The sequence below is a fragment of the Dromiciops gliroides genome, chromosome 3 (assembly GCF_019393635.1).
Source record: "Dromiciops gliroides isolate mDroGli1 chromosome 3, mDroGli1.pri, whole genome shotgun sequence".
In the NCBI taxonomy this organism is placed as follows: Eukaryota; Metazoa; Chordata; class Mammalia; order Microbiotheria; family Microbiotheriidae; genus Dromiciops; species Dromiciops gliroides.
The window spans coordinates 462,777,006-462,849,094 of record NC_057863.1 but is presented as its reverse complement, the minus strand read 5'-3'; the positions used below and the strand labels follow the sequence as shown (position 1 = coordinate 462,849,094).

General features: G+C 34.5%; 1 pseudogene; it reads left to right on the top strand.

Moving 5' to 3' along the window:
- Window positions 1-43,482: 43,482 nt before the first annotated feature.
- On the top strand, window positions 43,483-43,582 carry LOC122752286 (annotated as a pseudogene).
- Window positions 43,583-72,089: the final 28,507 nt, after the last annotated feature.

The window sequence follows — 72,089 nt, the reverse complement described above, 5'->3', positions numbered from 1 at the left end:
AATGGGGGAAAGGAAATTATAATACCTGAAAAAATAACACCGCCCAGGAATCAGCTGAAAATACCCAGCAGAATGCCTGTTGTTTTCCAGCTTCCACCTAGAATGCCCAATTCTCCTCCCCCAAACCTAGAAACACCCCACACACAGCCCCAGCCAATGGGATGGCCACTCTGACAGTCACACGACTGCCCTCACTAGGCTTCCAATCTTTATAATTTTGCCAGACCCATGTAGGCATCAGAGAGTGGTGATGACGTGAGGTGCCAGAGCCCTGGCAATGGCTACAGCCAGTGGGTGGAGCACCTTGCGGTTTGCAAAGCCCCAGCTGAGGCATAAAAACCTCAAATAACAATTAAATCTTTACAAGAACATCCAGAGAAGATCATACCCTTGATTTTATCATTTTCCTCAAGTCTGTCACATCCATGTTCATAACCTCAGACTTTTTTTTTTATCATAATCCTTACCCTATCCTCCAGTTCTTCCACACAGCAGTTTTTACTGAAGCCATCATTCTTAGAGTGGATACATGCTGTTCCCTGCCCAAAATTTGTAAAGGGTTCCATTTTACATTATCCTCTACATTTGTATTCTTTATCCTATAACAGATAATGATATAATGGTATGTATGTATATATATTTGATGACCCCTAGATTATTATCATACTTTCTCAATAAAACACACATCAATAAGAAAATGATTTTTTTTTTTACCATCTATGCTGGTAAAATAAACAAATAAACAAAAATAAAGTATGTGAACAATACCATAATCTTGAATCAATCAAAATGACAACTGTTTTTTTTTAATTACTTGCTACAATTGTAATTTTATAAATTAATTGCTATTAATGGCTATTTAAAGAGATGGACTATTACAACAGTTTTGACAGTATTTATTATTAATTAATATTGCATATCAGTAAAGTATTGACTGCATGTATCCCTAACTTCTCATGATCTCAGACCTTCAGACCTACATTGCCCTAAGAAGAAGAACATAAATGTTCAGAACCAAGAGAGTGGGTAAAGAGGGCAAAGAACTTGACACTGGTGTGGCCAAGGGTTTTATGCTCTTTAGATAGGGGTGAGGCATTATACATTGATCAAAGCTAATTGATTAGTACCATTTAATTTCATTCGTTGCCATGATTTGAGGGTGGTTTGAATTGAAATGAACTCTACCTATAACATAGGGGAAGGATATGTAAAATCCAGTGTCTAGGTGTGGTTTGATCCCATCATGTCACTGAGCTAGACAAAGGAATCAAACTTCATTTCTTCTGTTCCCTTAGCTTTGTCCCAGATAGGATTTGCTTACATTCCTCTAAAACTGAACTTTCTGGAGTTTGGGGGGTGGGGGTGGAGAAAGAACTGAAAGTGATCTCTGGGTCTCCCCATGAAATTCATTATTAATAATTATTTTCTCAAACAGGTAATACAAATTGTAATGGAAAGATACTTGTACATAAGTAGCTTGCGGCATATGCCTCTTGAGAATTGAAGAGATTCACAGTGGAGGATTGTTGGATAGATAGAACTGCAAAGAATGAGAGCACATGTGGATTTTGCAGTGTACACTTGTAGAGGAATACTCACATCAGTGAAATGAAGTCTAGTCTAAGGCAAAGTTTACCATGAGAGAGTTCCTTGAAGCTCCTGAGGGAAAAAGTCTTTATGAAAGCAATAGCTTATTATTTCTTAACTTGAAGTTTTATTTCATATGTAACACCTATTTTATTGGGAACTTTAAAGATAGGCCAAAACCTTTCTAGGTATTAGTGGGATTTCTGACAAAATCGTATAACCTTTTCCCTTTTTTCACCTTTTCTTGGATTTATAAAAAATGTAACTGAAATGGACATCTTTAAAATATGGAAAGCCTAATGCTTTTTCTGGACTTGAAATATGCAAGATTTTACTAAGATTGTTGCCCTTTCCCCAGTCAGTATTTAAAATAAATTCTTGTTATATTGGAAGTCTACCTTTTTCAATATATTAATTAGAAAGAATGTTTCCAATAGTTCTATAAATATGACTTTTTTGAATCTACTTGTTTCAAAAATGCTTAATTCTTCTAATTAACGCATATAATCTTGATTACAATTTGAAGTTGAATTATTCTATATAATGCCCACCAATGGATAATTTATTTCACTATGACCATTAGACATTATTTGATTATTTTTCATATATTTAAACTTATTTTATGCAGCTTACATATTCAATATGCTTTAATAAATCTACATGAATTTTGAACTGCTATCTTATTGGATGATTAAATCATCTTTAAAAATTAAACATAAAAGATCAATCTTTTACTGGAAATTTCTAACACATGATATTAATAAGAACACTTAAATTATAATTTTTTTCTGTCAAATGTGTTGGTGATGTTATGTTTATGTGGGTATATTTGAGTTGAAGACACTGTAAAGGACCTAAATCAGATGTAAATTTGACTAAATGAGCCATAAAACTTGCTATGTTCCCAGGTACCATTTTTGAGGTAAATCAACTTTAACTGTTGAAGAACCAGAATGTGTTAGAGGGATCATTGACAATATGGATCATGAATGATCCCCAAAACTGTGACAAGGATAGCTGGGAAGACTCACAATAACATGAGCATCATTTTAAAAAAACAATAGTAAGAATTTAGCCTCAAGAAGTGAGACAATATTCCAGATATAGTGAACTTCCTAACCAAAGATATAGAGGTAGAAAAGGCTGATATATGCTTGTAAAATAGAGCAAAGCCCAATATAGTTGAAGTATGGAGGAGTGTAATGTGAAATAAAAGTGAAAATATAAGGGGTACCATATTTTTAGAGTTCGTTTTAAGTCTGGCATATGAGCATGTACTTTGCTGGCTAGGAAATAAAGCCTTAGTATATTTTGATTAGATAGTAAAATGAGGAAGCTCTTGAGAAAGACAGAGAAACAGAGTGGATTGAGGTAGTTTTGGAGGGAAGATTACACTTTTAATATTAGATACATTGAGCTTGAGGTGACAGCTGACACTGAAATAAGATATACAAAACTGGACTTCAGATGAAAGAAAAAATTGTTTCATTCAACTCTTAAAATACTGAATACCATGAGGTACTGGTAAAGTTATTCATTTATTGAGTTATTTGGTCTTGCAGAATTATTGAAATCTTAATATTTTCAAATGAGAAATCCATTCTCCACTTTCCTACATAAATCAAATTGTCTAATTCTATTCTGTTAAATATCTATTTTCTTTCCAAATAATATTTTATTATTTATTATATTATGGCTTTATTTAGTCAAGGGATTTTTCTTTTTTTTTAGAACTCTAAATTTGATAGCTTGTGTGAAAATTACCTTTTTAAATCTATTTAAAATGTGTGATTGTATTAGCAATTTCTTCTAGGAGTTATCAGGAGAAATGACTGGCTTTTCCCTCAGGGCAAATGTGTAATGAAAATTGCTATTATTATAATGCATGGGCTTGTCCTTTGATTATTATTACCCCAAAGTTAGTTATTCTACCTAATTTTCCTTTTTCTCCTTGTATTGCTGAGGATGGAGGATGAATATGCTTCCAAATCTGGTCGTCTTAAAGGCCTGGGTGCCACAATGGTAAACCGATATTTATCCTGCTTTTCCAAAGAATAGTCTTATAATGAGGCAGTTTGTTGTAGTGGGTAGAGATCTGGTTTGGAGCCAATTCAATCTGGATTTTAGTCCTGCCTCTGATACATATTGCATGTATAACCATGGGCAAGGTATATAACCTCTCAGTGCCCCAGGCAACCCTCATAGAATATATATCAGAACAGTTCTTTGTTTGCTTGTGTCTATAGATGCTGTCTTGGGATAATCCTAGACAAGAAACTTAAATATTCATTTCTGCAAATATAATCACTGAAAAAGCATAATATATGCTCAGAACACCTAGATTCCTAATTCTATGTTTTTACAATTATGGGAATTTATTTTGATTTGGGGACCCTGCCTTTGGGCTGAGATTAAAAATCCTTAGACCCTCAGGGGTTTTTTCTGTGTGAGGGGCTGGTGCCCCTCCCCCTCCACTTCAGCTGAGCCAAAAAGCCCTGTGGGCTTTATAGGATGCCAGGTCAGACAGCTGGGGGGAAAAGTGCCAGCTCCCTCCTCCCTGAGGGGATTTATCCCAGAGATCCCAGGCTCATCCAGGCCGGGTTCTGGTATAGCCAGTGCAGAGGTCCCAGGTGCAGCAGGGGGCATGTGCCCCTGGAGCCCTGTGTGTGGTACACACAGGACACTTGAGCACCCACCCAGCCACAGCCCTAGCATTTGGGGGGGCACAGGGAGCCCGAAGTTTGAGGGGAGAGAAGGAAGATACATATGGGGGGGGGGTGGTCCGCACAGGATGGTTGGAGAAAGTGAAGTTGGAGAAAGAGAGGTTGGAGAAGCGTACAAGGAGTGTGGGAGAAAGCAAGAAAGGGCTACAATACAGAGATATTAGAGATTCTTGGGGTGAGAGTACAGAGTTTGGAGCTTTTGAGGTGTCTGTTGCGACAGTAACAAGAGGTAGCTACGAAACAGGGCAGGAGAGGAAGGAGTAAGAGACACTGAGAGGTCAGTGAGAGAGAGAATGCTAAAGAGACACAGGAGCTAGAGACTCTCCAGAAGGTCTTAGAATTGCATTTCTCTACCCTTATCTCTTACATTTATTTTTATAAATAAACCCTGCTTTGATTATTTAATTAAGAGGCTTCTTAATCCTTTGTTTATCATTTTGGTATTGGAGCAGTGTAGAGGAATTTTTAAAGGGCCCATACCAAGTTAATAGCAGTCAGATAGCCAGTGATAAAGCTAAAATTTTAGCTAAACTGTCTAAAATATCTAATGAGTGGTGACTAATAAGCAAGAGTTAGACTTTTAAGCATTTATTAAGGAGAATAAGAATTTGGTAAAGAGAGAGAGAAGGGCCTACATTCATCTATCTATTAAAGGGAGAGCACATTTCTAGCTCCCTTCTCCACCAGAGTCCTCAAGAAAAATCCCCAGTCAGAGCGCCAGGCTCCCCCCTTCTTCCTCCCACCAGCAAACTTCACTTCCTGATGCCAAAGAAAAGACTCCTGGTCTTGCCCTCAAAGACCTTCACTTCATGGTGGAGCTTTTCTACAGTAAATCTCCAGCAGGTGGTGTCATTCCAATCATTACACCAGTCAGTCAAAAATCCCCAGATTAGGCCCCCAGTCAGATTAGTCCCTGCAAATTAGGCAAGTTAGCAAAAATATTTTTACACTATGAATACATGCTTATTTTCCTATTTAAGATATTTTCAGGGGCAGGTAGGTGGTGCAGTGGATAGAGCACCTCAGACACTTTACACACTTACTAGCTGTGTGACAATAGGGGTTAAGTGACTTGCCCATGGTCACACAGCTAGTAAGTGTCAAGTGTCTGAGGCTGGATTTGAACTCAGGTCCTCCTGAATCCAGGGCCGGTGCTTTATCCACTGTGCCACCTAGCTGCCCCTTTAAGGCCTTTTTAAAGAGTACATTGTTATTGGGCTGAGTTGTCCAACTTAATAATTATTTTATGGTTATATTTTAATATCTAAATTGTACATAATGTATAAAAAATGATGTAGAGACTAATGGATTCTTTATCACACCAATTATCAAAAAGCCAAATTATAGTCCAAAGACAGTTATTTATCTCCTTTAGACTCAAGTTACTTTGCTGACTGTTATGAGACAGGATGGAGCTAGAGCAAATCTAATAAAGATATCTCTAAATTATTGAAGCTTTTCAGTGGAAAGGTTACATAAAATCTAAGAAATTTCTATTAAAAATCTTGCTTTTAGAATAATACTTTCAACTTTTCTAATGCCCATCATCAAAGTGTTCTTTAAGTTTGAATTTTTTATAGACCAGTAGAATTAGCTGGTACTTGTTAAAACAAGCCAGATCATGCTTTCACCCCAGTGACATGGTACTATTCTGGAACATTTCTATTTCTAGTTTTTTTTTTTTTTTAACTTGCCTTTCTCTTTCACTTTAAAAAAAAATTACAAAGAGAACATGTTCTTAAATGCCTACTTCTTTTCTCCTTTTCATATTATTCTTGTTCAGACACACTATTGTAAATCCATCCTAGAGTTTGAAATGGTAAAGCACTGCTTGCCTTTTTTTTAAGAGGTAAAAGACATCCTATAATTTATTTTGAAAAGTAAAATGTTTACCACCACCACTCCAAAGAAAAAGGAAGAACAGCTTAAAAATAATTCACGGTGAGTTCAGCCTAGAATATGCACTTTCTATTTCAGAATGTAGCATTTCAGTGCTCTCTCTCATTTTTTTTGGTTTTTTTAGTAATATGCTAATTTGGATCTGCTGCTTGACTGACAAAGGTCATCTGGCCTAAAGATATCACCTATTTTAACTCCCTCCCATTAATGACAGACAAGTGGCAAGTAGTCATGAGGTCACAAAAGGAGTCATAGAATGATATATTTGGAAGGAACCTTAGAAATAACATAAATTCTTTAATATGAGCAAAACAAAACCCCAAAACATTGGACACTTGATTCCTATGATTTCTAAAAGTAGTTTCATCTGTCAGTTTTGACTATATATTGGTTTTGTTCTCTTTGGATGCCAGCCAAGGGCTTGTGTATATTAATATATACAGACACATACATACAAACTAAGAAGTCATTTTGAACAAACCCTTCCTGAAGTATGAAACAATCCCCTCTTGGACAAGTAGCCATGAAATCTACACTTGAAGACTTACACTGATGGGGAACTCAGTAGGCAACCCATTCCATATTCAAACAGATCTGAACCTTTTTTTATAACAAGGCCATTGATGTTTTCTTTTTTAGTAAGAGCCCTGGGGCACTTAGCTGTGAATCATGGCACCCTCTAGTAACACTGCTACTTTACGGGTTCATCTTTCTTATTCCAGGACCAGCTCTCTATCCACTGAAATATCTAGCTGCCTCTGAGTAGGTCAGCATGATGTTGGCTCAAGCTGTCTAGCAACAGATACAACAGATATAATTGTTGGTAGATTCTTCATTTTGTAACAGTGTTATAAGCACTGTTTATAAAACTTTTTTTGTTTTGTTTTGGGATGGGTAGTTAGGGCCCTGAATCAGGTAGCTATTGATCATTGAACACTGTACTAAGAGTTACTTTCGGAATAAAAAAACAAATCTAGAAACATCAACTGTTGCAATAACTGGGATTCCAGGGTGCATCAGTCTGACTTACATATCCATGAGTCGGGCTTGAATAGACATTCTATATCCTTGAAACCCCTTTTCATTAAAAAAGGACAAAACTTAAGGATTGCTAAATAAATATACAGACTGAATGATGATATACCTGTAATGTGGTGTACCCTCCATACCTGATGCCATTTTTACCCATTCTCTTCTACCTTTAAGCTCCGTTTCCCAGTTTTGTGTCTGATGTCAGCCCCTCCAAATATTGTCTGAAATGTCCTAGAAGGCAAAAGGAATCATGAAGGTATGTGAGGATGTTAGAGTGCTGGCAACAGTATAGGGTGTCCCTTTTATTATAATGTTGAGACAAACTTTACCTTCCTTCATCTATTTCCCCATTAGTGACACACAAGTGGCAAAAAATAATGGTACCACAAAAAAAGTCATAGAATGGCAGATTTGGAAAGAAAATTAATGATAACCTACTTCAATCTTTGTGTTTTAAAGATGAGGGACCATGATCCCCAAAGGAAAGATAGGGGTCTAAAGTGTTGGAAAGAGATCAGGCCTCTGTGTCAATACTAATTACATTTTATTTTTTAAGAGTACTTACAGAAAGACTTTGCATTATTGCCTTAATAAAGTTCTATTTTTATATGAAATAAACAGTAAAATCTCTTTTTATTTAAAAAGTGACATAGTAATTTCCAGAAATATAGAGTTAATTGAAACAAATGTATAATTAATTGTAAAGCTGCAGAATCTGGTTAAAATTTGCCCAGGAGCAAGTCAAACAAGACATCATTGCTGAAGAATTTAGAGGTTCAACAAATGGCTGAATCACCTATACCCAACAGTTAATTCATTTGACATTTAGGCCAGGCAAGAGTTAAATAATAAATCATAAATTTTGATTGTAAAAATTCTGTCTCCAAGATTTATTTTAAATACAATTGTTCCTCCCTCAGTTGTCTTCTTTGTGCAAGTGAATTGAATCATACATTTCAGAGGTATGGACACTTGGAGAGATCAAACTTATGAGTTGCCTGCCACTCACTATTTATGTGACTTTGGAAAAGTTGCTTTTCTTGTAAAGGGTTTTAATTTCTTCATATGGAAAATGAGAGAGATGGAAGAGATGCTATTTAATATTCCTTCTAGCTCTATATTTTTGATGCCTGGTTGTCATCTTGAGCAAAGGGTGTATTCAAGATATGACTGTGACATCTCTTATGGTCTTTCCCATCACATTTAAAGCTAGAATTACATAGTGAATACTTGTCGGGCTTGGATTAAGGAATACTTGGGATCAAATTCTACCTCTGACTTTTATTGCATATATGACAATAAACAAATCATTTAAATTCCCTGCACCTTAATTTCCACAGCTATAATATGTGCAGATTGACCTAGATGTTTTCTAGTCCTTGATCTATGATACTTCCTTTCTTCTCTTAATTTCTCCATCAAAAATCATCAATCTTAAACATGTTTTGTAAAGTTAATAATGAAAATTATTTCAGACTCTTGATGGGGTGGAGCCAAGATAGCAGAGGAAAGACATTAAACACACAAAGATCCTGACAAAATTTCCCACAAAACACCAATAAAACAAGCCCTAGAATGGTAAAGCCCACAAAAATATGGGTTGAGATTATTTTCCAGATTAGAGGGGACCATACTGGGCTGTGAGCAGGGTCCAACCACATTATCACACTGAGATAGACACCAGACACTCTGTATAATAGGAATTTACCCCCAAGTTTCTGAATCAGCTGCAGCACCAACATCTTCTGGAACTAAGCTTACAGTCAGGTGAGAGGGATGAACAGATGACCAGGAGAGGGGGGCAGGGGGAGAAGTGCAGGGGTGTCTGTTGGACCTAAGGAGGAATTCAGCTATCCAACCCCAGCAGGGAAAGAAAATCCAGACCTCCCAGGTCAAGGAGAAAATATTGTAAGCAAGTAGAAAAAAGGAATTCAAATATTGTGGAGCTACAGTAAGGATAAAAAAAAAAGACCTATCAGCATCTAAATTAAAGGACTGGAGGGCATGGAGTAGGATATTCCAGAGGGCAAAGAAACTGGGACTACAGCCAAGAATCACATACCCAGCAAAACTGATATATATAATTGTTCAGAGGAAAAAATGGGACTTCACTGAAAAAGAGGATTTTCAGACATTTGTGATGAAAATACCTGAACTGAATAGAAAATTTGACTTTCAAAAACAAGACCCTGGAGAATCATAAAAAGGTAAATAGGAAAAATGAATCATGAGGGATATTAAAAGATTAAACTGTTTATATTCCTACATGGGAAGATAATATTTCAAACTCATAAGAACTTTTTTAGTAAGGAATACAAAGAGGACACAGATCTGAACTGAATATGAAGGTATGATATCTGTAAAGCATTTATTTTTTGTTTATCATTGTTCCTTGTGGGGCAAATAGGGTGGGTATCTTACGTCTGGGCCTGGATGTGGGCTTGGGACCGCCTGGGTCCAGAGCTGGTGCTTTGTCCACTCTGCTACCTAGCCCATGATGATATCTTTAAAATAAGTTTGAGGGGTAAGAGGAATAGACTGGGTTAGGGGAAAGGGGAGAGGTAGACTGGGGATATGTAGTTCACATGAAGGAAACAAGAAAAAAGCTTATGGAGGGGATGGGAAGAGGGGGAAGGAATGGAGAAGTGAGGAAAACTTACTATCATCAGAATTGGCTCAAAGAGGGAATAGCATACATATCCAAGTGGGTATAGTAGTATATTTTTGCCCTTATGAAAAGTGGGAGGGGAAGGAGATGGGGGGGTGGACTTGAAGGAGGAAAGGGCAGATTGGGGGAGGGAGCTGTAAAAAGGAAAACACTTTCAAGGAAGGTGAAGATGTCCTACATAACTGCATATGTATGACTTATGTTGAATTGCTTGATTTCATAGGGAGGGTTGATGAGGGATGGAAGATGAAAAATTTAGAACACAGAATTAGTTCAAAGTCCTTAATCCCATCAGAGTGGGCTCAAGGAGGGAATAACATACACACCCTATTGTGAGGAGTAATCTATTTAACCCTACAGGAAAGTAGGAGGGGAAGAGGATAAGGGGGGGAGGGTGAAAGAAGGGAGGGCAGAGCAGGAGAAGGGACAGTCAGAAGTAAAACATTTTTGAGGAGGAATAGGGTAAAAGAAGATAAAACAAAAAGTAAATATGGGAAGGGAATAGGACGGAGTTAAATAGTTATGATGATTGATTATAATGGATAAAGGTATGGTATCTACTCTGCTGGGCTATGGTGAAGAAAATTCTTTGTCAAGTTTAAGGTACTATATAAAAATTATGATGAACAGGACACTATCAAAAAAGCCTGGAAAGACCTACATGAACTGAAGCAGAATGAAATGTATTGTATAAAAAATAACAACAATAGTGTAAGATGATCTGCTGGGAGCATGTGGTTATTTTCAGCAAGCCTATGATCTAATATAACACTGAAGGGCTTATGAAAATGGCAATTCATCTATAGAGAAAGAACTAATGGTATCTGAAAACAGATTGAAACACATTTTTTTCTTTGAAAATTCCTTAATCCGAAGTTTTGTTTTTTATCTGTTTTCTCTCACACCCTAGCTAATGTGGGGATATTTTCCATGACTACTTATGTATAACCTATATTTAATTGCTTGAGTTCTTGGGGGTAGGGGGGTCAGAACAGAGGAAGGAAGAGTAGTTGGAACACAAAGTTTTAAAAAATTGATGTCAAAATTTGTTTTTACATATACTTAGAAAATGAAATTCTAAAAAAAAAGTTTCAAATAATGTTTGAAAACAATTCTCTGAGTCTTCTTTCTGCTACAATTTATAGTACCAAGTACAGAAAAGCAATCATTTTCAGGTTTACCACCATCTGATCAAATCTTACTAGTTCCCTGTGGGTTATGTTTTTGTGAATTGAAAATATCTTTCAAAAACTTTTTGAAACACCAACCACTCTCATTTTTCTTTGTCCCATACTAAAGTTATACATAGATTTCTGAAAAGAAAAGAACACAAATGTTTGTGCTATACCTACAGACATATGATTCCATTAAAGTAAGGCTGGAAACTCAAACTCTTCCTTCCGCTTAATGGCTAAGACATATAGAGGGAATCTGATAACTTCTTTGCAAAGAAAGAATAAAACACCACCAAATGCCAAACTGATACCAAGTTAAGGAATAGAAAATCTTTCTTTAGATTTTTATTGATGTGTTTTAATAATTATTTATTTTCTTTAACCTCATGTTTTATACTCTTAAATTTATTTTTGCTTAGAAGAAGTTGGGGAAATTCTATGGGGATTATTGAAATCAGAGCTTCAGAGCTTTGCTGACCTGCCTGCTACTAGAAAGAACAGAATATTGTCAAAGTCTTCCACTCAATATTACCAAAAGCATGTTTCTCTTTTTAGTCCCTTAACTCTTCCAACCTCAGTTTCCTCATAGGTAAAAATGGGAGTATAAATAGCAATAGTTCCTACTTTATTCCTACCTCCTTTAAGAAAATATGGCTACTCTTAATATCATTGCAATCTTGTTACTATTACTTTACAGTACATTAATTATGGGATTTGTGAGACTTTATTTAGACCAAAAATTTACACACGATCTTGCCTACATGAAGTGAAGTTTATACCATTTCCAAATTAACTCTGACAGAAGGCAATATCTTTTGTCTTAAGTCATATTAGATTGACTTATTCGACGTCATCCTGTTATATGACCTGACTCATAATGCTTTTAAAATATTATTCATAATCATTTTAAAGCCTGACTCAGAACCATTCCAAGTAAAAAATAGGCAGATTCGCAAAGTGGCCCCAAAGACATCCCCCACCATATCTTTGAAGAAGAAATCAGGGAAGGATACTATATAAGGGATGATATGAATGGCTATCACTCCTCCCAGAGATATAACTTGGAAGTTTTAGTTCTGGTGCAATAAGTGGGAAAGAGACATAACATAGAATGTAGTTTCCAGAGATAGCATGTACACCTATAGACACTAAGAAGTGTCCATTTTTCTCTAGCACTAGCTTCTATGGGGTGGTAGAACCCCCACACCTCTGAATAAGTATGTGGCTACAGGAGAAAAGACACATTCCCTGGAACAAGACTATCATCAGAGAAGGTGGCTAGGTAAGAATTCAACTAGGCTGGGACATCGGCCCTGAATTCAGAAGGACTTGAGTTCAAATTTGGACTCAGACACTTGACACTTACTAGCTGTGTGACCCTGGGCAAGTCACTTAACCCTCATTGTCCTGCAAAAAAGAAAAAAAAAGCATTCAACTAGGTTATATCTAACAATAAGAATGATTTTGACAGCATTTTCTAAATTTTGCTGCAGTAGGACAAAACTCATCACCCCAAAATAGTAATGGTTCTGGTCCTTTCATAGTAATCTAAATTATGAACAAATAGAAAGAGGTTAAATTAGATTCTTGAAAGCTAGATGTTACCCATTTTCCAATGTCCATCACAGATATGAATAAAGTCTGATAAAATACATTTGTTTAAAGTTCTCCAGTCATTAATGACAATGCTGCTAGAATTGATGCAATATTAATTAATCATAATGGAGTTAAATTCAGTAAGTATATCTAATGCATAAAATGCTCTTTTGGACCTTAGGAAGCAGCAAAAATTTGTTCAAGTTTCTTGTCCAAGAGGATCTTGCTCTCTACTTTCTACCATATTCATGGCTTCATTGCCCATTTTGCCTTCTTCTTTGAGTATTTGCTAAAAGTTGCTCCCTAAAGGTATTTAGAAGCCTCTTTCTAATCTACCTAGGTAGTTTAATTGTTCAGGGGATACACTGCTAGATCTAAAGTCAGGAAGACCTGTTTTACTGTCTGTGTGCCCTTGGACAAATCCCACCTCTTTCTGTCTCAATTTCCTTTTCTGTAAAATGAAAATAACAATAGTAGCAACCCCAAGATAATATTTATAAAGCACTTCGGAAACTTTAAAGCACTATTATTATTATTATTATTATTTATATTATTATTAATTCTTCTCAATCATCATTGTTGTTGTTTCTACTGATAGTATAAATTGGGAAGATTGAAAAAGAATCTCATAAAATTCGTTATCTGATACACATTGTTTGATTTACAAGGTAAACCAATATATTATTTGATGCCTTTTTTGACCTACTATGTAGAAACTCTTCTCAAAACAACAACAAAATCACTTAGTCCCTGTAGTCCTTTGTGTTGGCAAAAATATATTCTTATTAAATATCTATGTGAATTTTTTCTTCTTTGACACTGGTATTCAACAAATATAAACAGAAAGGAAATTTGTTGTTGTTTAGTTGTTTTTAGTCATGTCTAACTTCATGAATCAATTTGGGGTTTTCTTGGCAAAATACTAGAGAATGTCATTTCCTTTTCTAGCTCATTTTATAGGTGAGTAAATTGAGGTTAACAGGGTTGAGAAACTTTCCCAGTCACTAGTAGTAAATGTCTGAGAACAGATTTGAACTCAGGAAGATGAGTAAAATTCCCGACTCTAGACCCAGCAATCTATCTACTGTGACATTTTGCTGCCCTCCTAAGGAAATTTAAGCAACCTCATGTCACAATGAAGCCACATAACTTGATCTAAAAGAATGAGAGGAACTCCAAATGCACTGCTTCTTCAGTTATTTCTCCATTGGATTCACACTTAATAAGTGCACATATAGGATGATTTAAAATGTCTACAGTAAATTTATCACATTTTGTTCTCTGCTTTAGTTATTCATCAATGATATTTTGGAATGTGAAAACAAATTGAGGCCAGATATCAAAATTAATTTCAAAATTGGTCAATAATCTGAGGGTTAAATTAATTTATCACAGAAGACCTTTCTACTGTGAGAATTGGAATGACACCCCCTGCTAGGAGGGACATTGTGAGCTCTGGCCTGAAAAGAAAACATGTTACTTTAGCATCCGGAAGTGACCTTTTCTGGGGTTTTAAAGGTCAGATTGGTGTTAGGAAGTGATGTTTCCCATCCCTAGGTCCGGGCAATCAGAGCTATCAACCAATTAGCTTGTAGAGCTGTGTGTGTGCGTGTGTGTGTGTGTGTGTGTATGGCTCTGGTTTCCTGTTTCACAGGAGGCTTCTGGGAGAAGTAAGGCTTTTTGTTTCAGGACCTCAGCTTGGCAGGAAGACAGATCCTGGGATCTCTTAGATAGTTAGATGAAGTTTGTTTTTTTACCTCTCTCTCTCTTTTCACTAACTTCTGATGCACTTTAATAAATACATAAAAGTCTAAAGTCTTGCTAATGCTTCTAATTTAAGGTGACCACTCATTAGATTTTAGACATCATAGCTAGAATTTTAGACCCTTACACTGCTCCTTAACTTGTTTATTCATTGAACAGGTGAAACTTTGAATTTTCTCTTTTGGATGATGTGATATTTAAAATCTAGTGTGTGGTCACCTGACCTGACCCCAGTGTGGGGAAGAAATTACCTAAGATTTACTGATAATTTCAGTAAAAGTTTAGGCTTTTAAGCATTTATTAAAGAGTAGTAATAACACATGGAATATAGTCTATCTCCTTTCCTCTCTCTGTCACGAACCCAAATTCCCAGCATGAAAAAGGCTGATCCAGGGAGCTAGCCTCACCTTCCTAGTTCCTGTCTCCCTCCTCAGAAGGGGAGGTCCTTCAAGCTGATTGGTTGAGGGTGGTTTCCTGTTGATGTCAGGTAGTCCATAGCCTCTAAGAACAAGATCCTACTCAGGGTCAGCCAGGTGTGGTCTTGATTTAATGAACCTTAAGTAGTTTCAGCCTCTGGGAACAACATTCCACTCAGGGCCAGTCAGGTGTGGTCTCGATTTAATCAACTTTAAATAGTATCTGAGTCATTCTCTCAGTCTCACCCAATTCAATCTATTCCAAATCAATCCCCAGGTGGGTCCCCTGGGCATCTGCCAAATCCCATTATTTAATCACATTCCCGCCCTGTGCTTCATGAAGAAACAATTGTTTCCTTAATGAAGCAATAACATTACAGATACTTATGACTAACAAAGTAAAGGGAATGAATATAGAGTAAAAGAAATTGCCAGACACATTAACAAAGGCTAAAAGGGGGCACTTCCCTGTAGCAGGTGGACATTACAAATAGAAAAAAAACTAAAGGGGCACTCCCCTTTAGTAAGTGGACATTATAAACAGTGTATACAATGGGGAAAAGGAAAACAGGAAAATGTCCATTTAAGTCTTTGGAAGTCTTGTCTCAGATGATTCTTGGGTTTAGATGATCCTATGGGTTTAGTTGTGGAAAGGGAGTGTTTCAGGTGTGGATGCTGATGATCAATTAACAAGTCTCAGCTCTATAGTTTCAGGTGTGATTGTAAAGTCCCTCAGGTTTTTCAGATACTGGTAATCAGCTAGGAAAGTTTCCTACAAAATTGATATTAACACAACTTTATATAGCTTTGCCAATAATCAGATCAAACAATGAGAGTTCTCAAAAACATATCTAAGGAAATTCAGAATCTTTTTAGAGATTTTATAATTATTGTTCAGTTGTTACACATGAAACATATAATAAAAACAAAAATTGAAATATTCTCTAAAAACTTAATATTACTACACTCCCCCTTTGGAGAATAAATTGAGAAGACAATTGTGATATTAATTTAGAAAATAATTTTTACTTTTGTTTCATCACTTTTTGCATCATCTGCCTAATTATCCTCATGCCAGTATGAGAAATTAAAGGATCTAATAAAATGGGACGCAGATGTAAAGGCTAAATCCAACATTGTATTTATCATGACACCTGAGATAATTATGGGGGTTACCATAAAATAACAGAGAAGAAACTGAGTCAGGCTTAATCAGATGCATAGGATTGAGATGTCCACAACATCAGGCATATGGCGGGGCGGGATTAAAGTCAGGTATTGAATGAGATGGCATAGCCCAGATGTCAGGTGCCATGTGTGGAAAAATTAAACCAAGAAAATCCAACCTTGACTCTTGCCAATAGCCATTTTCTTGGCCTTTCCCATGGCAGTGCAGTACCTGGACTTCATGCATGTTTCCCCTTTTTGTGACAGTTCAATGTCTGCTCTTATACGTATTCCTCTTGTGAGTGCCTGGCATCTTGCCCAACTGGCATCTGGTAACTCAGAATGAAGGCGATTAATGTCTTAAATGATAAATTCCCATAATCCAAGTCTCATATAGATTTAAAAATTGAGGATAATAATGATCGCAAAAAACATGAATTTGCTTGGACTCAGAATATAGTATACAATATGCAATAATTCCAAATAATATTTTTTACTAAGTATACAATTACCTTTATGAAAAATCAGAACATATTGTAATACAAGTTAAAACACCATCTTAAAAGAATAAGAATCTCTATGAAAATAAACCCATACTATTGCATTTAAAATGTAGTTGCAATAGCATAAAAAAGAAACCCTTATGTAACATTTGAACTGAATTTTTAAAAAATGCTTAGCAAAGCATTTAAATACTTCAATACTTCTAGAATTAATTTACACTCAACATGGCAACCAATTTGCAGATGCTTTCATATAATCATTCTCAATAAATTAATTGGTGAACACTCATGAAACATATGTTATATTCCAGGCAATATAATGACACTAGAAATAAAAAGAATTTAAAAATTGCCATTGTTATCATCGCCCTCTTCCTCCTCCTCCCATTTCCCTCTTCCTCCTATTCATCATCATCACCATAATAATCATCATCATCATTTTACAGATTAGATTATGAGAAATGTAGTGATTTATCTAAAATCATATACAGTTTGTCCCTGACAGACTTAGGATTCAAAAGCAAATTTTCTGTCCTATACTCAGTCTACTTTCCACACTTCTGCTTTCATAATAGCATGTGTAGAAGTTATAGTTCTTAGAATTGTAGGAAATTTTAAGTGATGTGTCATCTGGATTAATCTCAATATTTTTCAGGCAGATAAGGTTTTGTTTTCTCATTTTACGGAATTGATAACTAAGGTCCAGAAAATTAAAAAAAAAAAACTTTCCAAGATCAGTTATTACATGGTGGTGCAGATATTAGATTTCATTTTTTCCTATATAGTGCTCTCTCCATTTTGCAATAGTCATCTACATTTAAAAAACATTTTCATGGAAATCCTCCTGTTATTTATGACCACCACTGGTACCATGCCTCCTCTACTTCCCCATGCTGATCTACAGGTCATTCCTGCTGAGGCATAATCTCAGACGAAATGAATATAAATGGAAAGTCAAGAGGAGATTTTGAGAATCAGTCAACTAGCATTTATTAAGAACCTACTATAAGGGTTTTATGAAAATTCAAGTAACTACTTCAGTCAAACGTCAAATGATAGGCCCATTGAATCAACAATAGATCCAAATTGGGAGGGGTAGCAGCTAAGTGGCATAGTGGATAAGGTGATGAGCTTGAAGTCAGTTTATCTCAGGTACTCTTTAATTACATGACCCTGGGTAAATTGGCTCACTCCATTTCCTCATCTGTAAATTAGAAATAATAATAGCATCTATCTCATAGGGTTATTTTGTGGCTCAATTAAGATAACATACTGGAAGTAAAGCTCTTTGAAAATCATGAATGATATATAAATTATAGCTATATTATTATTATTGTTAGGAATAAAATCAAGGTCTAAATTGATTTTGATAGTATAGAATATTGGGCTGAATATATTTAATGGTGAAATTCAATTGGTGTATGTCAGGGTCCAGATCTGATCCTCAGTTATAACTGCTACTGGTGTCCTGGAATAATTTTGGGGGGGAGGCAATGAGGGCTAAATGACTTGCCCAGGATCACACAGCTAGTAATCTGGCATAATTTTTAAATGATCTTTTTAAATTAAAAAGGTTTTGTACAAATAAAACAGATACAGCTATGATCATAAGGAAAGCAGATAATTGGGGAGGGAGATTTATAGACAGTTTCTCAGATAAAGGAATCATATCTCAAATATAGAAAGAACTTTGTAAAATATATAAGAATACAAGTCATTCCCCAATTGACAAATGGAAAAAGGATATGAACAGGTCATTTTTACATAAAGAGATCAAAACATATAAAATTATCTAAATTATTATAGATTAGAGAAATGCAAATTAAAACAATCTTGAGATATAATTGTGTATCAATTAGATTGGCTACAATGATTGAAGGGAAAACAACAAATGCTGGAGAAGATGTGGAAAGTTTGGAGAATTAATTCATTGTTGCTGGAATTGTGAAGTGATCCAACTATTTTGTAGAATAATCTGTAATTATGCTCAAAGAGCTATTAAACTGCCTATACCCTTTGACTCATAAATACCATTACTAGCTCTATATCAAAAGATGATTAAGGATAAAGGAAAAGAACCTCTATTTTCTAAAATATTTATAGCCCTTTTTTGTGGTGGCAAAAAACTGGAAATTATGTGAATGCCTGACAATTAGAGAATAGTTGAACAAGTTCTATTTTATTGTAATGGAATACTAGTGTGCTATAAGAATTGATGAGTTTGATGACATTAGAAAAAACATGGATAATAGACAAACAAAATAATGAAGTAGAAACAAAAGAACATTGTATACAGTAACACCAATAATGTTTTAAGAACAACTTTGAGTGACTAAGTAATTTTGACTATTATAAATACCCACATTAGCTACAAAGGACATATGAAGGACACTATCTGTGTACAGAGAAAGAACTCATAAATAGAAATATGTATAGAGTAATTATGTGTGTGCATGTATATGTGTATCTAAAGGTAGCCATTTATAGGGGAGGTGATAGGGAGGAAAGAAAAAAAGATAAATGTACATGATAACTTTATTATATATTTAAAATGAATAGCAGGGCAGCTAGGTGGCACAGTGGATAAAGCACTGGCCCTGGATTCAGGAAAACCTGAATTCAAATCCATCCTCAGACATTTGACATGTATTAACTGTGTGACCTTGGGCAAGTAACTTAATCATCCTTGACCCTCCAAAACAAACAATGGAAGGAATAGCAAGTTTTACTTAATTGATTTGTAGTTTCATATGCATTAACCTTATACTGTGGTATAAAAATGCTTGTTTTATTCCATAAATTAAAAATAAAATAAATGAAAAAAAATCATATTTCAAGTTTTTTGTTTTTGTTTTGTTTTAATTTCAATGTGGCATTTGACATTGTTGGCCATATAACTCTTTGGATACTTTCTCCTATTTGAGTTTATGTAACATTACTCTATCATGGATTTCTTCCTACCTGTCAGATTGATGTTTCCCAGTTCATCTTCTAAATCCATGCATTTGTTTAGGATATGCCTCATGACTAAAATTCCCTTTGTCCTCGCTTCCTCCTCTTGGAACCATTTATTCTATTTGTTTGGGTCAATTCTATCTCCTTCAGGAGGCATTTCCTGACCCTATCCCACACCATCCAGCTGTTAATGCTTTCATTCACTCACTGTCTATTTGTAAAGTTATTCAACATTTCCTTATTTGTGAATATACTATAAACACATAGTAGAATATCAGATCCTTGATGGAAAGCACAGTCTGACTTTTGTATTATATTTGCAAGACCTAGCAAATTGCCCATTGTATAGTAGGCATGTAATAAATGCTTTTTTTAATTGATTGATTAATTTCAGAACTTCTATAGCTCTAGCTAAAAACTATACAGAAAATGTTTATTGTGCATACAAAACAAATACAACTTGCTTCTAAATACAAGATATGATAATCATTAAGCTCAACCACATAAGTATCATCCCAGGCTCTTTCCCTGAATGTTTCATTCTGTTACCCGTATCTTAGTCTTAATGTACATATTGAGAAAGCAGATTGGTGCTTCCTACCTGTGGTAGTGATGGTGGGGAAGAGTCTTATTATTACATCTTTTGAAATGTTCCTTAAGGTTGAGCCTGTTAATTCAGTGGTTACCCCTAGGCTTTAGTATGTTTAACCCCATGTTTCCCATACCAGAATAATGTCTTTAGGTTAAAAAAATAAATATATATACACATACACATATGCATATGCAGACACATAACATATACATATTCACACTCCCTAATATACACACACAATTATAAAATGGATGAGATTTGACTTAATAGCACTTCATATAATGAAACCCTGAGACATTTAATGTACTATAATTTCAATATGAGGCAGTACTATGATGTGATAGCCAAAAAGGAAAAAGGAAAGAAAGAAAAAGAAAACTTAAGCTACTTTGTAGTTACATGGGGTTTAAAAAAAGAGAGAGATGATGATGATGATGATGATGATGATGATGATCTCTTTATCTTTTGCATTAGTACGCTCACAGTCAGAGTATTTTAGTTTAGGGAGGACTATGACAAGATGTGGAGGATCCCATGGAGAGTAGTAGATGAGGGTGATGAGAGGACCCATTACCATACTATGTAAAGATTTTGTTTAAGGTGCTGGGACTATTAAGGTTAGAGGGGAAAATAGTAGTTAGGAATCCTAGTGGGGCCATCTGACATCCAATTTTCAATAATTTGAAGGGTTCATATTTGAAAGAGGAATTAGACTTACTTATCTTGACCATGAATAGGAGAGTCAAGAGCAATGAGAAAATATTATATGCAAAAGGGAAAAATAGGGAAAATTTTGTTTCATATGGGGAGGAAGTCCTTAATAGGTAATGAGGAAACAAAACTATTACTCTTTGCAGATGATATGGTGTTATACTTAGAAAATCCTAGAGAATCAATGAAAAAGTTACTTGAAATTATTAACAACTTTGGCAAAGTTGCAGGATACAAAATAAACCCAAATAAATCATCAGCATTTCTGTATATTACCAATAAAGTCCAGCAACAACAGATAGAAAGAGAAATTCCATTTAAAATAACTATGGCCAGTTTAAAATACTTGGGAGTCTACCTGCCAAGACAAAGTAGGAACTATATGACCAGAACTACAACACTTCATCCAAATAAATTCAGATCTAAACAACTAGAAAAATATTAATTGCTCATGGGTAGGCAGAGTCAATATAATAAAAATGACAATCCTACCTAAGTTAATTTATTTATTTAATGCTATACCAAGCAAACTTTCAAACAATATTTTATGGATTGAGATTGAGATTTTTGCTTTTATGTGTTTTTTACATTGCTAATATGTAAATATGTTTTGTATGACTTCACATCTATAATTTATATTATATCACTTGCTTTCTCAATGGGTGTGAAAGGTATGGTGGGAGGTAGAGAACCTTTAACTATTTTTTTTAAAATCAATTATAAATTGCACAGAATGAGACATTATGGATGTATTATAATCAGTTTTGTAGGAAAATAGTTCTCATATAGATGACAGCCTCAATTCATAATTTTATTGGAACAATTACCTCTTAGCAACTTAAATTATTTAGAAATTTCAAATGCCATTGCTTTGATTTCTAGGAGAGTAATAGGGGACTGAATTTATTTTTAATTTCCATAATGTAGTAGAATTAAAAAAAAGATGATTATACATGAAATTGCAAATGTACTACACACAAATTGCTATTCCTTTCAAATATACAACAAATTATCACGTGTCGATTTTTCTTTTATTCCTTCCTCACCTCCCCCTGTCCCAGAAATGGTGACCATAAGTGTGTCTGCGTGTATGTATATATGCATATATGTATGTATTTTTGTGTATATGTAAATTTTTCTATGCATACTTTTATTTATCTCTTCTTTCTCTGGATGCAAATATGGTCTTTTTCATGAAATGTCTTTTATAATTAATTTGGGTATTTATAATAGAAAAATAACTTATTCACTCAAAATTGTTCATAAAACAATACTTCTGTTGCTATGTTCTCTTCTTATGCCCTAAGGGTATAGGTATTTTAATAACTCCTGGGCCATAATTCTAGGTTACTCTCCAAAATGTTATTTTAGTGAAAATATCTTCTTAGTTTAAAGAAAAATTTAAAATGAAAACTAGAGATCCAAAGAAAAAGATTATGAAATAAGAGAAAACCCAACATGTTTATATTGCTGTTAAAATATTGAATGGTTTTTCATTTGCAATAAGTTGTCCATAACATGTAATATTAATTCAAAACATCTGATAGGAGAAAAAGCCAGCCTGGAACTATGAACTAAAATTAGACATTTTAGATGTCATTCGGTGTATGAAAGCAGATTGAAAATGCAGATAAATGGCAAGAGGATATTAAAAAGATGTCAATCTCCTCAACTTTAAGTAGGCAATATTTTTGTCACCTCCCTGGTAAAGCATTTCTAAATTTATTCTAAGTATTGAGTCAGTATAGTATAGTTGTTAGAGAGGTGGCCTCAAGGGTAGGAAGAAGTGTGTTCATGACCAGACCCTGACACATGCTGGTATTCTGACCCTAGAGCAGTCACTTAATGTCTCAGGGCCCCAAATAGATCTGTAAGAATTTAAGTTTCAGAAGAAGTATTGCTCCGTCTTAATTGAATTATTTTTTTCCCCCTGGGAGATTCCTACAACAATGCAATCAGAGGAACAGGCTATTGTATATGTTATGGACATTCAAATTTTACTTCTTCATGGAACTTTAGTTCCATAAAGGTGAGCTTCCCAGGCAGGAAATAACCTCACTTAATGAAGGATCAGCTTTTGTACCCCTGCAATGATAGGCTTAGATAGTAAGTTGCATCTCTGAAGAGTTATGTGACTTACATATCATATATAGACAAAATGTAGCAAAGGTAGGCTTAAACTTTCTATGTGTAACTTTCACAATGCCTCTTTTATACAAACTTTGGACATGCAACATTTGCAATAGGAAGGAAATGAATTACATTGACTCTGAAGCCCATTCCCCCATAAATAATATGATATTTAAAAGATTTGATAACATTACATACTTAAATGTGAACTGTTGGACTTTCTGTCTATAATAATTTGTACTTCAATGTTCTTCTTTACAGACAGTTATCCTATCCTTTCTCCCACATATTATTATAATCCATGGCTCTCCTTCTACCAGTGTTCATAAACAATGACAATATTGATATTCCTATATTTTGCTGAGGGGTACTGTGGACAAAGAAGTCATATCAATACTTAACATATAACTCCTTTATTTTTTGTTTTTAATTTGCAATACCATAGATAGCATTATGCACAGTATACACAGGAGACATGTGTGAATATATTCATGTATGTGTGTGTATATATATATATATATAAAATAAAGAAAAATAATTTTCAAAAAGTTAATAAACATCAGACTCCTTTGTGACTTTTGGCCCACCCTGTACATGTAGGTGCCCCAATTTAGCTAAACATCTTCAAATACCAAATTCACAATCTATCTAAGACCCATTGCAAAGATTTTTCCAATTTGGTATGACTTGAAATAGTTAGTGTCCCATAGGCATAGAGACTTTGAAAACCCATGGTTACCTTCATACCACGATGTGGCAATAGTATCCTCATTCTGTGGTATGCCCTCTCCCCTGTTAAAACAGAATCTGATACACAAGGACAAGCTCATTTTAGAGAATATTTGTTTAAAACAAATAAGGTTTTAAATGAATATTTTATATGATTCTATAAGAAAAATGAATAAAATAATTTTTATATTCATTTTTCATGTCCACTGGAAATATTGATGGTGAGAGAATTGTAAAAGATAATGCTTGCTGAGCCAAGATGGTGGAGGAGAGGCTGTGACTCCCACAAGCTCCAGATAAACCCATCCATTCACGCCCAAATAATGCGGTAAAAATCAAAACCCAGAACAGCCTAATGCACATAAGAACAGAGTGAGACTGTTTCTCCGCAAAAGAGGACAATTCTGATCACCTACTGATCAGGCTGAACAGCTCAGCGTGCGGTCCGGACCCAGCCAGGGACAGTGCTTCCAGCACATGTCAGAGTCTTCAGCACCAGCAGCTTCTGAGGCTCCGATCATGGACTGGTGAGGGGGTTCGGAGGTAGGCCAGGGTGAAGTGGAGGCAGTATCTACTGGAGTTGGGGCAAAGCGCCCTGGGTCTGAACCAGTGGGCTGAATCGAGTGGTGGTGGCCCAGTGGGGGAGGGGTAAAAGCATGCCAAAATTCCGACCATAGAGAATCAGAGCTCAATCAGACTTCTGTTTCCAGGTCAAAGAGAAAGCGGCTGTGACTACTCACAAGCCAAGCAGGCTAAGAAGAAGCCCAATCACCCCCTGGGCCATGCTGTAGCATGAATGGTGTGTCCGGGAAGCAGTGCTACACTTTAAGGAGTAAAAAGCCAAGAAACAGTAAGCCAGCATGAGTAGGTAGAGAAAGCAGAAGAAAGACCATAGAAAACTTCTTTGGGGGAAAGGTAGACCACAATACATCCTCAGAAGAAGAAGATAAAAATAGGGTCAAAGCTCCAACATCCAAAGCTTCCAAGAAAAATATGAACTGGTCTCAGGCCATGGAAGCTCTCAAAAGGGACTTTGAAGAGAAAGTAGGAGAGATAGAACAAAGATGTAGAGAAAGAGAGGAAGGAATGGAAAGAGAAATGAGAGCGATGCAGGAGTGTCATGAGAAAAAAGTCAACAGTTTGAAAAGCCAAATGGAAAAGGAGATTAAAAAACTGTCTGCTGAAAATAATTGCCTAAGAATTAGGATTGAACAAATGGAAGCTAGTGACTTTATGAGAAACCAAGACACAGTAAAGCAAATCCAATTGAATGAAAAAATAGAGGGCAATGTGAAATATCTCCTTGGAAAAACAGCTGACCTAGAAAATAAATCTAGGAGAGATAATTTGAAAATCATTGGACTACCTGAAAACCATGACCAAAACAAGAGTTTAGACACCATCCTCCAAGAGATTGTGAGGGAAAATTGCCCTGATATTCTAGAAGCAGAAGCTAAAATAGAAATTGAAAGAATCCACCGATCACCTCCTGAAAGAGATCCCAAAAGGAAAACCTCCAGGAATATTATAGCCAAATTCCAGAACTCCCAGGTCAAGGAGAAAATATTGCAAGCAGCTAGAAAAAACGAATTAAAAAACTGTGGAGCTCCAATAAGGATAAAGCAAGGTCTAGCAGCTTCTACATTAAAGGACCGGAGGGCATGGAATATGATATTCCAGAGGGCAAAGGAACTGGGACTACAGCCAAAAATCACATACCCAGCAAAACTAAGCATCATCTTTCAGAGGCAAACATGGAACTTCAAGGAGAAAGAAGACTTTCAGGCATTTGTTATGAAAAGACCTGAACTGAATAGAAAATTTGACTTTCAAATACAAGACCCTGGAGAAGCATAAAAAGATAAACAGGAAAAAGACTTCATGAGGGATATTAATAGATCAAACTGTTAACATTCCTATATGGGAAGATAATACAGAGGACACAGGTCTGAACTGAATATGAAGGGATGTTATGTTTTGTTCTTTGTGGGGTGTCTTATGTAGGGGGCCGGATTTGGGCTTGGGGCCTCCTGGGTCCAGGGCTGGTGCATTGTCCACTGTGCCACCTAACTAACCCATAATGACATCCTTAAAATAGGGTTGAGGTGTAGGAGAAATAGACTGGGGGAGGGGGGAAGGGAGAGATGGTCTGGGGAGAGGTTGTTCACATGAAGGAAACAAGAAAAAAGCTTATGGAGGGGAGGGGAAGAGGGGGAAGGAATTGGGGAGTGATTGAACCTTAATATCATCAGAATTGACTCAAAGAAGGACTAACATACATACTCAAGTGGGTATAGTAATATATTTTGCCCTGAGGGAGGGGAGAGAGATACGGGGGATGGGAAGAGGGGAAGGAGGGAAGGGCAGATTCTGGGAGAGAGTAGTAAAAAGCAAAATACTTTCAAGGAAGGTGAAGATGTTCTGCATAATGGCACAAGTATGAAATATTGAATTGCTTGATTTCATAGGGAGGGTTGAGGAGAGAGGGAGGAAGAAAATTTGGAACATAGAATTAGCTCAAAGACCTTAAACTCATCAGAGTTGGCTCATGGAGGGAATAACATTCACACCCAGTTGGGAGGAGTAATCTATTTAACCTTATAGGAAAGTATGAGGGGAAGAGGATAAGGAAGGAAGGGTGAAAAAAAAAAAAAGGGAGTGCAGAGTAGGGGAGGGGACAGTCAGAAGTAAAATACTTTTGAGGAGGAATAGTTTAAAAGAAGATAGAAAATAGAGTAAATATCATGGGAAGGGAATAGGATGGAGGGAAATAGTTATGATGACTTTGCTGGGCTAATATGAAGAAAATTCTTTGTCAAGTTTAAGGTACATTATTTAGGTTATGATGAACAGGATACTATTAGAAAAACCTGGAAAGACCTACATGAACTGAAGCAGAGTGAAATGCACTGTATACAAAATAACAGCAATAGTGTAAAATGATCTGCTGGGAAGCATGTGGTTATTTTCAGCAAGGCAATGGTCCAATATAACCCTGAAGGACTTATAAAAATGGCAACCCATCTACAGAGAAAGAAGTGATAATATCTGAAAATAGATGGAAACACATTTCTTTTTTCTTTTCTTTTCTTTTCTTTTCTTTTTTGGTGAGGCAATTGGGGTTGGGTGGCTTGCCCGGGGTCATGTGACTGGTGGGTGTTGGGTGTCTGGGGCTGGATTTGGGCTTGGGTGCTCCTGGTTCCAGGGCCGGTGCTCTGTCCACTGCACCACCTAGCTGCCCCTGGAAACACATTTTTTAAAAAAATGTTTTTTTCCCTTTGACAATTCCTCAGTCTGAAGTTTTGGGAGTTTTTTGACTGTTTTTTTCTCACAACCTAGCTAATATGGGAATGTTTTCCATGACTACTCATGTATAATTTATTTTGAAATGCTTGAGTTCTAGTGGGTGGGGGTGGGAAGAGAAGTTGGAACAATTTTTTTTTTAAATTGATGTTACAATTTGTTTTTACATATATTTTGGAAAATAAAATTCTATTAAAAAAATAATGCTTAAGGAAAGGCAGTGTGTTGGTGAGAACAGAATGCTATAGCTGAACACACAAGACCTAGGTTCAAAAGGAGAGATATGGACTAGAAAATCTCTAAGGTACTTTCTAAATCTAAATTGTTTTTATCCACAGAGCTAGACATGGAATTTATTTATTTGTTGTTTGCTTATATGTTTTGTCTGGTGCTATGGTGAGGACACTATCTTCAGATCAGTGACTCTTCTGTAACAGAGTCAAGGCAGGAATTGTTCAGTAAGTACTTATTACTGAGTTAATCAAAAAACATGGTGGTTGTTTCAAAATAAGAAAGTCAAATGAAAACACTAGACACAGTTAACTGCTAGTATGGAGCATATATTAACCAAATAAAAGCAGGAACAGCAATCTGTAGCAATGTTTTTCTTAGCCCTCTGTATCTAGGGGGTTCATAATTACATTTAATCCTCCCCAAATCCTTTATATTTGGAAACATGAAAGATTTTGCCTGAAGAAATTGCTGAAGAAAATAGAAAGTTGTTTTTTTTAAATTTCTGCCCTAACTAAAAGCTTCTTTGGAGTAGTCTGGCAATATAGATAGCCTTATTTATTACCACCCAACATGATCTGCTGTCTCTTCCAGACATATTCTCATCATTAATATGTGCTCTCTCCAGCAGCCATAAAGCTTCAAATGTTTCAGGCCACTTATCAGAGTTGTTTTTACCACAAACTCCAAGTTCCAGGACAAGAAGAGTATTCAGGTCAGTTTAACTAAAAAATTATTTTCATTTTCAACAGGCAAAATAATTATTTGGCTTAATTGTTGCTCATGATACATAATTCACCTCAATATTGTATTGAAAGAGGGAAAGAAGACATAAGATGAAGAAGCATAGCAGGGAAAAGATACCCCAATTTCATGAATTCAGCTGAAAATATATTTCAACAATACCAGTGACACCAAACACAAATTTAAAACTATGTAAATATTTTAACACTCCATCATGAAAGTATCAGAGACATAAGAATGTAAAGATTCTAAAATTCCAATGTATCTTTGTTCTCCTTCAATTTCAATATTCTCCCTGATGATGTAGATTACAACCACATCTGCCCCCACTTTCCTTATATTATTCCCCTCCTTATTCTCCCATAATTTGCCATAATGGGTTGACTGAATTCGAAAAGGATTTCTTTACTCCCCCCTGATTTTGTGGGAATAACAATGGAGGTCAAAACTTTTATGTTTTATAAACCTTATTTTTAAAAATTTTCTAAGTTCTTTGAAGCTTGTCCCTCAATTCACTGTCAGAAAAAAAAATTACTGTTTTAAATCTGTAACTATGAAGAAAGCTATACAGTAAGAATATATAAGAGTAAGTAGCATAACTCCTAGAAGAAATGGAAGTTCATCAAATTACTTCCAGTATACTTTAAAGATCTACCATCTTTTATTCATCCCACTGACCAAGAAATCCTGAAAACCGTGGTGGTGAAGGTGATTACTTCATTTCCAATATTTAATAAGGTCCACAGAATTCTCAAGATCTGGACTTTTGGAATAAGAGCCAATGACATAAAAAATTTTAAGTATATCTCACAATTTTAGTTATATTCAATCATATTCTCCCAGCAAACTGGTACTTTTAAGTCATATTAAATGCTTTAAGTATAGGAGAAATTGTTTATTGTAATAGTGATATTATAGTAAAATACCGAAGTAGTGTAACAACAATAAGGTATTGTGATTTATCCTGAAGTGTAGTGACCTGGAAAGGAAGCCAATAAAAACATTGCTATCCACTGATATTTTACAATTTCATTGACTAATCTTACTCTGCCATTCACAAAGGATACTGATATTTAATTGTATGGCAGACTTTTTTTAATCAATGTGGAATATGAATGTTGTCTTCCTTAAAAAAATGAGATGTAAAATGATTTATTATCAGAGATTTTTTAAAGAAAAATCATAGACCACTAATAAAATAGCACTAATAAAATGAATTGAAATCAAATGAGATACCATAATTCTATCAAAGTTCACAAACTGTACAATAGAGCCTAGCTTAATGGATTTTTTTTTCTTTTCCTTAGGTTCCAATTGTATAAATTTAAGGAAATGAACAACTTATAAAGAGCAAGCCAGTTTTCTTATACAAATTATTTCCTAAGAAAGATATCTTTATTTCCACTACATCAGCTAATAAACTACCATATCAAACACTGATGTTCACTTTCCTTTCTTTTTACATTTCTGTAATCTATATTTTTCTTTATAGGATAGTATTATTCATGAGCTGTGGTTTCTTTTGAAGCTGATCCTCATCAAACATGACCTTCTATGCTACTTTGCTATAAATTTAATGCAAGTAACTTGGTTGGAGATTAGCATTTATGTCAATCATGGATCTATACACCATAGCTGCTTTCTACAGCTATCAATTGGACATGGAAGGATGTAGCAGATGGTGGGAAATATGGATAACAACAAAGTTTCTTTTAAACAATGTGATAAATCACTTACAAAACTCCATGTCAGTTTACAAGTCAACTGTTTTATAAGGCTTGATGAATTCAAGATTTCTCTTTTTTGAAAGTATTGTAAATTTGGAGTTGTAGGAATATAGAAAGCAAAGAAATTTTATGATAAAATACTTTTGTGATATGCTTACTTTTACAGAGGATTCAATATTTGTAAATTTAGAGAGACAAACTGGCATATTCTTACAGTAAAATAATGATTCATATCTGAGAATGTCCATTTTTTGTTAGTTTTATATTAAATAAGTTTTAATTGTTATCTTTTCTGTCATAAAATTTTGCTCCTAGCCCTCCACTATCTATCTTTCCCAGAGAGCCAACTATATGACAAATGCTGTTTTAAAAGATAGAGGAAGAAGAGGGAGGAAAGCAACATAACTAATCAATGCATAAAAGAAAGTCTGAAAATATATACTATGTAAAACGTGTTGGCCCTCCTACCTCTGAAAAGAGCTAAGCTGCAATTTATTCTTTTTTTCCCCCACTTGGCTCATTTATTTATTTATTTATTAATGCATTTATGTATTTATTTATGCATTTATGTATTTATTTGTTTGTTTATTTATCTATTCATTCATTCATTTATCTATTTATCTATCTATTTATTCATTTGGTTTTTTATTTATTTATTCATTCATCCATTTGTTTGTTTATTCATTCATTCATTGTTTGTTTGTTTAAAGTTGTGTGTTCCAAATTCTATCCCTCTCTCATTCCCTCCATTCCTACCCTTCCCTCTTTCTGAGATAATGAGCAATCATATAGAGGTTATACATGTGTAATTATGTAAAACATCACCATATTAGAAATTTTATATAAAAAGACTCAAGTAAATAAAAGAAGAAAATTCAAAGAAGCATGCTTTAGTCTGTGTTCATTCAATATCAGTTCTTTCTCTGGAGGTGGATAATATGTTTTATTATTAATGCTTTGGGATTGTCTTGGATCCTTGTTTTGCTGAGAGTAGTTAATTCATTCACAATTGCTCTTAGAATACTAATGCTGTCACTATGCACAATGTTCTCCTGGTTCTGCTCACTTCACTATACATCAGTTCATATAAATCTTCCTAGGTTTTTCTGAAATCATTCATCTGACATTTCCCACAGAACAATAATATTCCACCACAATCACACACCACAGCTTTTCCAGTCATTCCCCAACTGATGGGTATTAGCTTGATCTTCAATTCTTAGTCACCACAAAGATTCACATAAATATTTTTTGTACAATTTTATTTTCCTTTAATCTTTTTCACAGTTACTATTAACTTTTTCTCCCCATCCTATTCCCTTTCCCATGATATTTACTATCTTCTTTCACCCTATCCGTCCTCAAAAGGGATTTTCTTCTGACTGCCCCCTTCCCCACTCTGTCCTCCCTTCTTTTACCACTTCCTCCTCATCCCCTTCCCCTCCTGCCTTCCTGCAGGGTTAGATATATTACTCCACCCAATTGAGTGTGTATGTTAATCAATCCTTGAGCCAACTCTGATGAGATTAAGATCTTTGGGCCAATTTTGATGAGTGTGAAGTTCATTCACTGTCCTAATCATCCCCCATATCTCCACCAAACTCCATAAGCCCTTTCCTGTTTCTTTCATATGGGATTCCACCCCATTCTACCTCTCTCGTTCCCCCTTCCCTAGTGCATTCCTCTCACCCCTCAATTTTACCCTAAAGATGTCATCATGGGGCAGCTAGGTGACACAGTGGACAAAGCACCCACCTTAGACCCTGGAGGACCCAAGCCCAAATCTGGCCCAAGTCACAAGACGCTCACCCACTGCTGGACCCTGGGCATTTCACTCAAATCTGACCACCCCACAAAAAAAAAGATAAACAAAAATAAACGCTTTGCAAATATCATCCCTTCATAATCAATTCCCACCTGTGTCCTCTGTCTGAATTTATTTCTATCATCTGCCCTAATACTGAGAAAGTTTTTATGAGTTAGATGTATCATCTTCCCATGTAGGAATGTAAGTAGTTTAACCTTTTAACAACCCTCAATTCTTTTCTACTGTTTACCTTTTTATGCTTTCCTAAGATTTTGTATTTGAAAGTCAAATTTTCCATTTAGTTCAGGTCTTTTCATCATGAATACCTGAAAGTCCTCTTTTTCATCGAAGTCCCATTTTCCCCCTGAAAGATTATACACAGTTTTGCTGGGTAGGTAATTTTTTTATTTTAATTCCAAATCTTTTGCCCTCTGGAACATCATATTCCATGCCCTCCAATCTTTTTTTTTTTTTTTTTGGTGAGGCAATGAGGGTTAAGTGACTTGCCCAGGGTCACACAGCTAGTAAGTGTCAAGTGTCTGAGGCTGGATTTGAACTCAGGTCCTCCTGAATCCAAGGCCAGTGCTTTATCCACTGTGCCACCTAGCTGCCCCCCTCCTATCCTTTAATATAGAACCTGCTAGATCTTGGGCTAATCTGACTGTGGCTCCACAGTACTTGAATTGTTGTTGGGTATTTTTTTTCTGGCTTCTTGCAGTATTTACTCCTTGACCTGGGAGCTCTGGAATTTGGCTATGATATTCCTGGGAGTTTTCATTTTGGTATCTTTTTCAGGAGGTGATTGGTGAATTCTTTCAATTTCTACTTTACCTTCTGCTTCTAGAATACCAGAGCAATTTTTTGGAGCAATTGTGTCATAAGTTCTGAGAACTTAATGCCTTTCCTCTACCATCTTTGTTCCACCCTAGAAAATCCCCAGAAATTTATTCTTGTATTACTTCTACCAAATCACATAAGATCTGTATAATTTTGCATCATTAACTTTTGATTTTCTTTTTTTTACTTAAATTATTGAAATCAATTTGTTACTTTTTCTCTTGCCTCTTCTTAATTTGCCCTGCATTAGTTCATGCAGTTCTTTATCTATATTCATCACATTTGTCACTTCTTCTATGACAGTGATATTCTCATCTATCCATGTGCCACAATATGTTTAGCCATTCCTTAGTTGATTGACATCTACTTTCCCCCCAATTCTTTGCTATTGCAAAAAGTTCTGTTAAAAATATTTTCATGTATATGGGGACTTTCTTCCTTTAAAAGTCCTACCAGGGGTTTAAGACTAGTAGAAGAATCTTCAAATGAAAGGATATGAACATTTTATTCTACTTACATAATTAAAAATTGTTTCAAAAAGTTATATAAATTCATAGCTCCACCAGAAATGAACCAGTGAGCCTTTATTTCCACAATTTCTCCAACACCTTTCCCATTTTCTTGTCTTTGCCAATTTACAGAATGTGAGGTGAAAACTTGGAATTATTTTGATTTGCATTTCTCTCATTACTAGTGATTTCAAATATTCCTTAATATATTTGGTAATACTTTAAAATTCATCTTTTGAGAGTTATTTGTTTGCATCTTTGGATAACTTATCTATTGGGGAATTGCTTTTGGTTTCACATGTGTGTATACACATGAATATGTGAAATTTTAATATATATTGGATATCAAGCTCATAAGTGAAACTTGAAACAAATATCAGTTTTCTGATTCAATTTTTTCCTTTCTTATCCTACATCTACTAATTTTATTTGGACAGAAACTTTTCAATTTCATGTAATCAGAGTTATCATATAACCATTTTAATAATATGGCCTTTAATATTTTGGTTAGATATTTATTTAAAATATATTATAGACTATGGTATAGGTTACTTGCTTAAGCCTGGATTTTACTAATCTGCTTTCCAGTTAAACCAGAAGGTTTTTTGTTTGTTTGCTTGTTTGTTCATTTTGTTTGTTTTTATCATATAGATAGTTCATTCGTAGAATATTGATATTTCTTCTTTATTGAATCATGGGTTACTGAATTTTATTGTTTCATATTATCCCCTGACTAATATTTTTTATTGATATGCCTCTCTGTTTTTAAACTGAAAATAGATTTTGTAGGTTGCTGCTTTATCTCTACATTTGTTATCATTTTCCTTGATATTATATTGTATTGTTTCAAGGGTTCTCATCATATTACTTCAGTTAATCCTGAGTTTTGATGGGTGCTTTTTTGCTTATATTATTATTATTACTTTGATTATTTTCTTAATATCAAACCATCCTCAAATCCCTGATACAAATACAACTTGTTCATAATGAATAATTTCTTGGATTAATTACTACAGTCTGTCATAGGATTTGATTTAAAGCTTTTGAATTTATATTTATTAATTATATTTATATATGTTTCTCTTTTTTCTTTCTCTTATTTACATGTAAGAACTGTATGAGTCAAGGTTGCAGGTATGACATGATTTAAATCAGGCTCCATAATAACAATGATTTGTTGACTCCCTCTCCTTGCCACCACCCCAAAGCTAATAAATAGTCCAGTTACCATAGAGCACTTGAATGAGCACAAAAACATTGAGAAGCTTGCCAAATGCTCCAAAATCAATGCAAGAAAGAGCCAATCAGGTGGCAGCTAGGTGGCACAGTGGATAGAACACTGACCTTGGAGTCAGGAGTACCTGAGTTCAAATCCAGCCTCAGACACTTGACACTTACTAGCTGTGTGACCCTGGGCAAGTCACTTAACCCCAATTGCCTCATCAAGAAAGAAAGAAAGAAAGAAAGAAAGAAAGAAAGAAAGAAAGAAAGAAAGAAAGAAAGAAAGAAAGAAAGAAAGAAAGAGCCAATCAGGCAAAGGCAAAATGTTTATTGTAGGATTAAACTAAGATATGATTAAGATCTGACTCAATAAACATCTCATTATATAAAGATTATAGAATGCACAATTAAAGCAGATACAGTACCTGCAAGATAAAGGGGATTTGAAATTGTGTTTTCCAATACTGCCAGTGTTGAAAAAGTCCTGGAATTTGAACACAAAAACTGTATGAAAAGTTGATAAGAAAACAAAAGGACTAAAGCTTTTAAAGGAAAGCCCCATCCCCTCTCTATGCCCAAAGTAATTGTGCATGGATTGAGCACAAGTACATATGAAAAATAAACCAGAGAATAGTTTGGAACATTTGGAAAGAATGAGAATTACTGAACTTCTCATGAACAAAGAAGTAAATTTAAAAAAAAAAAAAGAAAGTGTTTTGTAATATATTCAGATAAAGAACTAGTAAAGAAATTATTGGGCTAAGAAAATTGTAGATTTGTGTTTATGTGAATTATATATATATATGTGTGTGTGTGTGTGTGTATATATATATATATATATATATATATATATGTAATTTCCTATTAAATAATCCTCAAAAATAAATTATTTGTGCTGGTTTAGAGAAAACATCATATTTGTCTCATATAAGGCACCCATATAGTTCTTTATTTCTCATTTTTAAAGAATAATTTGATTGGCATGGCCACTAATTCTTCCTTAAAATATTAACGTAAATTATCCTGTGAATCCATCAAAATTAGAACTTTTTGTTTTATTCTTTCAACTTAATTCTATTTTTTCTGAGATGGAATTATTTAATATCTTTATTTGGTGTTCTGTTATTTTGCATATTTTAATTTTTTGAAAATATTTTGCTTTCTTTTCTGTTTTCAGTTTTCCTCGAGTATAACTGCGTAGGAGGCTGTAAAATTATTTTTTGTTTCTTGTGCTTTTGTTGTGATTTCACTTTTTTTTAAAAAATTGCTATTTGTTGACTATTTTCAGCTGTTTTCTTTTTAATCAGGTTGGCTAAAGGCTTATCAGTGTTATTCTTTTCAAACAACATACTTTTAACTTTATTTATCTTTTCTATATATTGTATCTATTTTTCTTTGTAATATTTCATATCTGGACTCATTTTAGTTTTATTTCTTTTTTTTCATAAATTTTATGCTATGAATTAACTTCATTAACCCTTCCTTTTACCTTGTTGTTAGTGAATGTTTATAGGGAAATGATTTTTTCCTAAGAACTGTACCCTGGCAATTCTGGAATCTTATTTCATAATTATAATTTTATTTTAGATATTTATTAGTTTCTTTGATTTTTTCTTAACCTCATTAAGATTTCATTGTAAAGTATCTATTTGGGTCTGTTTCTTTTTTTGTGAAACTTGAAATTATTACTATTCAGGTCCTGATCATTAGGAGCTCACCTCCTAATGGGTAAGACAATTTTCAACCAATTAAATACATAAAAGTTAAATATTATATAAATGGGAGGCAATCTTAGAAGGAAGATTCTAATATGAAGAGGGACTGGGAAAGGCCTTATGCAGAAGTTGAAATTTGACCTGAAGCTTAAAGGGATCCCAGAAAGCAAGAGTACATAGGTGAGCTTGGAGAGCATTACAGACAGGTGACATAGCCAGTGAAAATGCATGGGGTTGAGAGATGATGCATTGTGTTTGCGGAACAACAAAGGGGACAGTGTCACTGGATCCTAGATGCTAGAGTAGGTCGATCCAAGGGAATTTAGAGAAAACAGGAAATATGTGTAAAGAGTTTTAAAGTCAAATGGTAGGTATTATTTTGTATCCTAGGCGTAATAGAGTGTCATTGGGATATATTGAGTAGGGTGTGGGGTTACATGGTCATGTCTACAGTATTTGAAGATTGCTTAGGCAGCTGAGTGGAAGACAGAATGAAGCTGGAAGAGAACTGAGGTAGGAAGATTCATCAGAAGGTTTTTGTAGTAGTCCAGGTAAGAGATTATGAAGGCCTCTATGTTATTAGTGACTGTGTAAGCGAGTAGAGGAGACATATAAAAGACACTTTGTGAAATTAAAAATGACAAGACTTAGCAATGGGTTGAATATCTGGGGTGATTGTAAGTGAAGAGATAACACTAAGGTATTGAGCTTATATAATGGAGGATATTGTTATACTCAGAGGTGATAGGAAAATTTGGAAGAGGGGAGGGTTTGAAGAGAGAAAAGAAAATGTGAAGTTTTAGACTTGTTGAGTTTGAGATGTCGATATGATATCTAGGTTGATTTGTCCAATAGGCAACTAGCAGTGTGAGACTGGGAATCAAGAAAGATGTTGGGACCAGATAGATAGATCTGAAAGTGATAAAGAAACTGATTGAACCCATGGGATTTTATGAAATCACCAACTGAAAGAGCCTAGAGTGAATAGAGAAACAGAGCCTTGAGGGATATCTATGGTTAGTAGACATGCTCTGGATGAAAAATCATCAAATGAGACTGAGAAAGAGCACTTCTCAATGGGAAATGGGATATTTGTGGGCTTGGAGTCTAGTTAGAAATCTGAGTAATAAACTGAACCTGGAGAAGAGATCTAGATGTAATGGGTGAATCAGGCAAACACCAGTGCCAGGGGCAGGGAAGAGTGACATTCCATAATGAAAAGGTAAAGTCTTACAGGGCTTGGTTTCTAGACTAGCAGAGCAGCCATGGACTAAACTAAGCAGTACCAAGAAAACTGAACAATAACAACAACATCAACATGAAGAAAAACAATTTAAAAAAATCTTCCCTTTAGTATGCCAGCCAATATTCACACAGCACCATATTAAGCTTCTGTATTCATAACTTATAACCTGCCCTTGTTTTAATACTTGTACTTATCTTTTAAAAACATGTTTGTCAATTAGATGCACATGTGTCCACATCAATTTCTTTGTACAACTCTCATTTTTTTTTCTATTAATTTTTTTTCTGTCTCTTCAGAACTACATTTTGGGGAGCTTCCATCCCTCCTGGACTAACTTGCGCTTTAGAATTTTAGTTCATAAAATCCTATTCATTCTTTTGCTGAACCTTTTGAAATGTGCTCTACCAAAATATCAGGGTCATGTCAGACTATATAACTAATTTTATTCTCCTATCCTAATATGATTTATAAAATCAAATAGTCCATTCCCCCTCAAAATTGCAATCATTTCCACCCCAGCAGCCAGTTCCTTCTTGTACTCATAATGCTCATTATGACTCAAGCATTTGGTGAGAAATTACTAAGACAGACTTGGCTGCTTCTTATATAACAGAGAAGGAGCTATCTGTCTTCTAGCCAGCAAAGTACTCTATGCCAGAATCAGTAAATTTTCTTCACATATATTAGAGAAGTTATTAAGGGAAAACTCAAGCTTTTCAGAAAGTGTATCCTCAGACCTTACTAATGTTTGTAGCTTTTGGAGAGCCTCCCAGAGTTAAGAAAAAAAAAGAAACAACTAAATTTCTCTCACAAAATAGCACATGCAATTACCAAGGTTATTGTTCCTATAAGTAATTCAAACATGGGGAAAGCCTAACGGTTTTTTTTTCAATCTTCCCTTTCTATTTCTTTCGCTGCTCTGATAATGATAAAAATCATTCAAATTTAATTAAATTCCTTTGTTTCCATCCATTGGGATAAAATATCTGTCAAGCATGCATGTACCATTGTGTTTGATATTTTTAGGAATTTCATGTCTAGTGTAGCTTATCTCATATTAAAGATTGTGACCATGAATCTAATCCAAAGACATACTGATCTCATCACATTTCATAACTCTACTGCTGCTATATTAGAACCCTTGGATTTAAAATGGGTGGGGGTGGGGAGAAAGACAACAATTTTTCTTTTTGCTGTCAGCAAAATTTTTGAAATGTACCTGCTAAAAAAATTACCGTATTTGGATAGAAAACTATAATATTCTTTACAAAGCTTTCCATTCTCCCTTTCTATATAATTCCCTCATGGGAATGGCTGATCAATACTACACTAAAGACACCAGATCCTGATTCTATTGGAAATTTTAAGTCAAAGAAGAAAAAACAAATGACAAAACTATGATTTGCATCTCTTACACAACCATGAAATAGCAATAGGAAACAATACACTGAAATTACTTCTGATGAACAAGGAATAACTGATCGGCAAAGTAAAAGAAGCAGAAATCTTGGGAGAAGTCACTTTTTTAAAAATCATAAACTAAGTACAGTATTCTGTAGACCAATAATTAGGAAAAATGCATTTCAAAAAGTTCTAAAAGATAATAGGGAGTATAGAATAGCCAGATTCTCAAGAGTTCTCTTCAAAAAAAGAACATTAAATCATGCAGTCATAGAGCTAGAGTGAACCTGATCTATTCCAACATGAAGTCTTTCAACTTCTACTTGAAAATCCAAGTAATAAGGAACTCACTACTTCCAGTCTCTATACTGAGGAACTCACGACTTCATGTAATAGTCCATTACAATTTGGGGAAGCTTTCTTTGTTAACAAGTTTTTCCCTCCTTTTATTAAACTGAAAACTTCCTCTCTGCCACTTCTAGCTTTTGTATCCAGTTTCATCTTCCAGTGACAAGTAAAACAAATCTAATCTTTCTCCTTGCGAGACTTTTAAATTCTTGAAGATAGACATTGCATGCCTCCTAAGTCTACTTTTCTCAAGGTTCTCTGAATTTTTATGACATGGTTTCCATTCTCTCATCATCTTTATTACCCTTCTTTGGATATCCTCCAGTTATTCAGTATCTTTCCTAAAATGTGGTAGAGAGATGTGATCTCACAAGACACAGCAAAATTATCATCTCTCTTGTTCTACACAAGATGATGCTTCATTGATGAACCATGATGCTTATTCTTATGCATTTAAAATTGAAGGTTTCCATGTCACACAACTTATTCTTACTGAAATTGAATTCCCTTAACACCCCTACATACTTTTAAGGAACACATATAGACTCCTATGGCATTTAAATCTCAACGTGATATCTCCTACTTCCATTTTCATTAACTGTTTTATTGATTGTCTAGACTTAAGAAAGTTATGAAAAAAATTAATAATGGAAATTTACCTTAAAGTATGTTGTGCATACATTTTTGGAGACATAATTTGTTAGAATTTTATTTTATTTTATTTTTTGTTTTAAAATTATTTTATTATTTTCTAGTTACATGTAGAGATAGTTTTCAACATTTGTTTTTATAAGATTTCTAATTCAATATTTTTCTCCTTTCTCCCTTCCCTGCCCCTTCCCCAAGACAAGAAGCAATCTGATATAGGTTATACATGTACAATCACATTAAATATAATGCTGCATTAGTCATGTTGTGAAAGAAGAATCAGAACAAAAGGGAAAAACCTTAATAAAAAAAAAAACATAAAAAAGTAGAAACAGTACAGTTCAATCTGCATCCAGATTCCAGTTCTTTTTTTTTTCTGGATGTGGAGAGCATTTTCCATCATGAGTCCTTTGGAATTATCTTGGTTTATTGTATTGCTGAGAAAAGTTAAGTCTATCACTGTTGATCCTCACACATTGTTGTTGACACTTTGTATAATGTACTCCTGGTTCTGCTCATTTCTCTCAGCATCAGTTCATGTAAGTCTTTCCAGGTTTTTCTGAAATCTGCCTTGTTTTCATTTCTTACAGCACAATAGTATTCCATTATATTCATATACCACAACTTGTTTAGCCATTCCCCATTTTATTGACATTCCCTCAATTTCCAATTCTTTGCTACCACAAAAAGAGCAGCTATAAATATTTTTGTACATGTGGGTCCTTTTCCCTTTTTTGTGATCTCCTTGGGATACAGACATAGTTGTGGTATTACTGGCTCAAAGACTATGCATAATCCCATAGCCCTTTGGGCATAGTTCAAAATTGCTCTTCAGAATGGTTGGATCAGCTCACAGCTCCACCAACAATGCATTAGTGTTCCAATTTTTCCATAGTTTCTCCAACATTTATTATTTTCCTTTTTATAATATTAGCCATTCTGATAGGCATGAGGTGGTACCTCAGAGTTGTTTTAATTTCCATTTCTCTAATCAATAGTGATTTAGAACATTTTTTCATATGGCCACAGATAACTTTGATTTTTTTCATCTGAAAACTGCCTATTCATATCGTTTGACCATTTCTCAATTAGGGAATGACTTTCATTCTTATAAATTTGATTTATTTCCTTATATATTTTAGAAATGAGGCCATTATCAGAAATACTGGCTTTAAAAATTGTTTCCCAACTTTCTGCCTCCCTTTTAATTTTGAATGTATTGGTTCTGTATGTACAGAACCTTGTTAATTTAATGTAACCAAAATCATCCATTTTGCATTTCATAATATTCTCTATCTCTTGTTTGATCATAAATTCTTCTCTCCATATATCTGAGAGGTAACGTATTTTGACCTTATTCTGGTATATTGTGTAAGCTATTGGTCTATGCCTAGTTTCTGCATGTATTTCTCTGTTTCAAATGTATTTCTTGTAAACAACATATTGTAGGCTATAGGGAAGTAAAAAGGGAAGAAGACGGAAAGTGGGGGTAGCTGATAGAAGGGAGTGCAGAAGTAGAAAGGAGAAAGAAAAGGGAAGGCATTGAAAAAAGTGAGAACAGATTGAGGGAGGCAGTGGTCAGAAGCAAAACACTGGTGAGGAGGAAAAGGGTGAGAAGAGAAACAAAAGTATAAACATGGGGGGCAATGGGATAGAGGGAAATACAGAGTGAATGTGCATGGGATGAATTCTCCCATAAAATGGAAGCAAATAGCAGAGTGGATTAAAAACCAGAATATATAACCCTTTTTACCCCATAATTTTAAATATCATCAAATCAAAGTCAATTTGTCCTTATAATCTCTATGTATACTCCTTTCTATCTGCCCAAATAAAGATGCAGTTCGCAAGAGTTACAAGTTTCTTCTTTCTATATAGGGATGTAAACAGTTTAACTTCATTGAATAACATTTCCTCTGTTTACCTTTTTATACTTCTTTTGAGTCTTGTATTTGAAGATAAAATTTTCTGTTCAGCTTTGGTCTTTTCATTAGGAAAGCTTGAAAAATCCCCTATTTCATTGAATATCCATCTTTTCCCCTGAAAGCTAATGATCAGTTTTGCTGGGTATTTGATTCTTGCTTTCAATCCAAACTCCTTTGCCTTCTAGAATATCATACTCCTAGCTCTTTGATCCTTTAATGTTAAGTCCTATGTAATCATGACTGTGCCTCCTAGATATTTTAATTGTTTCTTTGTGGCTTCTTGCAGGATTTTCTCCTACACCTGATAATTCTGGAATTTGGCTACATTATTCCCTGGAGTTTTCATTTTGGGATCTCTTTCAGGAGGTGAACAGTGGATTCTTTCAATGACTATTTTATCTTTTGCTTAGAAGCAGGGTATCTGGGCAGTTTTATTTCATAAATTCCTAGAATGTGGTATCTAGACTTTTTTTTATCATGTCTTTCAGGTAATTCAATAATTCTTAAATTATCTCTCCTAGATCTATTTTCCAGGTCAGTTGTCTTTATAATAAGGTATTTCATATTTTCCTCGATGTTTTCATTCTTTTTGACTGACTCCTGGTGTCTCATAGTCATTAGCTTCCACCTGCCCAATTCATATTTTAAGGCAATATTTTCTTCTGTAAGCTTTTGCATCTTCTTTTCCATTTGTCCAATTCTGCTTTTTAAGGATTTTTTTCCTGTAGATTTTTTCCTCATTTGGTCAATTGTATTTTTTAAGGAATATTTTTTTAATGTATTTATTTGTTTAGATTTTTTCCCCATCTTACATGTAAAAACAAATTGTAATGCCCTTGCTAATGCCAGCTCCATAATTAACAAACTTCTGTTTCATGCCATTCCCTTTTTTGCACCATCCATTTTCTGGCTCTTTGCCAACAGTGCCATCCGTGGCTATTCTTTCCAGTTCTTGTTGCATTTTTTCTAATACCCATATGAGTGTTAATAGAGGGAACTATGGGACATTCCTTGTTCCTGATTGTTAGTTTTATATATTCCCTTTACCACCAACACTCAACAGTCTTTCCTCTCATGTTTATTCAATCCAAATTTTTTCCACTAATTCTAGTTTTGATAGCTATCACATCCTAATCCTCAGTACATTCTTTGCTCAGTGAGTTCAGTAATGAAATCACAGTTTTCTTTTCTACCTCAACTCATTCTCTAATTCTGGAGGACTCCATCATATATCTTGATATTCCCTAAATTATGTTTGTTCCAAATTACTCAATCTTCTCCACTCCTATGAATTCTTTTTCCAATCTATCTCTGATGTACTCAGGAAAGGTACACCCACCCTTAATTTTTCCTTTATCTGTAACTGGTCAATTTCTACATTCAGGAACTCTTGAATGTCTTTTGTTCTTTTTTCCTGGGGCAATGAGGGTTAAGTGACTTGCCCATGGTCACACAGCTAGTAAGTGTCAAATGTTTGAAGCTGCATTTGAACTCAGGTCCTCCTGAATCCAGGACCGGTGCTTTATCCACTGCACCACCTAGCTGCCCCCCAATGTCTTTTATTCTTAATAATTTATCTTTCCATCTATCCTTATGCCTTGCTCCTCCTAGTCTTCCTACTAACTTTAAACTTCAATCCCTTCATGTATCAATACTATCCCAGATAATCACTCCTACTTTAGCTATACTCTATTCTCTTCCCAGTTTTGATCCATTTTATGATACAAATCATCCAAAGAACTCCAAAATAAAAGTACAGATGCATAACAAATGAAGAGATAGTTAGCCATGTCTCCTCTTTAAATGGAAGTTATGGAGTTTGTGGTTCTGCCTATCACTAAGAGGTGCAGAGGGTATTGATGAGATTTGACATCCAATATTCTTTGGATCTTGTTGCAGGAGGTTGCTATTGTTCATTTGTTCTTTGTACTCAAAGAGGACCATGGCATTAAGAGGTGATTTCATGACTTGCAGTGAGAGAGGGAGGGCTGTGCAAAATCACCAGTCTCACTCTCTCCTCCAGAGCCATCTATGGGATGAGATTTCCTAGTAATGAAGTTTCTGGGAATGATGGAGAAGTCCAAATCAGTGCAGCCATGTGGAAAAAAATATGCAAGGGGCACAAGCATATATCATCATAATAATATTTTATTTGGAAGAGGCATGGTCATGCTTGCTTCAGCAGCACTTATATTAAAATTGGAACAAAACACAGATTACCATGGCCCCTGCACAAGGATGACATGCAAATTTGTGAAGGAAAAGACATGGTCCAGTCAAATACCTAAAACAAAGAAAAATAGTTGGTCAGTTGAATGACAAAGATCTATCTCTAGCACATGGGTCAGATGTCTCATTTCAGTTAGACTTATGGGAAGATTTAGACTAAAGTGGAGAGTTGGTATTTAACTTTTTTGTTTTCTTATGATTATGTAATAAATCTAGCCTCTGAGGCTAAGATAGAACATACTGAGTATGGATTTTTCTGTTGCTTGTGTTAATTTTGGCCTGACAACACCAGGAAAACAGGTTCTCTAGCAGTCAGTGCCACTCTATTCACATGTGGAAGCATTGGTTAAAACAAATGGAGAAATTTTGAGTGCTATGGGTAAGTTCACTTATCTTGGCATTGTACTTTCCAGGGTTGTCCACATAGATGATGAAGTTGACACACACACATTGCCAGAGCTAGTTTGGTATTTGAGTAGCTCCAAAAGAAAGAATGGAGGAGAAAAGGTATTAGGCTGCCTAACAAACTGAAGTTCTACAGAGCTATTGTACTGATTTCATTGTTGTATGCTAATAAAATATGGACAATATACCAGTGTCATGCCAGGAAACTGAATAACTTCCATTTGAATTGTTTTAGAAAGATTCTGAGGACTATCCAGTAAGATAAAACACTGGACACTGAGATCCTCAAGCATTCAAATTCTAGTGCAGAGGTCTCAAATTGCATTAACTGATCACATTCTTTGAATGCCAAACAAACATTTGCCTAAAAGAGTATTTCACAAAGAACTCACATAAGGCAAGCATTCACACAGAGGCAAGAAGAAGTGATGCAAGGAAACTCTCAAGTTCTCCCTGGAAAACTTTGAAATCAATTATGAGACAGGGGAAACACTAATACAAGACTGCCCAGAATGCCATACCCACATCACAGAAGGCTCTGTACCCTGTAGGCAAAGCAAAATTGTAGTAACTCAAAAAAATGTGATGTATAAATTTAAAGACATCACTAATAGAAATGTTCATAAATACTATTTGTGTCCAAGCTGTAGTAGAGTTTTGTAAGCTCATATTGGTCTGATCAGCCAGTCAGACACACTGTACATTGACCCCAAGATAATGATGTCATTTTTGTCCTCTTTAAAGTATGAAGCACATCAACCAACTAATCAACCATTGGAAGATATAGCCACCAATCACATATTATGGGAAGTTCTACACCATTGGTGCAGGTTCCTAACCAAATGACACTGTGGCCCCAATGAAGTATTGAATAATTGCACTTAAAATGTTTGAGACTAAAAACAGACACCTTATATACAGCATTTTAAAGGGTGATGACTTAATAAAAAGTCATTTAAGAAGCTTATAAACTTTTCAGAAGTATCTCTATTAAAATCCCCTTAATTTCTGTGATAAAATAATGGGATTTGGCAGACACCCAGGGGCCCCACCTGAAGATTGATTTGGAATTGATTGAATTGTGTGAGACTGAGAAACTGACTGAGAACCTACTTAAGATTGATAAAATCGAGACCATACCTAGCTGGCTCTGAGTGGGGTGTTGCTCTCAGAGGCTGTAGACTGTGACATCAACAAGAGACCACCCTCAACCAATCAGCTTGAAGGACCTCCTCTTCTGGTGAGGGAGACAGGAAGTAGGAAGGTGAGGGAGACAGGAAGTAGGAAGGTGAGGGAGACAGGAAGTAGGAAGGTGAGGGTGGCTCCCTGGATCAGTCTTTTCATTCAGGAACTGGCTTGTGGTGCCAGAACTTCATGGGTTCTTTTTGGAAGTGTGGGCTGCGAGGTAAAGGCAAGGGTTTTTCTGTGTCTATCCCACATAGATCTAAGCTAGGGTTTTCCATTCTATAAGAGATCTGTTCTCACCCTCTCTCACTTCACTAACTTCTAATACACTTTAATAAATACTTAAAAGCCTAAGATCTTGTGAAATTTATCAGTAATCTCAGCTAGTTTCCCCCCAAAACTGGGGGGACCAGAGCAGGTAGGGACGCACGTTAGATTTTAAACATCACAGTTCTTGGAATAGTAACTATAAAAATACACATAGATACTATATATCATGTATACATCCATATATATATTTCCCTATCTATCTACCTACCTATCTAGCTATCTATCCATATATCTAACTATCTATCTATCTATGGAGAATTCCCTACCCTGAGGAAATAAAATTTAGTAACAACAATAACAATATTTGGGTACTGACATTGGAAACTAAATAGAAGTTGCTTACACATTTTACTACTAACATCACAAAAAAGGGGGGAAAAATAATTGCATTATGCCATGTCATAAGACAGAACTTCTAGACACAAGTCTTTTCCTCCATGCTGTCTATCTTCTTTTTTCACCTGCAAAAATGTAAAATGATAATTTTAGCATAAATTATTATCTAAATACTCCATTGTGCTCTAACTTCATCTAGCCCTTGGCAGCAGAAATACATCTGAGAAATGATGTGAATAAGAAAAGACCTATATTCAATAAACACATTCTGGCTTTTTTTCATTCCACTGCATTGCATGTCTTGTATACAATGAAAACCTAACTAGGTAACATATTACACTTGTCCTTGCATAGACATTTCCTTTATTACTAAGCAGGGTCTTTGTGAATCATAGGTATCAGTTATTGTTTGAAAAAATACTGTGGGAAAAAATACATTAAAAATGATTCTCAAAGTCACAATTCAAGTTTTATTTAGGGCCAGACACTTCTAACATAAATATTAGTGGGAACACACAAGCATCTTCAAAGCTGTCATGGTTCAAAGCAGATTTTCATGAAACCACACATTTTCTTACATAAAAGTGATTCTTGAAATGAAAGTAACACTTTCTCCACTGATTGAAAGGAATAAAAAGGAAAACCAAGAAAATGCAGAGGCAAGCTTATAAAACTGTAACCAATTTAAGTTTTCAATATTGGAAGTTTGCCAAATTGCTTAAAATCTGCAAAATAACTAATTACTTGAAGACAGGAAAATATATCAAAGATGAAGTCTGACTTACTATACAAGGATATTGACTTACTTTTTATAAAATTAATTCAATTTATATCTTTTTATACTGCCTACAATGCCCCCAACATTCCTTTTCCTGTCCCCGTCCTCAAAGAGCCATCCTTTTTAACAAAAAAAATGAAAAAGAAGAAATAATCAACAAAACTAAGCAAATATCAGTCTAAATATTATGCACAGTTAGATATTTATGCTCCCTTTATTCTGAAAAAGTGTTGTCATACCTTTCTTGGGTCCAGGCTTGGGTATTTGAATTTTTTAGCCTTCAGCGTAGTATTTTATTTGGCAGAGCATACATTTTTATTAAACACATACACACACACACACACACACACATTTACTTTCTTCTAAGGCAGGATTTTATCCCCATAGTAAAATTATCTTTTAAAAAAAGAAGTTAAAGGAGAAGGCAGATTTTAAAATAATTTAAGACATCAGAAGGAGTCAAATACAAAGGGGATTATAATTATTTACTTATGTCTAAAATTGGGTAAAATTATGAGCATTAACAAATAATCTATGTTTATAAGTAAATCTGTAGTATGTGTCATATAATGTTTCTTCTCCCTAAAGTAGAAAATTGAAAGTCTTTCAGACCTGAAAATTTCAGACCCCTTTCCTTTAAGTCAAGCATGATGATTTTACTTTAGCAAACCATTAATTGAACTTAGATGCATCCTCAAGAGCTATTAAGGAAATATTAAGGAATCCGTTTTTTGGCTATAGGAAGAAGATTAAATTTTGAGTCAGAGGATCAAGTTCTGCTACTTAGAACTTGTGTAACCTTGGAGAAATCTCCTTTGTCCCCTGTGACTAAGTACTTGAACTAAGTACCAATATTTTGTATCTTTTACTACTTAGTACTTTTGTGGCTTTGGGGAAATTACTTAACTTTCCAGGGTCTCATTTTCTTAATCTAAAAATCAGTGTTTTAGGAAAGATGATTTTCAAATCACCTGCGAAAAGCACAAGATTTATAATTCTATAACACAACTGGTAGTCAAGCAGGGGCCAAGACAAATATTTTGCAAAGGGTATAAATTCTTCAATCATAGAGGTAATATGCTAAAAGTATTACATGAGGCATTCAGAGCCATTTTATGAAGTCTATACTGTTAGGAAGAAGAACTGTGACTAAAATCCACATTTTTAATACCCCAAACCTCTCCCTATGAAAAAGGGCCTATTTAATATCAACATTCTTCCTATCGGGCTATGAATCATGAAATGCCAGACATTGTAAATTAAAGTTTCCTGTCACCGTAACAAAAAATACAGAGGCATGTAGGAGATGTAAGTTATAATATATTACCAATGGAGATTTGTGTAGGAAAAGGGCATGAACAATGTCATAAAGAAGACATAGATGTTTAGTTCAATTTAATCATTAAGTAAAACACTACTAGTGATGTTTTTATTCAGAAGATATTTTATGTTTTTTTCAAATACAATTATGTCATGTGCAGAATAGAAAGACCAACCAGACCTTGTAATTGCCTGTGAGGAATTTACACTACTTGGGTTTTTTTTGTTTTTTGTTGTTGTTGTTGTTGTTGTTTTTTTTTTTGTGGGGCAATGAGGGTTAAGTGACTTGCCCAGGGTCAAACAGCTAGTAAGTTTCAAGTGTCTGAGGCTTGACTTGAACTCAGGTCCTCCTGAATTCAGGGCCAGTGCTTTATCCACTGCACCACCTAGCTGCCCCTACACTACTTTTGAAGAGACAAGATGTGCATACATGGAAAATTCTATAATAGTACAAGAAAATGAAATGTGGTGAATGTCAAATGATTAATAGTAACAAATACAAATAGAAGGTGGAGACTTCTATCCAAAATGGTTTCTTGCATAGATATAGACTGCCCATTTCCCATGAATCTATTTCAAGAAAACCAAGAAATTTGCAATAGAAGAAATAATAATTGGTAAATCAATGGAAAATTACGTAAGTGAAATCTTCTACTCTAGAACTTCGCAAAAAGCTAAGCAGAAATCTATGTGCAATAGGAGAAGGGACCCACCAGGAAAGTCAATATTAGTGCAGGCAAACAAGATTATAACATCTCAGTGATAACAGAGATGGTGAGAAACACTTAAAGCCTGCGTGACTTCTCCAAAGACAGCAAGAGTTGAGGCTTTCTCTGAGGAACAATAATAATAAAAAAGACCTGGTTGGTTCCAATGTGGGGACTTTTGAAGACACTAGGGATAGCAGCAACCAATGTGGTATGGCAACACCAGTAGAACTCTGTCCTAAGATGTTATAGAGGGCCTTCAAGATCCAGTGCTCTGAATTTCAAAAATTAAAGGTGAAGCTAAGTTGCAAGGATGAGTTCAGCCCAAGAATCGAGGTGACCCAGTGTAATATCAAGTAGGTTTGAACATACCAAACAAAAGTACAGTAGAAAATGGAGTCTTGACAAATCCCCATTTTATGAATTAAATCAACCATATAATCTTTCAACAAATATATAAAGAATTGTAGATATAAAAGTGTCCCAAAACATTTAGAATCAAAGAAAACTACAAGCAGCGATTCAAGGAGAAATGCATTTTTCAAAATGCTCACAGGAATATGTAGAGAAATGATTGAAGAGATGAAAAAAATTAAAACTCTGAAGGAAAGAATTGAAAGGAAAATAATTATCTTAGAAGAGAAAGTAGTAAACTATGGTCAAACAATAAACTCTTTGAGAACTGAAATAGAAGAACTAGAAATCCATGGATCCATGAGACAGCAAGAGATATTAGAAAAAAATTTAAAAGATTGAAAAACTTGATATATACTAATTTAATGCTTAAAAACATCAAGGAGAGATAATTTCAGAATCACTGGAATCTCTGAAAAAAAAATAAGTTAAAAAACCTGGACATTTAGCTAAAAATAAATGAAAGAATACTTGACCAGATCTATTGGAACCAGAAGGCAAAATAAAGATGAAAAAGAATCAGCAAACCACTGTCTGAAATATAAAAGATAAATTTTCAGGAATGTCATAGACAAAATCCAGAGTTCTCACATCAAAGAGGAAAAAAATTAAACATCTAAAAAGGAGTTAAAGTTCCAGGTACAATTAGTCAGCATTGCCAAAGAACTGATAGCTTTCATTATAAATAAAAGAAAATTTGGAATAAAGTATTCCACAAGGCAAAAGACATATACTCAAAACCAACCATAACAATGTAAAAGCAAAATATAATGTTATGAGAGTAATTTTGATTTTAAATGAAATAGAGGACTTTAAAGACCTTTTGATGAATATACCAGAAGCAAATAGGATCTTCGAAGTATAAACATGCAATTCAACAGAAACCTAGAAAGGAAATTATGAAAGAGAAAATGTTAGAGAATCCTGGGTATATAGAACTGAGGTAAAGTGGGCAAAACCATAAGAAAAATTTATACAAAGGAATAAATCATTAAGAAAAAACCACCAACTCTGAAAGACTTAAGAACTTTGATCAATGCAATAGCAAATATGTCTCCAGAAGAGATAATAGACATAAGATACAAAAAGGAACATACATTCCTATAAATGTCCTTGGCTACTATGTTGATTTGTTTTGATTGACTATACTTATTTGCTATATGTCTTTTTTTTTTCTCTTGCTTTTTTTTTCTTAATTTGGAGTAAACAAATGGAGCTTAGCAATAATTCTCCACATCAACAAAAAGAGGACAATTGAAAATAACATACATAGAAGAGAACAGAAGAAAATTCAGAAGGAATCACAAGACAATTTTGAAATTAATATGTGGAAAATACATTTTAAAAATCAGTATACAATTGAAATTAATAGTTTCATAAGTAATTCTCTTTTTTCTCTTTGGTGTTTAAGTTCAGAAAAAAATTTAAATAAATAAATTGAGGGAGATATCTTTTTTGTGTGTGGGGGGAGCCATGATTGCTAAGTGATTTGCCCAGGGTCACACAGCTAGTATGTGCCAAGTGTCTGATGCTGGATTTGAACTCAGGTCCTCCTGAATCCAGGGCCAGTGATTTATCCACTGCACCACCTAGCTGCCCCCTTTTTTTCTTTTATTCTTTTTTTTTTGAGGGAGATATCTTCAAAATTTTAGAAACTCTATGACATCTGAAGGCATTTATTATAAGAAACTTTTTCTTCCTTTATAGAGAATTGCCTCAATGAAGCAAGATCAGAGTTTTAACCATTCAATAATAAATCCTAGGAGGAGGAAACAGGCAAAGATAGTGGTTAGGACATGCCTAGTTAAAGAAAGGAAATTCAAGAAATGTAGCCCCAATTTTGGTAACTAAGAAAATTTAAGCAAGTGTTTATTTTTTTTCACAGAGGTCCCTCATATTTATATCTAATTTTTCTAACCACAACCAGCTATTTATGATTATTTATAAGAAAATCAAATGTGTTTTCATTGGGTTTTTTGGTGCTATTGTCTATGTGATAAAATAATGAAATTTGGCAGATGTCCAGGGATCCCACTTGATTGATTTAGTATTGTTTGAGAAACTAAGTACCTACTCGGGGATGATTAGATATAGGCCACACATGGCCTGCCCTGAGTGATGTATCTGCTGACATCAGCAAGGGGACTACGCTCAGCCTTGCAACTTGAAGGACCTCCCTTTTGGGGGAGGGAGAGAAAAGGTAGAAAAGAGAACACTGAGGCTGGGAGCTCTCTCTTTCCTGTTGGTGAGCTTCTGATACTGGAGAGGGGCTGCACAGCTGACTCCCATAGAAACTACAGACCCCAGGTGGTGAGTTAATAGAAACAAGGCCAGCTCTTTGAATTAGCTTAGCTGGGAGCAAGTTTGGGAATTGAGTCAGTCTTTGCTAGAGCCAGGGAGCTTATCCATTTTTCTCTTCCCCTACTCCCTTGTCCCTGGCTTTATTAACTTCACCTTTGTTGTATATGTTATCCCCATTTATAAAACCTGGTTTGTTCATGGAAAAGAGGCTGTTAATCTCCTTTCTTATTAGCCTGGGAGAAATAACTTAAAAAAGGCAATTTTGAAGAGAGGAAAGTTTTGACCTAGAGGTCCCTCAATATTTTCTGAACCCCAATATTATGGTAAGCCACCCAAATAACTCTTCCATAATAAATTTGGCCCTTACATCTATTATAGAGACACTAGGACATAGATGATAGAGGGCTGGCATTAAAGTTGTCAAGACCTGTATTAAAGCCCAGACTTCAAGTGTGTAAGCCTATGCATCTTATTTCACCTCTCAGTGTCCCCAGACAAAAGATTAAATCTACAAGTTATAGATTAATTGATCTATATCAATGAATTCTAAGGGCATACTCACAGCTCCCTAATTTATTGTAATTACAAATCTCCCCCTTCTTCCTCAAAAATGAATAGCTACTAAAATGGATTTGTGTTTGTTTATTTGTTTGTTTTAAGGGAAAGTGTGACAGTATGATTAAAGGACAAGACTCAAAAGCAAGAAAATTCTGTTTCAAGTGGTGTCTGACACATGATGACTGAGTTGTAATGGATAAATTGTTTAATCTGTGTCCTTAAGTGACATTCTGGCTATAAATTGAAGAACATTTGACAATCTATACTGGTAGAGATACTTTCCTCACTAGGAACTCCTAAAATCCAGGCACACAAAAACAAAGAAACAAAAACATTTTTTTTTCACATGTTTATTTCAAGGATATATTTTTCTTCTGTTAACAGTTTTATCCTGGTAAAGATTGTACTTTTTTGGATCTACCTAATGTTAGTGATCTCACTCTGGCAATGTGATTGATGAACATCTTGTAAAATAAATTCTGGATTGCCAAACAAGCTTCATTTTACTTCAAACAAAACAAGAGAAAATAACAATGCAACTCAGAGGATGATGTATTATGGCAATTTCTCAGTGATGATTTTAAAATGAGTATAATTGATATTTGAAACAAGGTCTGAAATGGTATTGAAATGTAAAGATTCATAAATTAGGATCATTGGGTTTCCTAAGCATTTGATCAAGAGAATACAAGCATGTTCAAAACTCCAATACCAGAAATTGAAATAAACATTTGCAGTCGTCTATAAAAGATAGACTATCAATCTGTGTTTGGTATTATACTTCTTATGCTTTTGCTGTCACAGATTTAACATATCAGAGAAAAAACATTAGCTAGTATGTTATCCTTTGGAATGTACTTTGTCATGAAGCAGTATCTTTTATTCATGTTCAGTTGAATTGATTTCAGGTAAAATATAAAAGGAAAAACTGTTTTGTGACTATCATTTTGGTAAATCCAATGCTATCCCCTTGCTTTCCACAGAAATAGCCTTAGATTTGGAGTTATGTCCTATAATTAAATCTTGAGGGAATGAATTGTACTTCTATCTGATAACCTCAGTCTTTGGATGTTTTCATATAAATTCAAGGGGAATGTCTTTGTATATTAAAGCTAATTGGTCTCAATGGGATATTCAAAAGTGCATTTTGGAGTAGACTGCTTTCAAATTAGCATTATTTTGTTTTGTATGTGATAAATACATAAAATAATTCTTCCAAATGTTATGTAAAACTGTAGATGGGTGGTCTCCAATTTAGGAAAGGGTAATGCTTGTCAACTATCTCAAGTTGGGACTGTAGTTTTCATATTTGAACTCTACAAAAATATAGTGGTTATATTCCAAACCAGCCCTAAAATTTAATTAATAACATATATGAAATACACAATATTATAGATGCTAACCACCATATCTAAAACACATTTCAATGGAAAAAAATGAATTCAGTGTTTAATTTAGAATGCCTGGAACAGAACATTTACTCTGTTGCATCTCTGATATAGAAATCAGTACGTCCCTTCACTTCTCCAATCACAAATGATGGGTAGGAAAAACAAGCCAATTCCAGAACTGAAACCTCATTGTGGATCTAATGGCCTGGCATAGTAGATCTCGTTGTATTTTCAGAGACACATGTAGTAGGTGGCTCTGAAAGATGAGCAAAGATTGACAAGACAGAGATTGTCTCCTGGGGGTGTTGTTAGAATGGAAGAGGTTGTAGCTTTGGTACAGATATGAATAGGGTTCAGATTGTGGTTAGGGTCCAGGGTGAATGTTAGATGACATGGATGTCAGCACCAAAGGGGATGACATGAATGTGTCATTTGGGTAACATTTACATAAAAGAATCAATAAAAATGTGTTTATTCAATCTCAATGCATCAGCTTCTAAAAAGCAAGATAATTCAACAATAGGCTGTTGTTGCTGTTGTTAAGTCATTTCAGTTGTGTATGATTCTTTGTGAGCACATTTGAGATTTTTTTTGGACAAAGATAAGAGAATGATTTACCATTTCCTTTTCCAGATCATTTTTTGCCTTCCCAATTTTCTTTCACATTATTCCCCTTTACAGATATTGTGTTTCAGTCTAACTAGTGAAGTGTGCATTCTTCAAACACATTCTTTCACTGAACATCTCAATACCTTTTCATGTCTGGGTAAAATTCATGTCATACTTAGGTATTTTACAATCCTTCCTTTGAAAATTAAGCTAGGTACTGCTCTCTTCCTTTGTTATATCTCCCTTAATCATTTGAAAATGATCTCTTCTTCAAATTCTCTCTGTCTGTCTCTTTCTCTTTCTCTTTCTGTCTCTCCCTCCCTCTGTTCATCTGTCTCTCTCTATGTCTGTTTCTGTCTCTCCATCTCCCTCTTTATATAGATGGATAGATAGATAGATAGAAATATATGTATATATACATATATATGGGGGTGTGTACATGCATATATATATATACATATACATATGTGTGTAGACCATTAATAGAGTATAAAGAAAAATCTATCTTGTTTTTTAATCTTTGTATCTAGAATACCTAAGACACCCAGCATATAGGATTTACATTGAAAGTGTGCTACATTGTATTGTAGTGTTCTGTACTGTAAGGAAATGAATATTTAGAGAATAGAGGTTACCTACCTCCTCACAGAGAAGTAATTGGATAAGATAAAATAACATTACATAAAGCTGAATAGTTATAATACAGAGGAAATAATGGGAGGATTTGAAATGAACTGATGAAAAATAAACAGAACTACAAAATATATACATATTGCCTACAATAATATAAAAGAAAAAACACCTCCACATTAAATCTGAATACTCTATTATTATAATCAAGCTCAGATGTTCATTTTATACCTTAACCTCTACTTTTTTCCTGTTGAATTTGATGTATACTATGAAAGTGAATCAAGTTGTTGATGGGTTTTGATGAATTTCTTCCATATCACAATTAAGCATTTCCTTAATGTGTACTGACATCTTTTCAATTATTTATTAAAACAAAAATAATTCTATGGATATTTTATACTATATGGGACCTTTATGTCTTTAGACTACGTGGAGGAGTATCTGTGGGCCAAGGATAAAAACATTTTGTTCAGGTTTTCTTTGTTTTTTGTTTTTTTAAAGCATAATTCTAAACTGCTTTCAAGAATGATTGGATAGGGGGCCGCTAGGTGGCACAAAGGATAAAGCACCGGCCCTGGATTTGGAAGGACCTGAGTTCATATCCACCTTCAGACACTTTATACCAGCTCTGTGACACTGGACAAGTCACTTAACCCTCATTGTCATGCAAGAAAGAGAGAGAGAGAGAGAGAGAGAGAGAGAGAGAGAGAGAGAGAGAGAGAGAACACTGCAGCTATTTTCTATTTATTACCATTTAATATTTATCTCAATTTATAGAGAGCAATGGAGTCTACCCCCTTCAAAAAAAAAAGAATAATTGGATGAATTCTCAAAACCCAATGATATATCCATATTCCTATATTTATTTACCCCTCCAACTTTGAAAATTTCCATTGTTTATGTTTTTCCTTTGTACAAAGTGAAACCTCAGAATCTTCTCAAAAATGTTGAGATTTACTCAGAATTTAGAATTAATGCTCATACCTGCATTAGTATTTCCTTTGACAAAAAGTACTTTATACAACCATTATATTATGATAAGCAATGAATATGATCTGGACTTCAATACAATTACTCAATCTCCTCCAGAAGTCAATGGGCCCAAATTTATTGATAATATGAACCTTACTTAATTTTTGAATGGGAGTTAATGTCTATACTATAACACCATTCATACTCACCTAACCAATTTCAGCCATACAAAGAAATTGTATTATTTAAAAAGAAGAGAGATATCTTATAATGGAAAGCAGGATTGGTCAATGTAGTATGATAATGGGAAGTTTTCTGTTCAGTTGTTACCCTGCATGTTCCTAGGATCTAATATTTGTTCTTAAAGCTACCTGAGGAGAGACTATCAAGACACAATGTTTTAAGAATTATACAGTTTAAAAAATCCATTTTCTATACTGAGAGTTCCCAATCTCATTTGATATTGAAATTTCAATTCAAATTTTTCTCCTACTTATCTTAGTATATCTATATAAACAAATGGAATGCTATGTTAGAAATTGCAAGTCAAAATCACTTATAGCTGATATCATATAGAATAGAAGGAAAGAAGAAAAAGTCTTCTGCCTGTCTGCAACAGTATCTTTAATATTTCCCTGGAGAGAGAATTTTTAATGATGACATTTGGCTTGATATTATTTCAGTCCTTCCTCTAATTTCATAAAAAAAATCTTTCCATTATTAATCATCCATCTAACAAGCATTCAAGTTATTTTTCTTTGTTTTTGTCTTTGCCTTACCCAAAAGGGACAAGCCTGACATTAGGCCTAAGCTCTGTTCTCCTGAGCCATGATTCACATGCTGATGGCTAACAATTTTATGCTTACCTTCTCTAACACTTCAGATATTTACAATTCATGTTCCCATTGATTGATGGATGAATAAATACATAAAGAAATGAATCAAATTAGTTTTTCTGGTAAATTGGCATTTTTAGTCTATTAAGGCACCCGGGTCTATTATTGTTAAAGGGTGAGGGTAGGCATGCAAGTAGTCAATTATGTAGCAAAAAATTAAATGAATTTTAAATTACCCAAGATATAATTATCATAACCTTAGAATCTGGGAAGGCATATAAATATTCTATAGTTCTTAAATTAGGGTCCATGGATAGACTTCAGTGAGACTATGAACATAGGTAAAAAAAAAAAGTATATATTAATTTTCACTAACCTTTGATTTTTTTTTACATTTTTGTATTTTATGCATTTAAAATATTCAGAGGAGTTTCTAGGCTTCATAAGATTGCCAAATGGGACCAACACACACACAGACACAAAGGACAAGAACCTCTGTTGTAGTTCAACCATTTTCATTTTATGGAGGAGGAAACTGAATCCCAGAGGAAATAAGGAGCTCACAAAATTAACTAGTAGAATGAAAAACACCAATTTCTTAATACCCATTCAACTGTTCTTTTTAATTACTACATTGGCCCTAGGGTAGATTATGGCTCTTTCCCCTATTACATTTATGTTAAAATAGAATATTATGATGGATGATCCTCAATGAACACAATAAGGTATGCTCCAAAGAATTATGTGTGTCCCAGGAGTAAAATCTACCATAGAAGGTATGGAATGAGTTTTAAATTTTGTTGGGCAGTAGAATTGTTTATGTTATTCCCAAAAATTGAATTGCACGTGGAACTTTCTTAATTTAAACAGATAATCATTGTCAGGGCCACATACAAGAGGCTTGATTATTATATAGTCCTAGAATAAAGTGGCTTTCAAACATACATCTTGACATAGAAGACATGATTCTTTCACAAATGTAAAATCATATTCATTTTTAATGTAGTATAAACGAAATAGTAAAATCATTTCTTCTTGATTCTGCTTTGATCAAATAGACTCAAACCTTCAAATATATATGATAACATTGCCCTCTAATGGGTAGCCAGCAGAGAAATTACATTCTGTTCCCTATGAAACCTCTCATGAATCCAAGGGAAGTTTTTGATATTTCAGAGTTTAGGCATTACCTAAAAACAAACAAAATAAATTCAAGCACAAAATAAAACAAAAAAAAAACCACAAACCTCTCTCATGAATAATTATGACACCACAGCTTCATTGATGAAATGATTTTATTAAGATTCCAACCCCACCAACCTTTTTTTTCCCCAGTGACTTATTAAAAATGAAAATAAAGTTTTATCCAAAATATTTCAATTTAATTTATTTTTTCAATACAGAAATGCAAATGAGGAGCAAAATTAGATGGAGAATCTGGAATATTCATTCTCCTGGTGACAAAATATTAGTGCTTAACTCCAACTTAAAAGATATGCTAATTTTTTTAAACAGTATTGTGCAGTGGGAAGATAACTGAGTATGGAGCTAGCTGAAATAATGGTTCTGCCACTTGCTAGCTGTGTAAATGTGAATGAATCACTTAATTTTTCTGTATCTTGGTTAGCTGATATGTAAATTGAGAGGGTTAGGTCAAATGATCTCTAAACATCCTTCCAGTTCAAAATCTGTATTCTGTTACCATAGAGATCATTTAATCTAGAGTTGTAACCACTTTTTGGTGTCATGCACAGAAGCCATAAGCAATCTAGTGACATCAATGTACCCCTTCTCAGAATGTTTTAAATGCATTAACTGAAAAACATAAGACTAGAAAAGAAATCAATATTTAAATATTTTTATCAAAAATTTTAATTAACAGATTATAATTCACTCTGATGCACTGATTCGACAGATAAAGAAATTGAGGCTCAGTGAAGTTGCCCAACATCACATAGCTGAAAACCAGCACTTTAATTCAGATATCATTCATAGTCCAACTCTCTTGAAACTACTCCATGTTCCTGGTTTACCATAAAAAGAATTGTCAACAGCAGGTTAAAACAAAGCAATAAATGATAGTGCCCAGCTTTTTTTTTCCCCTTTTCTAGCCTGGACCATTTTGCCCCTATGTAGGCAAATTTGTTTCCTCCAACTCCCCATTCTACCAAAAGTCTCTCCATAGTAATGCTGAATTTACCCAAAACATCTGATTTATATGGATTCAGCCTCAAAAGTAACTAAGATTACAGTTATGTACCAATATACTTGCCATGATTAAAAATTTCCAAAAAATTCATTGTATTTCTGTATTGGAGTATCTATAGGGATAAGGACTAGACAGTGGAATTTATTGAAATAGGACCACCTTGATAAAGAAATACCCCCCCCACCAAAGCAAGTCAGAATCCTTTCTGAAACAAAGTCTTAGAGAGTTACATAAGGAACTTAGAGGTTACATGATTTGCCCAGAATCATATAGAAACACAATAAATGTGTAAGAAGTATAACTAGCATTAGTCTTTTTAGCTTCACAGCCAGCTCTCCATCTACTTACACAACACTGCCATTATGTGTATCTCCCTTATATTTCTAAGCATTTTGTTTATTTGTTTTTTAACAAAAGTCACATAGAGAAAGGGACTTTTATTACAATACAAAGACTAAAAGAATATAAGAAAACATTCCCACTATATTGTATATTATCCTAAGATATTCCCACCAATACAAAACATGGCAAAATATAGTTTATATGTTACTTTATTAGAAAGGAAATGTGAGTGGGCCTCAGAGAAAGGAAGACAGACACATACTGGCTGTGGCCATCTGAGGCAATTCAATTACCTTCTAAATGTGCTAGGCTAGATGCTTGTTTTTATTTATTTTTCCTGTCTTTAAAAATAATCATTTAATTGTTTTCTTTTTTGACATTAATTTTTCCCTATTTTAAAGTATTATATGTTTCCACTTATGTATAAAGATAATTTTTAGCATTAATTTTACAAGATTTTGAGTTCCAGTTTTTTTCTCCCTCCCTTCCTCTCATCTCCTCTCCCTAAAATGGTAAGCAATTTGATGTACATTATTTAGGTTCAATTGTGTAAAATATATTCTGAAATTAATCACAGTTGTGAAAGAAGAAACAGGCTAAAAGGAAAAAAATATATAAATAAAAGTAAGTGAAAATAGTACGCATCTACCTCCATTCAGGGTCTATCAGTTCTTTATTTGGAAAAGGAGAGCCTTTTCCATGAGTCCTTTATAATTCTCTTGGATCATTGTATCTTTGAAAAGAGCTAAGTCATTCATAGTTATCATTACATAATGTTCCTGTACAGTGTACAATATTTTCCTGGTCTAATTGCACTTTGCATCAGTTCATACAAGTCTTTCCAGTTCTTTTTGGAAATCTGCCTGCTCATCTTTTCTTATTGCTCAATAAGTTTTAAATTCTCCACATTATGAATTACAAACTATTTCTGCTCCTTTACCCCTCACACCACTCATTGTGAAGGGAAGCAATATAATATTAATTATGCATGTGGAGTCATACAAAACATATTTCTATATTAGTGATTTTGAAAAAAAAGGAAAAAAATTAGGTTTAAAAAAAAAAGTATGATTCAATCCACTTTCAGAGTCCCTCAATTATCTGGAAATGAACAGCATTTTTCATCATAAGTTATCTGGAATTGTTTTGAGATCATTAAATTGATCAGAGTAGCTCTTTCACAGTTGATAAAGTATTACAGTTACTGTGTACAGTATTCTCCTGGTTCTGTTCACCTTATTTTGAATCAGTTCATCTCAATCTTCCCAGGCTTTTGTGAAACCATTTCTCTTTTCATGTCTATACAATATATATATACAATATGTCTATACAATAGTATTCCATCACAAGGATATAACACAACTTAGCCAATCCCTGGACATTCCCATATTTTCCAGTTCTTAACCACTACAAAAATGTTGCTAAAACATTATTGTACATGTATATGTTTTTACTCTCTTTTTTTATTGCTTTTTGTGGGATAAAGACTTAAAGGTATTGCTGGGTTGAAGAGTATGCACAGTTTTACTGGCCTTTGGGCATAGTTCCAATTGATTTTCCTGAATGGTAGGACAGGTCATAATTCCACCAACAGTACATTATTGTCCCAGCTTTTCAATATTATTTCCAGGATTTGTCATTTTCCTTTTCCATGACATTAGCCAATCCAGTAGGTGATAGGTTGTACCTCATAATTGTTTTAATTCACATTTCTCTAATTAATAGTAATTTAAAGCAATTTTATATGATGATTGATAACTTTGATTTCTTCTTCTGAAAACTACCAGTTCATATTATTTGAACATTTATTATTTGGGGGAAAACTCTAATTTTTATAAATGGATCTCATTTCCCTATATACTTGAGGAATGTGGCCTTTATTAAATAAATTTACTATTTAGTATAGTTTTGTTTTTGTCCCCCCTGCTAGTTTCTTGCTTTCATTCTAATTTTGGCTAGATTGCTTTTCTTTGTGGAAAACCTTTTTCATTTCATGTAATCAAATTTATCCATCTTACCTTCAGTGATCCTATTTATCTTATTTACTCATAATTTCTTCCCTTACTCATATATGTGAGAGTTAACATTTGCTTTTTCTCATAATTTGCTTATGTTTTTTTCTTTTTCTTTTTTTTTTTTAGCGAGGCAATTGGGGTTAAATCACTTGCCCAGGGTCACACAGCTGGTAAGTGTTAAGTGTCTGAGGCCGGATTTGAACTCAGGTCCTCCTGATTCCAGGACTGGTGCTCTATCCACTGTGCCACCTAGCTGCCCCATAATTTGCTTATGTTAACATGCTTTATATCTAAATCATGTATCCATTTTGACCTTATTTTGGTATCTACTATAATGCACAGTACTGTTTTATGCCTAGTATCTGCCAAACAGATTTCTGGTTTTCCCAGAAATTTTTGTGAGAGAGCACTTGCCCTAAAACATTGGTTCTTTGAGTTTCTCAAATGCAAAAATTCTATTGTTATTTACCATAGTATATTGTCTGCCTAATCTTTTCCATGGATCTCTCCTTTAATTCCTTACCCAGTATCAGACTGTTTTCATGATAATCAATGTTTATTATAGTTTGAAATCTCATACTGCTAGGCTATTTACCTTCACATTTTTTTTTTATTAATTCTCTTGATATTCTTGACTATTTGTCCTTGAGGTGAATTTTATTATTTTTCTATATTTATCAAATAATTCTTTACTAATTTGATTCATATGGAACTGAATAAGCAAAATAATTTATGTGAAGTTGTTATTTTATTATATTCACTATGTCTATTCATGGACAAGTAATATTTATGGAACTGTTTAGATCTCTATTTTTCTTAAAAGTTTTTGTGAGGGACGGAGCCAAGATGGAAAAGGAAAAGCAGTGATTTGCCTGAGCTCTCCCCAAGACCCCTCCAAATACATTCAAATAATACCATAATGGCAAATCTTGGAGCATCAGAACCCAAAAAAGGCAGGATGAAATAATTTTCCATCCAAATACAACTTAGAAGGCAGGCAGGAAAGGTCTCTTGAACTGGGGTGTGAGTGGAATGCAGCCCAGCACAGGCCACACCAGCACAGACCCAGCCCCAGCAAACCAGTACCAGGCCTTAGGAGTTGGGGGACATACCTGGGGTCATGCAGTGGGTGAATGTCTTATGTCTGAGGCCAGGTTTTGGCTAAGATCCCCTGGGTCTAGGGTGGATGCTTTGTCCACTGTGTCACCTAGCTGCCCTGTGATGACATCTTTAGGGTTAAATTGAGGGGTGAGGGGAATGCACTGGGGGAGAGGGAAGGGCCAAGGTAGCATGGGGGTGAAATCCCACATGAAAGAAATAGGAAAGGGTTTATGGAGTGGAGGAAGAGATGGGGGAGGAGCAGGGCAGTAAATGAACTTTACACTAATCAGAATAGGTTCAAAGACCTTAAACTCATCAGAGTTGCCTCAAGGAGGGATTAACACACACACACCCAACTGGATGGAGTAATCTATTTAATCTGGGCAGTAAATGAGCCTTACACTCATCAGAATTGGCTCAAAGACCTTAATATCATCAGAATTGGCTCAAGGAGAGAATAACATACACACTCAATTAGGTGGAATAATCTCTAACTCTGAAGGAAAATAGGAGGGAAAGGGGATAACGAGAGAGGGGAAAAAGAAGGAAGGGCCTATTGGGGGAGAGGACAGAGAAGCACATCCTTTTTGAAGAGAGATAGGATGAAAGAAGATAGATAATAGAGTAAATATCATGGGGAAGGGAATAGGATGGAGGGAAACAGTTAACCATAGTAATTATGAAAAAGAGAAAGGGTGAAAATTGTACAAAAAACAATTATAGCAACTCTTTATAGTGGCTAAGAATTGGGAATCAAGGGAATGTCCATCAATTGAGGAATGACTGAAGAAGCTGTGTTATATGATTATAGTGGAATGGAATTCTGCTATAGGAAATGACAAACAGGATGGTCCCAGAAAAACCTGGAAAGACTTATATGAACTGATGTATAGTGAAGTGAGCAGAACTGGGAGATGATTGTGCCTAGTGACAGCAATATTGTTTGATGAGCAACTGTGAACGACTTAACTACTCTCAGAAATACAATGATCCAAGACAATCCCAAGGGACTAATTATGAAGCATACTATCTACTGCCCTAAAAAGAACTGAGAAAAAGAACACTTGCCAATGGTACATATATAGCCTGGTTGCTGTCTTGCAGAGGGGGGAGGAAAGGGAGGGAGGGAGGAAAATTTTGGAACTTTAAATCTTATGAAAATGAATGTTGAAAACTACCCTTACATGTAACTGGGGAAAAAATAAAATAATTGTTTGTTGCCAAAAAAATTTTAAAAAAAAGCTGAATTGGACAAATGGAAAAGGAGGTACAAAACCTCTAAAGAAAATAATAACCAGAAAATTAGGATTGAACAAATGGAAGGTAATGACTTTATGAGAAATGAAGAAACAATAAAGCAAAACCAAAAGAATGAAAAAATTGAAGGCAATATGAAATATCTTATTGGAAAAACTACTGACTTGGAAAATAAATGCAGGGAGGTAATTCAAAAATTACTGGAATACCTGAAAGCCATGATAAAAAAAAAGTGACTAGACATCATCTTCCAAGAAATTGTCAGGAAAAAATGCCCTTATATTCTAGAACTAGAAGGTAAAATAAAAATTGAAAGAATACACCAATCAATCACCTCTGGAAAGAGATCCCAAAATGAAAACTTTCAAGAATATTATAGCCAAATTCCAGAGCCCTAGGTTAAGGAGAAAATATTGCAATCAGTCAGAAAGAAACAATTTTAGGATTGTGAACCCACAGTCAGGATAACACAAGATCTAGAAGATTCTAAATTAAAGAAAAAGAGGGCTTGGAAATATGATATTCCAGAGGGCAAAGGAACTAGGATTACAACAAAGAATTACCAACCCAGCCAAACTGAATACAATTCTTCAGGGGAAAAATGGGAATTCAATTAAAATGAGGACTTTCAAGAATTCTTTTTTTTTTTGAGGCAATTAGGATTAAGTGACTTGCCCAGGGTCACACAGCTAGTATTAAGTGTCTGAGGCCAGATTTGAACTCAGGTCCCCCTGATTCCAGGGCCAGTGCTCTATCCACTGTGCCACCTAGCTGTCCCTCAAGCATTCTTGATGAAAAGACATGAGCTGAATAGAAAATTTGACTTTCAATTACAAGATCCTAGGGAAGCATAAAAATGTAAACAGGAAAAATTGATCATAAGGGATATTAAAAGGTTAAAGTGTTTATGTTTCTACATGGGAAAATGATACTTGTAACTCATAAGAACTTTCTCATTATTAGGACATCTGGTGGAATGTATTTAGATAGAGGGCACATGTTTGAGTTGAATATGAAGGGATATATTTAAAAATAAAATTAAGGGATTAGAGGGATGCACTGGGAGAAAGGGAAAGGGAGAGATGCACTGGGGTAAAGTATCTCACATAAAAGCAAGAAAAACCTTATACAGTGGAGGGGGAGATGGGGGACGTGTGGGGGAGTGAATGCACCTTAATTCCATTAGAATTGGCTCAAAGATGGAATACATACACTCAAATGGGTATAGTAGTCTATCTTACCCGGCAGGACAGTAGGAGGGGAAGGTGATAAGGTTTGGGGGGGGGGAGGGTGATAGAAAGAGGGCAGATTGGGGGAGGGGCAGTCAAAAGCAAAACACTTTTGAGGAGGGAGGGGTGAGAGAAGATAGAAAATAGAGTGAATCTCATGGGGAAGGAATAGGATGGAGGGAAATACAGTTAGCAATAGTAACTGTGAAAAAAATTTGAAGTTTGTTTTGTAGGCCTCATTTCTCAAACACATAATGTGCTGAGTCAAATTAGTTAAAATAAGATCCATTCCCTAATTGATAAATGAAAAAAAGATATGAAGTTTTCAGATGAAATAATTAAAACCACCTATAGGTATATGAAAACAAATTCCCTAACTCACTATTGATTGGAGAGATGTAGTCAAAGCAATTCTGGGTTACTACCTCATACATATTGGATTGGATAGCACAACAGCAGGGGAAAATGCCAAATGTTGTAGGGGATATGGGGAAAATGAGATATTTATACACTCTTTGTAAACTTGTAAACTGATTCAAATATTCTGTAAAGCAATTAGGAACTATGACAAAGTGCTATAAAATCATGCATTCTCTTTGACCTAGTAATACCAATACTAGGTTGGTATCCAAAAAGATAAAAAATAAAAAGTTGAATTTGAAATCGAGGAGATGCCCATAAATGGGGGAATGGCTGAAGAAATTGTGGGATGAGATTATGATGGAAGACTATCATGCTATAAGAAATGATGTGGAGGATGCTATCAGAAAAATCTGGAAAGATTAACATAAGCTGATGCAAAGTGGAATATACTGTATACAAAGTGACAGCAATATTGTAAGGCAATCAGCTTTGAGTGACTTAGCTATTTTCAGCAATGCAATGATCCAAGATAACTCTGATGGACTTGTGAAAAATGCAATCCATCTCCAGAGGGAACTGATGGTATCTAAATACAGATTGAAGCATAATTTTTTTAGTTATTTTTTCTAAATTTTTTTCTGTTTCTTTCACAACCTGACTAATGTGGAAATGTTTTGCATGATATACGTGTAGAACTTATAATGAATTGCTTGTGTTCTTAAAAGGGGGTGGGGAGGGAGGAAGGAAGAGAATTTTCAACACAAAGTTTTAAAAATCAAAGTTAATAATTGTTTTTATATTTAATTTGGGAAATAATAAAATTATAAATAAATGGAAAAAACAATTAAAATTTTTAAAAAGTGTCTGTGTGTACATATGTTTTCATGTTAATATAATTCCTGGTTTTGTCTTGGTAAGTATCCTCCCACGTACTTTATATTATTTCCAGTTTGGTTTGGGTTTTTTTGTTGTTGTTTGTTTTTTGTTGTTTTGTTTTGTTTCATTTTTGCGGGGCAATTGGGGTTAAGTGACTTGCCAAGGGTCACACAGCTAGTAAATGTTAATTGTCTGAGGTCAGATTTGAATTCAGGTCCTCCTGAATCCAGGACCGGTGCTCTATCCACTGTGCCACCTAGCTCCCCCTATCTCCAGTTTTTTAAAACTGCATTTCTCTTTCTATTTCTTGCTGCTGGGTTTTATTGGTAATAAGTGCTAATGATTTATGTGGATTTATTTTATATCCTGAAAATTTGCTAAAGTTGTTAGCTGTACCAAGTTGTTGTTGGTGTTGATTCTCTGAGGTTCACTGTACCATCATATCACATATCACATTATTGTTTTCTTGTTGCTTTTTCTTATTCCCTCAATTTTCTTTTTTTGTCTTATTCCTAAAGTTAGCATTTCTAGTATAATATTGGATAACAGTGATGATAATAATCTTCCTCATTTCACTCCTGATATTATTGCCAACGTTTTTAGCTCATCACAATTACATATAATGATTGCTCAGGATTTTAGACATATTACTTTATCTTTTTTTAAAAGTTCCATTTATTGATATGCTTCCTAGTATTTTTTTTAATAATAGTGGATTTTCCATTTTGAAAAAGCTTTTATTTTTCAGTATCTGTTAATACACTCATATTTTGTTGTTTTGGTTATGTGTTGTTTAAAATCTAAATTGTGGGTTCTAATCTGCCCCCTTCCCCAGTCTTGGGGGGAAACTGGCTAAAACCACTGATAAATTCAACAAGAGTTTAGGATTTTAAAGATTTATTAAAGTATATATTATAAGTTAGTGAAGAGAGAGAGATTGAAAACAGATTCCTTAAATCATGGAAATCCTGGCTCAGATCTAATCTGGTATAGCCAGAGAGAAAGAAAGCAATTTTCTTTCCTAGCAGCCCACGTGAAATCTCTCACCACAATGCTGGTGACCGAAAAACTAAGAGCCCCCCCATCCCCCTTCCCCGTTCTCTACCTGCTGCCATGCTTGTTTCCCGAGTGAAAAGAGGCCGATCCTTAACGGATACTCCCAGAAGCTGTCTGTGAAACAGGAAGCAGGGCTGTCCACACACACAGCTCCAAGCTAATTGGCTGGTAGCTCTGATTGAAAAGTCCCACAGGTGATTCTATAGATGTAACTTCTGGGCACTAAAGTCACATGGTCTCTAAATAACATGCTTTCTCCTCGTGGTGTAACTTCCCTACAGTATCTCTCCAGCAAGGGTGCCATTCCAATTCTCACAGTTAAGGACATAATGAATTATACATATACTTTTCCTAAGACTGTACCAGCAGTGTATTCCTGATATATCTCCCCTGGTCATGGTATATGATCTTTGATATATATTGCTATAATTTTTCTAGTATTTCACTTAAAATATTTTAATAAAATATCATTAGAGAAATTAGTCGATAGTTTTTTTTCCCTGCTTTTTTTTCTGGCTTAGATATTCAAAACAATATTTGTGTCATAGAAATAATTTGGTAGCACTTCTATTCTTTCCAAATAATTTATATTGTATTGGAAGTAAATGTTGGTAAAATTCACTTGTAAATCTATCTGATTCTTGTGATTTTTTTTCTTAGGGGACTCATTGATGGTTTGTTCAATTTCTTTTTCTAAGAGAGGATTATTATTCTATTTCCTCTTCAGCTAACCTGGGAAATTTATATATTTTTTATATATATTTATCCATTTACCTTATATTCTCAGTTTTATTGGCATATAATTAGACAAGATAGCTCCTAATAATTGTTTTAATTTCCTCTTCATTTGTGAAACATTTACCCTTTTCATTCTTGATACTGATAATTTGGTTTCTTTCTTTAATGTATAAAAATAATATTAACCAATGGCTTGTCTATTTTTATCATTTTTTCCCACAAAACTAGCTCCTGGCTTTATTTTTAGATAAAACATTTTCTATCCTTCAATTTAATTTATTTATTCTATGATTTTCAGGATTTCAATTTTGGTATTTTTTATTTGTACCTCTTTCTTAAATATGTTGTTGTTGTTGTTGTTTTCCATTCCCAATTCATTGATCTGCTTTTTCACTTTTTTATTGATATAAGCATTTTGTGATATCAATTTTCCCCTAAGTATTGTTTTGGCTCCATTCTACAAATTTTACTGTGCTGTCTCATTGTTGTCATTCTCTTTAACGAAATTATTAATTGTTTCTATGATTTGTTGTTTGAACTACTCATTGTTTAGGATTAAAGTACTTATTTTCTAATCACTATTAATATATTTCCACAGCCATTTATTGAATGTATTTTTTATTATATTATGCTCTTAAAGGGTCCATTTAAGTTGATTGCTTTTACATTTTCCTGAGGTTTTTATACCTTAATACATGGTCAAGTTTTTATGAGGGAACCATTTATAACTGAGAAAAATATATACTCTTTCTATTCCCTTTCAATTTTCTCCAGAGATTTATCATGTCTAACTTTTCTAAACTTTTATTCATCGCCTTACCTTTTTTCTTTGCTATTTTATGGTAAGATTTATTTAACTCTGAGAAGAGAAAGTTGAGGCTCCTCCATCTATTTAATCCTGTAACATATTTAATTTTTTCCTTTAAGTATTTGGATGCTCTGCCATTTGGTGAATATGCATCAGGTATTGATACTCCTTCATTGTCTATAATATTCTTTAGCAAAATATAGTTTCCCAGATTTCCTCTTCTAATTAGGTCAATTTTTTGCTTTTACTTTCTCTAAGATCATTATTGCTGCCTTTGCCTTTAAAAAAAATCAGAAGAAGCATAATAAATTCTGTACCAGCCCCTTATATTTACTGTGTCTTTTTGTTTCAAGTGTGTTTCTTCTAAATGAAATAAATTTGGATTCTGCATTTTAATCCATTCTACCATTAACTTCTCCTTCATGGGTGAGTTCATCTCATTTACATTCATATTTAAGATTACTAACTATGCATTTCCCTCCCATATTTTCTTCTGTATATTCTTCTATTTTTCTTAAGTTGTTTTTTCTCAAAAGTCTATTTTGCTTCTGACCATTGCCTCCCTTAATCTGCCCTCTCTTTTATCACCACTGACACTTTCTCTTATCCCTTGCCTTTCTACTACTTTGTTTATGTGTGTGTGTCTATATATCTATATATAGATATCTATATATAGATATATATAGAGAGAGATATATAGACACACACACACACACACACACACACACACACACACACACACACCACCTGACTATGTATATGTATTCTTTTCTCTTTCTACCAGGTGAGGAGAGATTAACGTTCAAGTGTTGCCTCACTCCCCGCCCCCAATACCTCTCCAATGTTAAAGTTTTCTTTGCAGGCCTCTTTTATATGAGATAATTTCTTCCATTTTCTCATTCCCTTTCACCTTCTCTTAATTTAACCCAGTTTTTCAATCATCCATTTTTTGGGAGATTATTCCAACATAATCAACTCTCCCTTTTGTCCTCTTTCTATTCAGACTCCTACATATCCTAATAATGATAAAATTCTTAGTTATTACATCTATCATCTTCCCACATGGGAAAAGTTTAACCTTATTAAGTCCTTAATTATTTCTATCCAGTTTTACCTTTTTATGATTCTCTTGAGTCAAATTTTCTATCCAGCTCTGTGTTGTTTTCTTTTTCATCAAGAATCTATGAAAGTTATCTACTTTATATACTAATCATTTTTTTCCTCTGAAAGATTATACTGTTTAGCTGAGATTATTCTTGATTGTAATTCCTATCTCCTTAAATATCATATTCCAAGCCCATTGTCCTTTTAATATAAAAGCTGCTAAATCTTGTGTAATCCTCACCGTGGTTCTATTTTATTTGAGTGATTCTTTCTGAATGCTTGTTGTATATTCTGCTTCACCTTCCTGAGACTTCTCTTTTTACAACTTCTTTCTGGAGGTTACTGGTAGATACTTTCAATTTCTATTTTAACCTCTTGTTAAAAGTATTATGGTAGTATTTCCTTATGATTTCTTTAAATATGATATCCAGATGTGTTTTTTTTAAGTTATGGCTTTCAGGGAGTACAATAATCCTTAAATTATCTCTTCTCAATCTAATTTCCAGGTTAGTTATTTTGATAAGATATTTCATACTTCTATTTTTACATTCTTTTTATTTTTTTTATTATTTCTTTGTATCTTGTGAGACCCTTTTCTTCTATTTGCCCAATTCTAATTTTTAAGATATTTTTTTTTCTTCAGTGAGTTTTTCTATCTCTTTTTCAATATGTCTCATTATACTTTTTAAGGAATTCATTTCTTGGGGAGATTTTGTACCTCTTCCACCAATTTATCAATTCTTTTTGTAAATTATAACTTTATTCATTTTTTTCTGTTCCTTTTAAAAATTATCTTTTCATAAATTTTTCATCACTCTCATTTCTTTTCCTATTTTTTCCTCTATTAAAATTATTTTATTTTTGAATTCAATTTTTACTCTTTCTTTAGTCTTTCTGTAATTCTTTTCAAGCATGTATTCAATTTGCAGTTTCCATTAGACTTTCCTAGTGTCTGTTTTTACATAATTGTCTTTTTCTGAGTGTGTATCTTGATCTTTCCTGTAACTTACTTGCTAACGTCTCCATCCTTTTGTTGATTTTCATCTTTACTTTAAAATTGGACTCTGCTCACCTGGATTAGTGGGGCAATGTCCCAAGATTCAGCTTTTTTTCCCTCACACTGCTATTTTCATAACTAGCTCTGGGTATTTGTAACATTTCATTTCTCCTAGCATGCTGTGATCCCAGGGAAGATATGGTCAATGCTTTTGTGGCCTGTACTCTGGTTCTTACCCAGGAAGAACTCCTGATCCCTTTAAGGTGCAAGTGCTGACACTCCTCTCTCCATTCTGGAACTGCAAACTGTGCCCCTGCTCCCTAGCAACTGCCAACAAATGTTCATTTTCACCCTGGAACTGGGTATTGGCAATGGAGTTACCAACTGTACTTGGTGCTAGCACAGTAGTGCCCTGACCAGTTATCCTACCCCCTTCCCATCTCTGGGCTGAGAGCTGCTGAGGCTGCTTCTACCTCCAAGTCCCTCAGTCTGTGTTGCAGCTGCATTTTCTCCAGGCCCGACCCCAATCCAGCATCACAAACCTCTCTTTCCAACTTGCTTGGACTGGAAAAAAATGCTTTACCCTTACCTTTTGTTAACTATGCCATTCCAGAATTCAATTTGAGGTGCTATTTTAAAACTGCTTGGAGGGAAATGTTAGGAGAGCTTAGCTGTGAATCTCCCTCTACTCTGCCATCTTGTCTCCACATCCCCTCACCCCATGCTAGTTTTTAAGAGTATAATTTAGAAAACAGTTGAAGATCTACATTATTACGGTAATGGTTGTAAGGGTTCTCTTCATTATTTCCCTTTACCATTGAAAGAACAGGATGAAAAAAGTTAAAATGGAACATATCTATACCTTTCATATATTGATATCCATCTTGTAATTCAGAATGTTCCAAAAATGGAATAAAAATTTCACAAGAAAATCCCTATGGTATCTTTGAAAAGACAATATATCTAGCATTAAAAATCAAAGTAGATTTGAAAGGATATTTCTTATGTGATGTTGCTAGAGGTACTTTTGAATCTCAGCTAGTAGCCATTTGAATAGTGATCAGACTCCTGATCTATCATATACTAGACACCATTTGGCCTCCATTAGACAGGAAAATCAATTTTCTGTCAATTTGGATTAAGGCCAGGTATCTTTTAGGCCAGTGATTAATATAGCCAGCCTTTATGGTACTTAGGTCTTAAAATATCCCTGATAGCAATAATAATAGTTAATCTGTTCATTAACATTTTTCTTAACCTATTTTATAAACAAAGTCCCTGTCAAACTTGTGGAATATCCTTATTAGCTTAATAATGTTCAGTCAGATGGGGAAATTACTTATTATTATTATTGTTATTATTTTTTTTTGGTGAGGCAATTGGGGTTAAGTGACTTTTCCAGGGTCACACAGGGAGTGTCAAGTGTCTGAGGCTGGATTTGAACTCAGGTCCTCCTGAATACATGGCCGGTACTTTATCCACTGTGCCACCTAGCTGCCCCCTGGGAAATTATTTATGGTAGGCCCCAGTAAATGCATGTGAGTTCCCACTAATCACAGATGGAATTTCCCTCATTGACAAAATTGGATATCTAATATTTTTAAACACAATAACAGTAGAATGAATAGAGTAAGCATTGAGCATAATTATAAATGTTTAGTCTATCTAACAAAGTACAACA